Source organism: Pleurodeles waltl, chromosome 7 (assembly GCF_031143425.1).
Source record: "Pleurodeles waltl isolate 20211129_DDA chromosome 7, aPleWal1.hap1.20221129, whole genome shotgun sequence".
In the NCBI taxonomy this organism is placed as follows: domain Eukaryota; kingdom Metazoa; phylum Chordata; class Amphibia; order Caudata; family Salamandridae; genus Pleurodeles; species Pleurodeles waltl.
In genome coordinates this window covers 1,499,063,379-1,499,135,467 of record NC_090446.1, presented here as the reverse complement: position 1 = coordinate 1,499,135,467, position 72,089 = coordinate 1,499,063,379, and the positions used below count along the sequence as shown (strand labels likewise).

The 72,089-nt window shown below is 47.7% G+C and overlaps 1 protein-coding gene across 1 annotated transcript; it reads left to right on the top strand.

Annotated features, from left to right (window-relative positions):
• Nucleotides 1-49,935: 49,935 nt before the first annotated feature.
• Nucleotides 49,936-71,506, top strand: LOC138246580 (interferon-inducible GTPase 5-like). The gene is made up of 2 exons (XM_069201266.1): nucleotides 49,936-49,999; nucleotides 68,252-71,506. The coding sequence occupies exon 2, from the start codon at nucleotides 68,324-68,326 to the stop codon at nucleotides 69,548-69,550; it is 1,227 nt and encodes a 408-aa protein (XP_069057367.1). The 5' UTR covers nucleotides 49,936-49,999; nucleotides 68,252-68,323; the 3' UTR covers nucleotides 69,551-71,506.
• Nucleotides 71,507-72,089: the final 583 nt, after the last annotated feature.

Genomic DNA, 72,089 nt, shown 5'->3' with positions numbered 1-72,089 from the left:
ATTCTGAAACAAGTTGCCCCTGCCCATAGCTGGGAGTTCATTCCCACTTAAGTGAATTATCAAAACGTCTGGGTTTCTTGCCCGGGTTTGGCATGCCTGAGTGACGCCTTCCAAGTCCCTTCACCGCACCCCAGGCTTTCAGAACCAGTCCACCCTTGTGCGCTGGAACAAGAATATTGCATTCCCCCACTGTTGCCAGCTCTTTCCGCTGTCCTGGACACGTAAGAGTGCCTGATGACCTACATGGTTTTGCATTCTGTGGAGGAAAAACAAACACAAAAAGGGGAGGTGAAGATTGAGCCAACAGTCATGGCTTTATTATATTCAGTAATCATGCATTGCAGTATACATTTTTGGTCAGACGTCCACCTCAAGTTCTTCCTTGGACCACCCTTCTAGTTGGCCATTACTTGCGGATGTTTGGGCGTATTTACAAATGGAACCTATCAGATCCCCATATCCAAATGTTTTTAATTGTAATTTCTGGAAGGCTGTCATGGCTACCAAAATTTTAAATGAATGTTTGGTGGAGTGATGCCCCCGAAGCCCCGCTATCTGTACCATTGATGCCAACACCGTCCTAAACTGATATATTGTTAAAGGTGTTGCATCCTTGTGAGTAAGGAGGTATGTCTTGCCCTGGCCCCCAGCCCGTTCCTGTATGTACCCTGCCAGGAGTTGAAATGGGTAATATGGGCTGTACCTCTTCATCTCACTCAGTATAATGCTCTGCCCCCTCCCTAACTGATCTGTCTTGCATTGCCTGACTCGGATAGTCACATTGTGAGGGCCCCAACATAAATCCTTAACCAACAGGTCACCTTTGGCTCTGGCTACCAGCTCGCTCACCCTGAATGCACCAAAAAAGGCCAGCGTGATGGCTGTACTAAATAGTATAGTCTCAAAATGTGAATCGCACACCAAAGGGAGGTGGTCAATCAGTACTCTTAGCATTAAAAATTCTATAGGTGAGCCAGAATCCTGTTTCTTCTCTTCATGTTTGGCCTATCCTTTCAAAGCTTTCCTGAGCAGAAATCCTTTTGTTGGGCCCTGCAGACCCTTCAGCTTTGCCTTGTGTGCTACTGCTGCCAAGTGCTCCATTACCCAAGACCTGGTTTTCTTTGCACCCTTCGCCCATTAGACTAAGGGGGTTATTCTAACTTTGGAGGAGTGTTAATCCGTCCCAAAAGTGACGGTAAAGTGACGGATATACCACCAGCCGTATTACGAGTTCCATAGGATATAATGGACTCGTAATACGGCTGGTGGTAAATCCGTCACTTTTCCGTCACTTTTGGGACGGATTAACACCTCCTCCAAAGTTAGAATAACCCCCTAAGTGTTTGACCCGTAACACAAATGCCTCAAAATCCTCTTCTGTATCAACCACCCCAGTTGAAATGTCCTCAAATATCTCCATGCAATGCTGGTACCGTTGCCTTGTGCCAACTGTTAGGGCCTTCTCCGTCATGCTCTGAAGTTGTATTTCTAATGAATCAGTTCCCAGAACTCCTCCTCTTCTGCTTCTGGCCACTCTGCCGGGAACCTCTCCCACTGCAGGCGAGAAAGAGCATCAGCTGCCTTATTCTGCACCCCTTGCACATGCTTATCCCTAACTTCAATATTGTACTGGAGGCACATTCGCACAATGTGCCTTAGTAACCCCAGTACCTTGGGGCATGAGGCTGTTTGCACATTAATGGCATGGACAGCTGCCATATTGTCTGTCTGCATAACCAATTTCTTGTTGGCCAGGCAATCCGATCAAAGCAGCAATGACACCAGAATGGAAAAGAGCTCCAACACTGTTATATTCCCCATCATTTTAGAACTGTGCCAAGCTTCTGGCCATGCCCTAGTGCACCAAGCTGTCCCCAATATCGCTCCAAAGCCCCCAAGCCGGGAAGCATCTGTGTACAGTTGCAACTGCTCATTTGTTGTCCACAGTGAAGGCCACAACCTAACTCAGTTGAAACCTTCTAGAGAAGACAGCCACATATGCAGGTCCCCTTTCAGACCTGCCCCCAAACTTACAAAATGATGCCTTTTAGTAATGCCCGCTGTTGCGCATGCCAACCTCCTGGAAAAGACTGGATGACCCTGGATGCAAAGTTGAGCTTCCCCAGTAGCTCCTGCATGACCTTTAATGTTGCTTTATCCTTTACTAGCACCCTCCGGATCACTGCTGCCAAATCTTGTATCTTTCCCACAGGAGGCGGGGCACCCCTTCTGTGGAGTTGAGCTCGATCCCTAAAAATGTCAATCTAGTCGTTGGGCCCTCTGTTTTCCCCGCAGCCAAAGGTACCTCCAATTCTCGTGAAACAAATTCAAAGGCAGCCAACGCTTGTGCACAGTCCGATGAGTCTGCTTTCCCCACAAACAATAAATCAAGGTAATAGAGCTTGCCCCCCGCCGGCTGTAACCTGTGTGTTGCCCACTGGAAAAAGGAACTAAAAGCCTCAAAATACGCGCACGAAACAGAACATCCCAAGGGCATGCACCTGTCTTAGTATAGCTTTCCTTGAAACTGAAACCCCAATAAGTGGAAGCTTTCTGGATGTACTGGCAACAGCCTAAAGGCAGATTCAACATCTGCTTTTGCTATAAGGGCACCCAGTCCAGCCTCCATGACTAGCTCGATAGCCTCGTCAAATGAAGCATAAGAGACTGAACACAAGTCCTCTCTCAGCCAATCATTAACTGAATTCCCTTTCGGATATGAAATATGATGGATCATCTGTTATTTGCCTTCCTCATTTTTGGGTACGATCCCTAGTGGAGAGATGATAAAGTTTGCTAAGGGAAGTTTTTTAAACGGGCCTGCTATCCTACCCCAATGTAGCTCTTTTTCTATTTTTTCTGCCACCGTGTCTGGCAATTCCCCTGCCGAGCAGAGGTTTCTCAAAGACCTTCCAGCCCCTGGGCCCGAGTAAGGTATTCTGAATCCCTCCTTAATACCCCAGAAGCGTAATTCCCTCTCATCTTCCTTCGGGTACTCGTTCAAAAGTGTCGCTAGGGTGTCAAAATGGATTGGGGATGGGCCTTTTGTTAACTCTATGGCTGGCCATTACATTTGCGATCAGGTGTTGCTCTGTTGAGTGATTTGCAAGAAAAAAATGGGTGGCCGGCCCGCACCATGAACACCCATGTTTGAATTAGCACACCACACCCCAGGAGCAGTTGCCTGCATTGAACAGATGGCAGGTGTTATCCTGTGCTTTACGCTGGAGCAAAGGTTTGAACCTGTCTGCCTCCTTTGAAGTCTGAAATGACTGTAACTGTCCCTGCGGTGGCTGCGGGTGCCCGACCATGACCTGCCCTTGGCTAGTCGCTGTGCCTTGACTAACTGTCTGTGATGCCATACCGTCTTGTGGTTCAACGCTGAATCCCAGGAGAAAGAGGGCGCTGTGCCAGGCGCCTGCAATTAAAATACCTTACAACCCCCTCCCCCCCCAGCCACATTACTCCAGCTAAATTTACGACTGGGCTGGACCCAGTGTCCCCCTTCCTAACCAGTACTTCTCTGCCTGCCTTATCTCCCCCTCCTTATTCCTGCCAAGTCCGGGTTCCGCTCCCTGGGGATGGCCTCCACTAAGGCCCATGGTCCAGCTATATTCCCACCAAATTGGGTGGGGGCCGTATCAAGGGGCAATGAAAAGGGAGGATCTGGACAGTTTGAGGAATATGGGTGTAAACAAAGTTCACCTGAAAACTGATAACGATTTAGAAGCCCCCTCCGCTTGCAGTATGTTGATAACTTGAAACCTTTATCTGCTATGTTTTCAGCCTCCTGGGGGGGGGAGCCCTTCCTCGCCCGTTCAAAGTCCAGTAACGTCTGGTGTGTTAAAGCACGGGTGATATTCCGGGAAATCTGCAGCAATTGTCACAAACACAAGCTTTACAGTTCTAAAAATAGTGGCCCTAGGATACATTTCTCACCTTTTTGTACTGTTTGTACGATTAGTCGTGAAATATTGGTGGGATAGTTAGATGGGAAATTAGAATATTTACACCTTTCATAAAAGTCAAGCTACAAAACTGAATTAAGGAAGCGGTCTATTTTTCTGCCAGATCCAGAATAAAATTTGTCAGCTGCATCTGGACTCCTGCCCCATTGAATCTTCCCAACTGTGCCCCAGCGGAGTGTGCCAACCCCCGGGCACAGGAGCGCTATCGCATATTGACTGTGCGCTCGGTGTCCCTGGGGATGGGAGGTGGGCGCAAATACCTCTGTAGTCGTGCCCTAGCTGAAAGCAGTTGAACTCTCCCCGAGCATAGCTGGAGTTTAGCATTTTTTTAAAAATAATCAAAGTCACTCATAGTCACTCGAAAAGTCACTTCAGAAGTTGACAAGATGCGAACTAAGAGCTGGGCGACGCAAAACCTAGATTCAGATTTGCCAAGCCACACAAGGCCACCAAACATGGCCCTGCGTGGCTTAGTAAATCTGGGGTAACGCAAGGCAGCACAAGTCACTGCATTGTATGACTGCTCAGGGAGGCGTTCCATGGGTGTTCTCATGCATCCATACAAGGATTCTGAAGCATTGCCAGATTTACCAATATTGGTAGACCTGGGAATGCGTCAGAATTGTACGCCTTCCCACTAGAGGCACGACGAGGAGAAATATCCTTGTTTTTTCCTCTTTCTATGTGTGCTGCATCCACCACACATAGAAAGAGGAAGATGCCTCTCAGGATTGTTTACGTGCAGGAAGATGCCCCTCCAGCACAAAAACAATCCTGCGTGTAACACAGGCAGGCACCCTTCCTCCACAGCACAAGGGTATCTATATTGACACAAGGCAGCACCTTGTGCCTCACCACAAAGAGAGGACAGGAATGTGCCATATAATAAAAAATATGGTGCATTACCACAGCGAGGTGTCTTGCTGCATTGCGTTAATTGAAACCTTGATAAATCGGCCCCTCCGAATTGAGAGTTTTTGTTGACTTTCAAACTCAAACCCATTGTGTATGTGATATATGTAAATCTAATCGTGCCCTGTCCTAATACGTACAGACAATGGGGCATGTTTACAAGCTCCGTGGTGCAGGGCAGTGCAGCAAGTCACCTTGCTACGCTGCCCTGCTCCACATGGAAAGGATAGAAATAAACCGTATTTACAAGATACAGTACATTTCTGTCCTTTGCCCTTGCTCTGGTGCACAAATTGCTGCCTAGCACCAGCGATGGATTGGGATGTGGCCAGAGCGATTGCCAGTGGTTGAGATTAATTCAAGCATTCCATCCATTACCTTGTTGTTTTGGTAAAAGAGGAGGGAGCAGCAGATTCCCAAACAGTGGCTAGATGACATATGTGTAGCCAGGAAACCTGGATTCAATCCTGGCTTCCCCACTTGACCAATAATACTCTGAGCTCCGGTGCCACCACACCAGCTGCACCACTGGCAGCTATGCCCCTGACAGTCTGCTCCTCTCTAGTGCGCACCAGTGGGATGTTCCTGCTTCACCTCCTTGTGGTGCTGCTGAGTGCCAGACAAGGTGGAGGAAAGATTGGCATTTATTTAACGGATCACTGTGGAGCACTTTCTGAGATTCAGTTGTGGGAGCTAAACCCGATTAATCTCACGAACTCCAATATCAAACAAACCCCCAAATCTACCTTGGGCTGTTCCGCTCCACAAGACTTCTCATTTATCTTGTGGTAAAAGACTACCCTCCCCATAAAATATACAAACTTAGCAGAGTAAAATCATAACTAGTAACTGGGACAACTCTGTTGTAATCAATGATTGATGCTCGTAGGTTATAAAAGAAGTAGGTTTATTAGCTGAGTTGTAGGTTACAGATAAAGCCCCCCAGGAGCAGCACCCTGTCGCTCAGCCCTTCTCACTCCAACTGCCCACTCCTCTAAGCACAAATACTCACCATTCCAACCACACAATGACCTTACTCACTGGCTGAGCAGCAGGGAATATTAAGGCAGTGGGGAGAATGCATAAGATAGCAAGAGGCCACAACACATCTTCCCCCCTTTTAAAAACAATGAAATATTCAACAGATCGGAAAGGGGCAAAAAGAAAACATCAACCATCCTTCAAAATTATGAGTATCACCCCATCGAAATAAACCGGACAGGTTAACAAACACTCTCTGCTTAACTTCAATACTCCAATGAGATGTAAGATGCTAAAAAACAGTTTATCAATACATTCCACAAATTCACAATACAAGTGTACAAATAACTCAAAACATCCCTGCTCACCCAACAAAGAACACTAACTACTTGTTCCCCTCCACATAACGCACACTATAACAGGACCAGACAGTTGCCTTCCACAACTCAAAACTCAACAGGACTAGAGTTTCTTCCACTTCTACTGCATTGGGGTGTAACCATGTACCCCCATCACCATACACCTAAACTGAACCAGGGTCTCACCTAGCCTCCACTGCATTGCGGTGTAAACACGTACCCCCCTCACCATTCACTTAAACAGAACTAGGGTTTCACCTACCCTTTACCACATTGGGGTGCAACTATGTACTCTCATCACCCTATGCTCAAACAGGACCAGGGCTTCACCTACCCTCTACTGCATTGGGATGTTACCACTTACCCCATTACCATTGGGCCTAAAACACTGCCCCCACATCCTTAACTCCATAGAAAGGATTGACACATATCACTGGGATGTACTCCACTTAACATTGGGCTTAATACACTGCCCCCACATCCTTAACCCCATATGAAGGATTGACACATATCACTGGGGGGTACTCCCATTAACATTGGGCTTAACACACTCCCCCCACATCCTTAACTCCTTAGGAAGGATGGTCAAAAACATGATCCCAAATATGGACCAAGATACTAATATCACAACATTAAAATGTCACTCAGCACATGTGACTCTAGCATCCAACCTCAAATTATACGTCTCTAAAATCAAGCATGGCTTTAAAACTTCAGCTCATTATACACACGTAAAATATGGTAAGCAAAATTTCATATTAAAATAGCATTAGGGTGCATCTCCCATGCGTAACATACATGCCACGACTCAACAACTTTAAAACATGTCAGAAACGGCATAACATTTCTCAAGTCAATTCAGCATTAAAAATTAATTTCAGCAGCAGCAAGCATTGACAGCATAACCATAGCATTACACAATTCAACCCAATGCATGTTTAAAATGCAGTATAGGACCATTGAAAAATACACTCAAGCAATCTATGGTATTGAGTAAAATGCACATGACAGTATATCTAAAGTTAAATTATTCTCCAGAGTATTCAAGTACTCCATGCCGGTGAGCGACTTCTCACCCGAATACTTTGCCCATGTACATTTTATTCCATTTAAATGCACGCACAGTTCTATATCCTCATATGAACAATTGGCACACGTCCTTTCCACTGCACACGAGCTGTTCCCATGTGCCAGGTCGGCACTCTAGTCTTCCTCTCAGAAAACTTCCTGGAAACAGATCAGGTACACAATGACCTCTCTTGCTGAACAGGGGGTGGGGAAACTCAGTAACTGAGTCAACAGGAAGACTGTAACTGTTACTCACAATGTGTGCCCTTAAGCACAGCGCTTTAAGTGGCTGCTGCACAGGTTCACTGATCACTCTTCAGATAGTGTTTAAATGCTGACAACAGTTGTTCGTCCAACTGACTTTCCACTAGGTTGCCAAATGTTCAGTGCCATACATTTTTAACTCTGCTCACATGCAGTTCAGCAGACCATTTCCTCAGTATACCCAGTCCATACAAGCAGGTACATCTGGCTCCATGCACAGCTGAGCAGACCACCTTCTCAATCTGCAGGCTACTGCACTTCCTGTTTGCTGCGCACCTAGTAGATTAAACAGCTTCCCTTGAAGTTAAACAGGTCACATTCCCTCTAACGTATGTTGAGTATAGGCTGTCTGGTAGAAAAGACACTGGTGGGGCTTTGAGGGCCTTCATCTTCACTTCAATCTTCAGTTTCTTTTGCTTCATATTTTTCTCTTTGATTTTCAATCTCTCTTCTCTTGGTTTTCTTCTGTAATCTGGGTCCTCCTTAGATTTTCTGTAGGTTTAGTTTCTTCTTCTTTCACATGCTGGTTCTTCCTTAAATCATCACCAGTGTTGCAATCTATGATAGATTCTCATAGGTTATAAAAAAAGTAGGGTTATTAGCTTAGTTGTAGGTTACAGATAAAGCCCCACCAGGAGCAGCATCCTGCCGCTCAGCCCTCCTCACTCCAACTGTCCACTCATCCAAGCACAAACACTGTCAACACTCCAACCATACAATGACCTCACTCACTGGCTGAGCAGCAGGGAATATTACGGCAGTGGGGAGAATGCATAAGATAGCAAGAGGCCACAACACACTCACAACGAGTTCTAGATCAAATTTAAGTTTAATGTAGAATCATCAAAATGAGTATTACAAATGAATGTGCATATTCTGCCATGAGTGCTCAAATACAGAATCATGAATCATAATAGAAACCCTAGTTAATCGATCTAAATTCTAAGTGCCAAACTCATAAAGAGTACTGACATCCTCCTAAGTATTGACAATCTCAAAATAATCGGACAGAGTTTCAGGAAGAAAATTGAACTTCGCCCCAGATCCTTCAAAACCAGAGTTCTTTATGCACAGTTTATGCATATTATATAATAAAACTGCAAACTCAGCATGGCATGATAATGGTTGGGTCGCACTGGTGAATCAAAAACACTTCTGTAAGATCGTAAGGCTCTTAACAATAACCTATTTCTTAAGGTAAGAGAAATATTCCTGTTGTTTCCTCAGCAACTGCCCTCCAGAGACGTACAACTTAATATGAAACAGTTTCCTAACAATAGCTCAGAGAATTAGGTTCTTCTACGTACCTATATTGGAACTAACAATGTAAATCCTTCAGAATGATACATTAGGTTTCCAACACTGCAGTACATTGGCCTCATTGCTCTCCTTGTTACGTGGAAACTCAAGGGACAAAAGACTTTCAGCGGGTAACGACTGGGAGAGGCCAATGAACAGGAGCAAGATGAGCAAAACACCACAAGCTGTGTCCATTTTTAAAATAATGGTGTCCCTCATTAAAATGTGGCACCACTATACTACATAATTAGTCACACTTCTATATGAGATAACCATATAATTTTAAGCACTGATTCATTATTTCATTGGGTACGGTCATATGCTTCATCAAAATTACTAATTTGCACAAATAATCTGTCAAGCAGAATTGCACATCAGAAAAAACGTTGACACTGCCACTGAGGGATCTTAGCCCTTTTAAAGGTTCATGGGGTTCTTTATGCTCAGATAGGATATAGGATTTTTATAGCCCACACACCCACTACATAAAGTAATTTAAACATATGTGGAAGGAGATTTACATGTACATGAGGGACATTTAAGTGATGAAATGGGATATTAAGTTGATAACAACAACAAGGATGTGTTTTTATTTAAAAATGCATCCTGTGCATTGCAGAAGAATAACCTCCTCAGATCCAGGCACTTGAGCTGTACTGTTTTTCCACTGCAAAATATGATCCCCCACATTTTGTCAAGAGCATGGCTACTATTCTTAAGATTAAATATCTAATCACAGCAACACAATGTATTGAATGCCTAACAGCAGCAGTTCCCTGAACTTTATAAAGGTTTATACATTGACTTTCAGCTTGTGGGTGCTGTGCACAAAGCCACAGTTTTTTGATGGTAGCATGTAAAATTGTACTCAATGGTAAACCTAGTGCCCATTTTGAGATCACACATTTAAGAGCACAATTGTAAAATTTAGCACACAAGGCTTTGTCCATAACATTGATTACATCGTATTATGCTGGTCAAGGCAGGGAGGGCTTTAACTTTAATCTTTTGAAGTTGCAACATCCAAGTCAATGAACTAAGTGTTGGTTATTGTCAACTTCCTCCAAGTTACTCTTTTTTCAGCCATCATGGAAATTTACTGTTCCTCTTGTCATATAACATTATTTTGGTTTTATCTAATATTTCTGCAGACAGTCGGATTTCCTTTATAATCCTATGTTCTGGACTTCAGATCCACGAAAAGCAGATCATCTGCAAGTAATCAATAGATTAAAAAAGGGAGGAACCAAGAGAAGTCCCTCTTAAACCTTTCTCAAGTGGAAATGTCGGGGGGGTTATACCCGAAGAAGAGACCTCCAGGTGAGTCAAATTATGACGATCAAGAAGCTGAATAATGTCAAAAGGCAATTGGTATATTCCACTTCTTTATTTTTCCAGTATTTCAGGCAGCTGAGATGAAGGGGCTTATTTTCAAGCCCCATGGCACAGGGCAGCTCAGCAAGTAACCTTACTGCACTGCCCTGCACCACAGGGAAAGGGCAGAAATGCACCCTCTCTACAAGATATTGTATCATTTCTGTCCTCGCCCCCTGCGCTGGCACAAAATGGGCTTCCTAGCGCAGATGCAGGCACCGTGGCACCATGGTGCAAGGATGCCTGCATTGCAAAGAGGATTGTTTCTGTGCAGAAAGAGACACCTTCCTCCACAAAAACAATCATGGGAGGCTTTTTCCTCTTTCTATGTATGCTACAGATTCACATCTGGCAATGCGTCAAAACCCATGGGTGCTGCGTGGGAAAACGCACCGCAACACCCATGGAAGATCTCCCTAACACAGTGTAAGGCAACACAGCGACCTGCACTGCGTTGCCTTACACCATATCTCTAAGGCCATAAAAAGTCATGAAAAGTGGCTTTGCTTGGCCTTGTAGATATGGGCCTGCACTATGTACCACCAGTGCATCACAAAAAGTGACACACCGGCGGCGCACGGGGCTTGTAAATAAACCTCTTAGTCTCTGAGAAATTAAGAGCTATTTCCATTTTCACTGCCCACAAAACATCTGTCCTGGGCCCGGGTGTATCTTGCTCAGCATGGGTGACAGGAAACAGCCATGGACCCTAGCAGAGGGCCACTACCTGCCCAGGGAGCCCCAGCCTAGAAAATACTCAACCAGTGTTCACTAAGAGGTGGATGCCCATGCACTAGACCTCGCTGTAGAACATATACGAAGGCTCTTCGAGACAAATGCATGTCCTCCTGAGGCATAGAAGACCGAGAAGAGGTGCCGGACTCTCTATATCTTTGAGGAGGTAGTAAATATTCACAGGGAATCACCACTGAGGGTTAAATATTGCCACTGTAGGGTTCAGAGCATGGAATAGAATCTTAGGGCCACATGTAAAAAGCCATCTTTCGATTGCAAACCCTGAAATTAACAAAGTTGTATGGTTTGCAAAGCAAAAATGACCTTTAGGTATGTATTAAATCTATTGTGGAAGTCAGGAAAGCCTTTCCAACTTACAAAATGGGGCATCCCCTCCTAATTGCTATTTGGTATGGTGTATATCAATAATGTGCAACCGCAATTGCGGTCTCAAACCATCTTCAGTAATCGATACCTCAAAGCAGATGGTAACTGATTTTCAAAGGGGAAGATGCCCACTTGGAGAATTGTTCCTTTAGTGAATGGAGCCAGATAACCTCGGGAGAGCAGTTTGTAAAGGGGACCTCTGCCTACTCCTCGCATAGTTTTCACAAATGGGAAACCTTTTTTTTTTTTTTTTTTTTAAAGAAGCACTGGTTCATTTAAGGAACAAAGATTGCTTAAAAACAGTTTCCCACTTGGGAATGTAAACACAGAGATTGTGGTCTGCTGTTCCTTGGAGGCCACCATGCCTGTGTCTGTAGTCAATCAAGGGTCACAAATAGTGGCCTGTCTAATTAATATTCATTAGGCTGGTTGTTCTGCAGCCCTCTGGGCGTGGACATTTTCGAATGTGATCTAGTAGTACAAAGGTTGCATTGCAAGACTGGACGCAAAAAGTTGGTATGCAATTTGCAACCACTTTTTGTGACCAATATTTTGATACATCTGGCCCAAAGTTCAATAAAGTAGGGGGAACAGGCCCTGTAGGGGAAGGCTGTAATCGCCAATTGTGAACTGTGACGCAGTTGTATTCCAGGGCCTGCCCCCCCCCCGAAATGGCATCCGCCTGTCCTGTGTTGATGGACAGGTGGAAGTGAGGTAATTCCGCTGAAGTTGTGTGCCGTGCAACACCTCGTTGGATAATATTGGCCCCTATAGGGTACAGTGGCCAATGGTGATGTACGCCGGCAGTGACAGTATGCACTGCTGCGGACGTGACAGCCATTTTCTATCTGATCACTCACTTGCTACCTGACCTTCAACAGGAGAGGACCTACACTGAATGTGCTGCTGTGACCTGTGTCTGGAACCTACCATGGCTCGTGTGCCTGGGGAAAGGGCTCCTGCCTTCACCGCGGCGGAGTTGGAGCGACTGGTGGATGGGGTCCCACCCCAGTACCGACTGCTGTATGGGCCTCCAGACTGACAGGTGAGTACACTTTGAGCACAATGCATGTGGCATGAATGAATGGAGTGGTGTGTGTGAAGGCCTCGTGTTGGGGGTGTTGGTGTATGTCCCCTGGGTGACGTGCAGCTTGTGCGCTAGGCCATGACTGTGCAAATGAGGATGGGAAGGGGTATGGTCGGCCATGAGTGTAACTGGCAGGACGGTCTGAGTAATACCTTTCCATGTCTGTATTTTCTCTGCAGGTCAGCGCCCATCAAAAGAAGGTTATTTGGCGTGCCATCACCAAGGACGTGCGGATCCTGGCAGTCTACAGCAGGTGGAGCACCCACTGTCGCAAACGGTGTAAGGACCTGAGACGCTGGGCACTGAAGACAGTGGAGGCCCAGCTGGGGATGGCCTCCCAACGAGGAAGGGGTGCCCGTTGAACCCTGACCCCCCTGATGGCCCGCATACTGGCAGTGGCCTATTCGGAGCTCGATGGGCGCTTGAGGGCATCACAGCAGCCGCAAGGGGGTGAGTACTGTGCCCATCATTATAACTTACGCATGGTAGGGTGGTATCCGATTGGGGGATGTGTGTCTGTGGGTGCCCCTAGACCAGGCCTGACATCGCAGAGTGGGTTCCATGTTGGGCAGGGTTCTGATGTGATATGCCTCCTACCTAGCTAGTAGGCATCCACTACTGGGAGGGCTGTGTGGGTCCCAGGTATGCTGCAGTTGGCGGTATGTGTCCCTCCCCATGCCCTGGTGACTAGCATTGTTACTGGTAGTGCACTGCATAGTGCGTAGCGCTGTTCCCTGTGTGTGAGGTTGCTGTGGACGCCAACGGTGATGTTGGTGCAGACATTGACCAAGTGTTTCCTTTGTCTCTTCCCCCCCTTTTTGTTTTGTCATCCTGTCCTTATGTGCATTAGCATAATCTGGCAGAGGAGCAGAGGCACCAGCGACGGAGGGAGCTGCATCCCACAGGACCCAGGAGGCGGAGTCCACCGACGCTGAGAGCACCAGTGGGAGGGGAGGGCGAGTGACTGGAGGGGACAGTTCGGACACAGATACCTCCTCCAATGGAAGCTCCCTGGTGGTGGCGGACACCTCTGGGACCACCCCAGCTACAAGTACAGCCGCCACCCCCGTACCAGCACCGCCCTCCCAGCAGCCCCTCAGCGAGTTGCCCGTGCCCACTCACCCAGGAGTGTGGGCATCTCCTTTGCCCCAGGCACCTCAGGCCCTGCTCTAGTGAGCCCTGCTGCCCTGGGGCTGGCAGCACAAATACAACAAACCAGTGCATTTTTGTAGGGCATTCACACTGGCTTGGTGGCCCAACAGAGATCAATCCAGGCTCTGGCCTCCTCTCTGATGGCAGCCATTGTCCCTGTTTCCACCCTCCCCCCTCCAAATTCCTCTACCCAATCCCATTTCCCTCAACCCCAACCTATCCCAAGCACACAGGCAGACCAGCATGCACACAAGACAACACACATGTGGTTCTAGCAAACACAAAAACCACACTTCATCCCACAGGCGCTCACACAAGCACCATCCAGAGGCAGACATACCAACATCCACTACCTCCACTGTGTCCCCATCCCCTCCTCCTCCTCCTTCTCCTTCTCCCTCCCAGTTGCGTCTCCTCTCACACCTGCATGCACTACATCCTCAGCCATTATCGCGATCACCAGCACACCTATCAGAACACACACCTCACTGGCAGACACCACCCCAACAGCCATGCACATGTCCCCTGCATCCTCTCCCACCGTGTCTGTGCCCCCCCAAGGTACACAAATGCAAGCACTCAGACACCCTACAGCCTTCCACCTGACAACAGCATCCAGCCCATGCCCATGCCCCTGCACCCAAACACAGCATACAGACACCTCCCACAACCACTCCCTCTTCCTCCACTCCCAAATCTTCTCCCTCTTCCCACCCCAATGTCCCTAAGAAGTTTTTCCTCTCCACCATTGACCTCTTCCCTCCACCTCCCCCTCCTGCCGTCTTTCACGTCTGGCCAGGGTGTGTAAAACCCAGGCAAGCACCTCAGCCACCCAGTCCACAGGCCCAGTAGTGTCCACAGCAACTCGTGGTGATAAAGGGTCCAGGCCACCAGCCAGCCTCACAGAAAGGGTGCCTGCCTCAAGTGCTGCCAGGAAGGGCAAGGAGCCATCCCAGCTGCTGCCAGGAAGGGCAAGGAGACATCCCCAGCTGCTGTCAGGAAGGGCATGGAGATATCCCCAGCTGCTGCAAGGTAGGGCAAGGGGCCTGCACCAGCTGCTGCCCTGAAGAGCAAGGAGCCTTCCCCAGCTGCTGCCAGGAAGGGCAAGGGGCGTGCACTAGCAGGCAGGAAGGAGAAGGGGCCTGGTGCAGGGCCTCAGTCGGAGCCCCCACCACCAACCATGGTTGTGCAGCTGTCTGAGGCTGCAGGGGATGTGCTGGAGCTTCCCCACACAACCACCACCAGCATCACCAGCAGCACCACCACCAGCAGTGGGCAGCTGTCCGAGGATGCAGGGGATGGGCTGGAGCTTCCCCCTACCACCAGCAGCAGCAGCACCACCACCAGCAGTGGGCAGCCGTCCGAGGCTGCAGGGGATGGGCTGGAGCCTCCCCCCACTACCACCACCACCAGCAGCACCGCCACCAGCAGTGGGCGGCCGTCCGAGGCTGCAGGGGATGGGCTGGAGCTTCCCCCCACTACCGCCACCACCAGCAGCAGCAGCACTGCCACCACTGAGCAGCTGTCACTGCCTGCGGACATTCACTAGACCTGCATCCATGGGCTTTTGTGTGGCCTGCCCTCTGCAAATCCTGTGGGTATGATACCCAACTGACAGACTGTGACCTTGCACACCCTGGGATCAGAAGCACAGGGCATGATGTCCCCTCCAGAACCAATGATTATGGCACCCACTCACCCTATCCTCCCCATATCTACAGCACAGGGCACCCACTCACCCCATCCTCACCAGGATCAAGAGCACAGGGCACGATGACCCCTCCAGAGCCAGTGGGCAAGTCACCCACTTGAGAGACTGTGGCCTTGCACTCCCCAGGACAAAGAGCAATGAGCATGCTGCCCCCTCCAGGACCAGTGGTGTTGCTCCATCTGCCCGCTGAGGTGCCCCCCCCTTTCCCAATCCCTCTGAGGTGCCTGCCTACATTCGAACTGATGCCCCTGTAGTGTTCTCTCTGTGTTGTTGCAGGAGACAAGTGGGGCCTTGGACTTTGTGATGTGGCCCTGTGGCCCACGCACATTGAGGACTGGGCTGTGCCCCTTGATTTGTACATATGTATAAATGTAGATTGGATTTACATATTTTTGATGTATTTATATTATTACACTGTAAGAAGTTGACTCTGTATGTACTATTTCAAAGTAAGAAATAGCATGCACAGAGTCCAAGGGTTCCCCTTAGAGGTAAGATAGTGGCAAAAAAAAGAGATAATTCTAATGCTCTATTTTGTGGTAGTGTGGTCGAGCAGTAGGCTTATCAGAGGGTAGTGTTAAGCATTTGTTGTACACACACAGGAAATAAATGAGGAACACACACTCAAAGACAATTCCAGGCCAATAGGTTTTTATATAGAAAAATATATTTTCTTAGTTTATTTTAAGAACCACAGGTTCAAGATTTACAAACAATACTTTATATGAAAGGTATTTCACTCAGGTATCTTAGGAACTTTGAATCATCACAATAGCATGTACAGTTTTGGCAAAAATGGCAATAAACTATTTTAAAATTGGACACTGCAATTTTCAACAGTCCCAGGGGGAGGTAAGTATTGGTTAGTTTTGCAGGTAAGTAAAGCACTTACAGGGTTCAAAGTTGGGTCCAAGGTAGCCCACCGTTGGGGGTACAGGGCAACCCCAAAGTTACCACACCAGCAGCTCAGGGCCGGTCAGGTGCAGAGGTCAAAGTGGTGCCCAAAATGCATAGGCTCCAATGGAGATAGGGGTGCCCCGGTTCTAATCAGTCAGCAGATAGGTACCCGCGACTTCGGAGGGCAGACCAGGGGGGTTTTGTAGGGCACCGGGGGGGACACAAGTCAGCACAGAAAGTACACCCTCAGCGGCACGGGGCAGCCGGGTGCAGAGTGCAAACAGGCGTCGGGTTCGCAATAGGTTTCAATGGGAGACTCAGGGGTCTCTTCAGCGATGCAGGCAGGCAAGGGGGGGGCTCCTCGGGGTAGCCACCATCTGGGCTATGAAGAGGGCCACATGGGGGTCGCTCCTGCACTGGAGTTCGGATTCTTCTGGTCCTGCGGGCTGCGGGTGCAGTGTGTTTCCCAGGCGTCAGGTCCTTTGAAGCAGGCCGTCGCGGTCAGGGGTAGCCTCTGGATTCCCTCTGCAGGCGTCGCTGTGGGGGCTCAGGGGCATCAACTCTGGCTACTCACGGGCTCGCAGTCGCCGGGGAGTCCTCCCTGTAGAGTTAGTTTTCCACATGTTGAGCCGGTGGCGTCGGGTGCAGAGTGGAAAGTCTCTCGCTTCCGGCGGGAAACGTGTAGTCTTTAAAAGTTGCTTCTTTGTTGCAAAGCCGCAGTCTTTATGGAACAGGGTCGCTGTTCTCTGGAGTTTCTTGGTCCTTTTAGATGCAGGGTAGTCCTCTGAGGCTTCAGACGTCGCTGGACCCTGGGAGACGCGTCACTGTTGCAGTTTTTCTCGAAGTGGGAGACAGGCCGGTAGGGCTGGGGCCAAAGCAGTTGGTGTCTCCGTCTTCTATGCAGGGCTTCAGGTCAGCAGTCCTTCTTTGTTTTAAAATTGCAGGAATCTAGTTTCCTAGGTTCTGGGGTGCCCCTAAATACTGAATTTAGGGGTGTGTTTAGGTCTGGGAGGGCAGTAGCCAATGGCTACTGTCCTTGAGGGTGGCTACACACGCTTTGTGCCTCCTCCCTGAGGGGAGGGGGGCACATCCCTATTCCTATTGGGGGAATCCTCCAAAATCAAGATGGAGGATTTCTAAAGGCAGGGGTCACCTCAGCTCAGGACAGGGGGTAACCTGACTGCCAACCAAAGACCCCATTTCTAACAGCAGCTTTCTTGGATCCTGAAAGGCAGCCCCCGGTTCTTTATTTAACAACACACAAACACATTTTTTGTGCTGAACTGCATATTTTGGACAGAACATGTAAATGTCATAAGGGTTGATGGACTCTCCTTTAACATGCCGAAGGTGTCCAATATTATCTTTTAAAGTTACTTCTCAAAAAGTCTGCCATTTTCAGACACGTTCCTTGAGAGCAACCCACTGATCTCCTTTCAGCGAGGAAAATCTGTATATGCCAGGGTAATGCCTACTAGGAGTTCTTGGCCAATTGTTTATATGTTAAGAAATAGTTGGTAAGATTTCTATTCGGGCTGTGACTTATAAAACAATTACTGCAACTGATTTCATCCACTGAACTCATTTATTAGTTTATCAATTATTATTTGTAATTAATCACAACTGAGCTCACAAGTTTATTAAGGGCAAGACGTGTAAAGCGTGGGTCCGATGAGCTGTGCCCCCCTGCCACGAGTTACTTCTCAGCAAGGATAATTCCAGCAAGCTAATTAGCTTCTGTTTTGCCAAATATATGTTTGTGCTCTGAGTACTTTAAAGTTCCATTTCAGAAAGTGGGAGAGCATGTCTTTTTATCGCTTGGTTTATGGCCCTACCTCAATTCCAGCATTTTATTTTCTCTGACTAATTGCTTCCCTGCCTCTGACTCTGATGCAGGTCCAATCTGGACAAGATTTACTCTTCAGTCTGTAATTGGGTGTTTGAGATTCAAAAAAGCTTTGGTGATGGGACCAGAGATTGAGATGATGGCTCGATCCTGTCCCTTGTGTGCATTAGTGGCAGGCAGAGCCACTGGAATTATATGGTGTTGTGGCCGCAGCATTTTCTTTATAATTATGGATTTGCTGCATTTGCACCATAATCTACAAATGGATGAAAAGTTACTAAAAATGTCTGCAATTTAATTACTGTTTATAGTTCACGTTTTACTTAATTTTGCAATCCTTAAGAGTGCTCACTATTTCCAGGATGTTGTATTTCTGTATTTTCTGTGTAGCATATCTCTCTTGTTCAGTGCATACTTTGAGCTGAGTCACCTTCAGGCATTTTTACCAGGCCAACATTGAGAGCTCTAGAGAAAAGGCTGAGGGCTGTGCAGATTTCTCACAGTGCATCTCAGTGGGTCACAAAGGTGTTCAGAATACTTGCTCATCCAATCCTTGGCCTCTCTGCTGAACATACAGAGCGATAGCCACTTACTCGAGTTGCAATTGTGATTCTGTGCAAATGTGTGTGAAGGAGGTGCACAGCTTCCAATATACTGAGAAGGCAAAAGTAATTTAATATACAGTGCTTACAGGTCAATCAATCAATCAATCATAGTATTTATAAAGCGCGCTATGTACCCGTTAGGGTTTCGAGGCGCTGAGGTGGTGGGGGGGGTGGAGAGGCTGTTTAGCGGTCGAAGAGCCAGGTCTTGAGGAGCTTCGGGGATGCCCGGAAGCATTCAGTGGAGGGCCCGGGGTTGAGGGCGCGGAGCTCTTCGGCCGAGAAGTGGGCGCGGGAGGCGCGAGGACCAGGGGGGGTGGCGCTGGGCGCGGTACAGGCGCGGACGGGCGCAGACGGGCTTGCCTCCGGCGCGCCAGCGGCGCGGACGCGCAGCGCCAGCCATTAAGAAGGGAGGGGGGAGGGAGGAGCAGCTGGGAGGCGGGAGGCGGGAGGGAGCGGCAAATGGGGGCGCGAGGGGGGCGGGGCCGCAGGGAAGCAGCGGCTGGGGTCGAGGAGCGCACAAGGGGCGAAAGGCACAGAAATCGGGCAAAAACAGTCACAAATGCAGGAAAAAACACAATATGGACACAATACTTGCACTAAATACGATCGGGGAGACAGCAATCAGGGGGGCACAATGGGGCAAAAAGCGCCGGCGGCGAGGCGCAGAAAAGCGGAAAAAAGCTGAAAAACAAACTTACGGGACGGCGGAAGCGGCACTCGGGTCAAGTGAGCCCACTAGCCACCAGGGATGAGGCGCAGGAGGATGCCTGCGGGTGGAGGAGGGCCTCGAACACGCAGACGGCAGCGTGGTCGTGGGGCAGAGGCAGAAGGCAGCAGGTTGGTGCTGCGGTCGTGAGGGGTGAGTTCAGGACCTGAACCAGGTCCGAATTCGCTCACTGGCGACGCGCAGCGCCAGCCATTAAGAAGGGAGGGGGGAGGGAGGAGCAGCTGGGAGGCGGGAGGCGGGAGGGAGCGGCAAATGGGGGCGCGAGGGGTGCGGGGCCGCAGGGAAGCAGCGGCTGGGGTCGAGGAGCGCACAAGGGGCGAAAGGCACAGAAATCGGGCAAAAACAGTCACAAATGCAGGAAAAAACACAATATGGACACAATACTGGCACTAAATACGATCGGGGAGACAGCAATCAGGGGGGCACAATGGGGCAAAAAGCGCCGGCGGCGAGGCGCAGAAAAGCGGAAAAAAAGCTGAAAAACAAACTTACGGGACGGCGGAAGCGGCACTCGGGTCAAGTGAGCCCACTAGCCACCAGGGATGAGGCGCAGGAGGATGCCTGCGGGTGGAGGAGGGCCTCGAACACGCAGACGGCAGCGTGGTCGTGGGGCAGAGGCAGAAGGCAGCAGGTTGGTGCTGCGGTCGTGAGGGGCGAGTTCAGGACCTGAACCAGGTCCGAATTCGCTCACTGGCGACGCGCAGCACCAGCCATTAAGAAGGGAGGGGGGAGGGAGGAGCAGCTGGGAGGCGGGAGGCGTGAGGGAGCGGCAAATGGGGGCGCGAGGGGGGCGGGGCCGCAGGGAAGCAGCGGCTGGGGTCGAGGAGCGCACAAGGGGCGAAAGGCACAGAAATCGGGCAAAAACAGTCACAAATGCAGGAAAAAACACAATATGGACACAATACTGGCACTAAATACGATCGGGGAGACAGCAATCAGGGGGGCACAATGGGGCAAAAAGCGCCGGCGGCGAGGCGCAGAAAAGCGGAAAAAAAGCTGAAAAACAAACTTACGGGACGGCGGAAGCGGCACTCGGGTCAAGTGAGCCCACTAGCCACCAGGGATGAGGCGCAGGAGGATGCCTGCGGGTGGAGGAGGGCCTCGAACACGCAGACGGCAGCGTGGTCGTGGGGCAGAGGCAGAAGGCAGCAGGTTGGTGCTGCGGTCCAACCAGACAGGTGAGTCTGAGCGTTATGTGTTTGGGGGTTAAGAAGTGAAGGAGATGCCAGGAAGTGCATTCAAGAGTCAGTGAAAGGGGACAGCTGAAGATAAGATAGGCAGATGGACGAGATGTGGAGAGAAAAGGGTGCACATGTCTAAGGTAGAATGAGCATAACGGGCAGGATTGAGACACTCTGAAGACCACTACCCCTTCCAAAGGCCTGAGTAATGTGTTTAATTCACAGACTCACTGCATTGTTATCTCAACATCTGTTATGAGGTTCTCTGGTTATATTAAATAAGCAGCTACCTATGTCATTATCATATGCAATCTCTTCATTGATATCATAACTACACTTTCACAATTGTTTTATTAACCTTCTTGCTTTCTCAAATTTGCTTGCAAATGCACCATTTGCCCCTTACCCCTGGCCCCCAACTCAACTTTTGACGGTCAGGCTCTCTCACTACACTCGCTTTCCATGGGGCACTCATCCAAACTTTTACACCCCACCACTTTCAAATGTCACCAGCCGCCACTGCAAGATATGAAGACCAACGGGGAACACATATCTATTGAGCACAGATCCAACTATTTCACTCACAACATGTATCATCAGCATGAGAATCCTCTCCCCCTAAATGTGGAATATACAACTATAAGAGGTCACATATATTAGAAAAATCAGACACCCAGATCTTAAGTTAGCAGTCATGCATGGTAGAGATCGGGCACTGTGAAGCACTTTGCTGTTTCTTCAACATATCGCTTTGTTTTTGGTGACTTTTGGTGTGTTTGTGCTAGAAACAATTTTTTTGTGCAGCAGAAGATGACCTCTGTGGCAAATCCATAGTTCTGCAGAAAATGCTGCAGCTGTAAAATCACATACCTCCTGGGGAAAGCAATGTGAGGGGTGGAGATGTGGTCTAAGGTAGACTTCAGTATAAGGAGAATTAGTTTGAGACCTGACTTCTCTGAATAAATTGTGTGTTCTTGGGCAGTTCTCCCTTTATATCATATCTCATCTTTTTGGGAGCACATATAGGTGTCTCACTTACTTAGGTGTGATGCATGCATGAAAATTAATTATGAGTGAACAATACCACCGAAGATGTACAAATCAGGTCAAATAGTCAATTGCGTTGCTTTGTGAATACCAAAAATGGATTTTGCTTATTGGTCTGCATAAAAAAAGTACTGCAAACCCAAACCAAAACGTTTGTAAATCTGGCTGTGGATATCCTATGCCCCCAGGTCTCACGAACAGAGAACTACAGAGGAAGGGGTAGCTCTAACATTCGTGCAAAGTCCACTATTTGTTAGTTGTCTGCTTGTTGAAGGCTCAAGTTCAGTATTTTAGCAGAGTTGATGGAAAGAGTGAGTGGCTCATTGTGGGTGTGTGGCCAATGCCGCAAGATGGTGGACTGAATATAATTTCAGTCTGTCTGTGTGCCTGCAATCCGTCCGTTATCCCCACCATTGCAGCTGTGGAGTCCTGCTTTCTACTCCTATAAATAAGCAGAGGCGCAGAATCCCTACAGCGAGTGGACCTGTGTCTTCCTAGAGGCTCCTGGATTTCCTCAACTACAGAGTATCCCCCGGTGGGACTGAGACAAAGCCTATGTGGCACGGCGCAACAACCCAGGATGACTGCCTAGTCTCCTCTGAGTAGGTGACCGGTCCGCCACACACAACCAGACTGCTCCACAGAAGAGATCTCTCCCTCTTCCTGAAGCCCGACGCTGCCTCGTTTGGCAGCCTAGATGGCAATCGCACGCCATATGTGCCTCTGAGGAGCTTGCTTCCAGCGTGTTTGGAAGTTGAGGTGCCTGCTCAGAGTAAGCTGGCCCGTGCTGGATGGGGGGTGACCGACCTGGTGAGTCCTGCCGCTCCTTTGCTTTTCACCCTGAACACATAACTCCCACAGGGCCTAAGCGAGGCAACGCCTGGTAACTAGACCACGTGATCTGCGCAGCAGCTGTGGTAGTTCCGACGCCCTTACAGACCTTACCCCTTTCACCTTATGACTACACAGAAGCATAGTAAAGCTGACCACTACTGATCATGGCCAGACATAACACCGGTGAGTGCCCTGAATTGAGGACACACCCCTCCTTCTAATGAATGGGGGTTGATGACTGTATAGCTCCAACAGGACACGTGGAAGGGATACCAGTGGCGACCTTTTACTCTGCCGTTAATGCCTACATAGCTAGTCATAGTGTACAGGGTCTACGACTTGCGGACTGGGAGGAAGGACTGCTCGTGCCCCCCTGCCTGGCGATGGTAGAGGTGAGGTGGGTCCTTGAAGCGAGGTGCGTGAGAGCCTGCTGCCATCACCATTGCTAGCTATTACTGCTACTCCAACATCTGATACCTGCCACCTACTTCCTTCTGTACCCAAATCTCCTTGTTAAGGCTACACAAATCTATGCACAAATGGAGTTCACCATATCTCTTTAACAACAAGACTATAGGTGATACACATGAGGAAGACTCTATAGGTTCTATTATTTTCTTTTCAATTAAGCCATTTAATATGCTGTTAAGTTTGTGCCTATATGCTAATGGCACATTCCTAACCTTGTGCCTGAGAGGTATAACTCCTTCATTTAATATAATCCTATGGTTGAAATTAGAGTATTTCCCTAACTTATCCTGAAAAAAAATCAGAAAATGACGCACATTCATAGTCACCCTATTTGATCACAGGTGGGGAAGCATTGGGATCAGGGGCCAGATGTATCAAGCAATTTTGTATTCGCAAACGGTGCGAATCGCAAAATTCGGCCGTTTGCGAATGCAAAAACGAGCCCCGCGATGTATGAAAGGCATTCACAGGCCAAAAATAAGGAATCGCAAAAATTGCGATTTTTTGCGAATAGACATGGATTTGCGTGTCGCTTTTTTGCGTTTCACCATTTGCGACATGAAATACCGAATCGCAAATACCGAATCGGTATTTCAAGTTGGAAATTAGGAATTGCAAAATACGACACGCAAATCCATGTCGCAATGCGATGCATAAAAAAATCGCAAATTGCAAATTTTCGCAGAATGGCATTTTGCACATGCAAATTACCACGGATTGAAACCAGGTGGTAACCAGGTGCAACCTATATAAAGAGGCCCAGAATGCCTCAGACTCTTTTCCACAATGGCTGCACTCTACGTGATGGCGAGGAGAATGAGGATCTTGGCAGGTTTGAGGAGAGGGAGGAGGAGACAGGAGCGCATTTTCAGTGTGGGCATAACCTTTTTTGACCAGACAGAGGAGGAAATATTTGAGAAGTACAGGTTAAGCTCTTCCATGATACTTGACCTGATAGCTGAGCTACAACCCATACTGCAGCACACAACACACAGGACCCATAGCATACCCACCCATGTGCAGGTATTATGCTCCCTGCACCTACTTGCCTCAGGGAGCTATCAAGGGGTCATAGCAGCAGCAGGAGGGGTATCACAGAGTGCCCTCTCTAGATTTTTCAAAGCTTTTTTAAACGCCATGCTGAGCAAGATACAGCAGTACATCAGATTCTCCAACACCTCACAGGAAATACAGCAGACAAAGATTGCATTCTACCAGATAGTGCAGTTCCCCCACGTCCTAGGTTCCATAGATGGGACACATGTTGCAATCTGTCACCTTCGGCCACAGAGTATGTGTACCGCAACCGAAAATCCACACATTCAATGAATATACAGGAGGTATGCAATTCCTCCCATATCATAACTGATCTCGTGGCCAGGTACCCAGGGAGCACACATGATTCATACATTTTTCACCACAGCGGGATACACACAAGACTGTTAGCTGGAGAATTCGGTGAAGGATATCTACTAGGTATTTCCCCTCTTAAAAATGGTGCTTTGATGGCAGTGTGACGTCAGATGGATCAGCTACTCATTACACCCTCTGTTCCTTCTAGGAGACAGTGCCTATGCTGTGCGCACCTATATGATGACACCATACCTGAACCCTGCAACACCAGCAGAGCGTCGTTACAACGCAGCACACAGGGCAACACACAACGTGGTGGAGCGCACCTTTGGTCTGCTAAAGGGTCGCTTCTGGTGCATCCACAAAAGTGGAGGGGCACTCCAGTACAGCCCAGAAACAACATGTAGGATCGTTGCGGCATGTGCGATCCTGCACAATATTGCTACTACCAGGGGCATACCTGTTGAGATACTGGAGCCAGACTCTGATGATGAGGATGATCCCATACCACCCCTACAGCCAGCAGACAGGACCAGCGCAGCAGAGGGCAGGCAAAGGCGTGCTGACATCACACGCAACCATTTCTGATGTAAGTAATGACAACACAACCTCACTGACATGTATTCTGCTAGTTAGCACCTTTATTACCTTAACTTCAGGTAACATACGTTCCACTAGGGGAAGAAAAACAGAAATGAGTCCTAAATGACCCTTTAACAGTGTCACACTATTGTCTTCATAGTTAACTGTCAAACCAATTGTGCAGTCAGTCCCCTGTGGCCATCAAAGTCACTTTTTACGGCCACGCAAGCCACTTGAGTGCGCAGTGGCCTCACTGGCACCTCGGGTATCTGCCTCAGTGGCAGTGCTGTGCCTGGCACTGCGACACCTATGATCTGGTGTGGGCACAAGGCTGCTGAGGCTAGATGACTCCTCACTGTCCTCTAGTCCAAGTTCACTTGGTGTAGCACTGCGGTTACCCAGCATAGTGTCCAGAACATGTGTTATCTGGACCAGTCCCTGGGCTACATCCCGACTGCTGTGCACTGCCTCCACCTGTGCGGCCACAGCACTCCTCAATATGAGGCCCGTAGATGTTGCAAGGTGATTGACAGAATCCACCATACATCCCCATGAATCGCCTCTCATGCCTGCGGTGCCTGGCTCCCTCATGCCTTATCACTGTACATGGTTCCTTAACAGCATTGGTCAGTTCCCTGGTGTTTTCAGCTGCTGTGGTCTGTCCCTCATGCAGCTGTGTGATGTTTGAATTAAGGCACACAAACTGCCTATGCATTGCCGCCTTCTTCTTATTTTGCAGGCGCTGCACCTTAACCATAGAGGATTCCAGGCCCCCGAAGAATGATGGGCCCTCACCTGCTTCCACGTGCTGTGTGCCTGCATACTGAGGCCTCCTGCAGGGTGTTGAGTGACGCTGGCGCTGGGACTCATGCAATACGGTGGATCTTGCGTCTGGGGATGGAGTGTGGCCTTCATCCCGCATGTCATCTGAGTCCTGGCTCAAATCTGGGAGAGGTACAGGCCTTGCCCTGCGTCTGACTGGCGCTATGTTCACTGACTCGCTGGTGTTTGAGTCTGATGGAGGCTGTGTTTCTGCTACGGCACTTTCTGCTGCAGCTGGGCCTGGGCCATCTGCAACAACAATGTGCAGCATGTCATTTATGTGTGTATCACAATATGTTGCAAAATGGTAATAAATGTACATTTCCATCTTATCACCATGTATTGGGTGTTGTGTTCTTCTAGGTATCGCTCTACTTGATTACAGTCTATGTACTACTTTCTGCTCAGGGTTGTGGACTACCACTCCCATAAGGCATTGTTGTGCTGCTTCTAAGATGTGGAATGGACTACTTCTCACAATGTTTTAAATTACTTGCTAATTCCTAAGGGGCTTTTGTGCATACACATATGGGGTTACATTTCAATATTGCACTTACCTTTACTGGTACTTGGTTTGCCGGATGTGTCAATGTCAGTGACCCCACTGACTGCTTCTGGGAGGAGTGTGGACTCCACTAGGTCTTCCATCGGGGTGGAGGGTGTCTCTGTGGGTGGTCCGCCTCCTGTGCGCCTGGCCTCCTGCAGTCGTCTTGCCACCCTCTCCTTGGCACGGGACCGCAGGTCGTACCACCTCTTCTTGATTTCGTCGACAGAGCGCTGCGCAACTCCAACAGTGCAGATTTTGGTCTGGATATCTGCCCAGAGTCTGCGCTTTTCACTCTCAGGCACCTGGAGTGAGTTTTTGCCGAACAACCGGTCGTGGCTCCTGACCACCTCCTCTGTGAGCACTTCCAGCTCTTGCGCACTAAACTTAAGTTTTCTCTTCCTTTCTCCCTTCTCCTTTCCCTGGGCAGAGGTGTCCATGTTGGTTCTGCTGTGCTGCCTTCTTCAGAGACTTGCTCAGTGTAGCTGGGCTGACTCTCTCTGAGTGCTAGTTTGGGTGTAGCACCTGCAAACTGCCTGGGATGACTCACTTCCTGCTTGTGATGTCGTCAGGCTGTTCCAGGTGCACGTTCTCGCAATTTGCGATTTTCGGATACCGAATCGCAATTTTTTTGCGATTCGGTATTGGGGCCTCACAAATCGGAAATAGCGATTTTTAGGAAATTGCTATTTCTGACTCGCATTCTTGATACATTCCATATTGTGACTCAGAAATAGCGATTTCTTAAAATTCACTATTTCCAATTTGCTAACGCATTTCTTGGTACATCTGGCCCCTAGTCTTATGCCCATCTCCTGTTGGTGAGACTACCCTAAAATAGCATCACATTTAGTTTCCACATATACTTTCCCTTTTGTTCTTCTTCCTTCAAACTCCAGATCAGCCTAAAAATAGCCTTGGAAATCAATTTTATGTCCCGAATATCCACCTAGTTAAGAATCTGGTGGCAATAACTTTTTGTTACTCCATGTGTTTTCAAATCATGTTTTCCCAATGATACTGTACCATGCACAGGAATCTACCAACATAGTTAACCGTTTTCCTCCAATCCTTATGGTACATCTAGACAATGTTTTGCATTCGGAGTCTTTAATACATAAAATATAATTAAAATCATCAACTTCAGAATTGGTATCCAACTGTTTAACATTTTGACTTCGTATCTGTCACAATTTTTTCTGATTGCTCAATTCCCTTAGCAATATTTAAGACTGCATTTAAAGACACATCAGTACTGGACCATAGCCTTTCCTGTATTTTCTTGCTCTTGGTTTTCATCATTATTTGGTCTCTCAAAACGTGTTCATGACTTATTGTTTCAAACTCATAAGATCCGTAGAAGTACGTAACACAATTACACAATCCTCAATTGATTCATCACCTTTTTGAACCCTGGAATACAAGTTAAACCTTTCCATTACTGTATTGATTTTCCTTCCAAACCGAATACTCATTTTTCTTCATGGCTTGGTCAAACACGTTCATATCACCAGCACCAGCCAAAGGGGGCAGATTATTCTTTTGACCATGCTCCTCCTAAAAAGTGTTTAATAAAGAAAGTTTTCTTTGTGTTGGGCAATCTTCACCCTTCAAGAACTTCAACGCAAGCCAAAAACATAGGGTACCATAATTCCCACTCCATTTTAGGTTCAGCTTTAAATTGTAGGACATGGGGTGGAGCTGCTATGTTAGCCATTGTAAATAAACTAATATGGATAAATAGAAAGCCAAATAAGGCCTACAATAACTAGAATTACAAATACCCTTAGTAAATAACACAGGATTACTTGAATTACCTAAGTACAATTGCATTTTAAATGGCATAACTAATATACATTAGGTGTACTGTACAAAAGAAATCTTGTATGGCATATGAATTTAAAATATACATGGGGGTTCCCAAAACCAAGATGTTGAGGAGAAACTGTGAGGATGAGCAAGGAAAATATAAATCTGCCACAGTAGAAGCTGTGCGAATCAGCAACAATAAGAACACTGATCCGCTATGGGGCTGTGCAAACCAGAGTAGTGTAATAGCATAGTACAGCACTGTGGCACTCATGAAGACAAACTGCACAGTATAAAGCTGTGCAGATCAGCGCTAAAGGAGATGTGCCATGCATAATAACAATTATGCTCAAAAGATGGCTGCCTCTTTACCGCGGGCAACGATCACATTGAATTTAAAGTTGTGCGGATCAGCGCTATTAAGAGGTGTACCACACACTTTGCTGCCAAACCGAATAATGATAACGCTCTCAGTTGCTTTACCCCGGGGCAATAACCACGTTGAATTTAAAGCTGTGCAGATCAGCGCTATTGAGAGGCGCACACTTTGCGGCCAAACTGAATAACGATAAAGCTCTCAAGATGGCAGATGCTTTTCTGAGGCAATAGTCACATTCAATGCTGCCAGCGCATTCTAGTTTCCCACATACCAATGGAGGGGCCCGCGGAGAGGAAGAGACGCAGTCTAGTCTCTCCGCGGGCATTTTCGGGAAGGGAAGTGGCGCGCAAGGCGCCTCATTGGCAGAGAGGTAGGTGGGGGTGGGCTTTAGGCAGGGTATATAGGGGGGGGTGGAAGTTGGGGTCGGCCTCTTCACCGCGCCGACGTTTAGGGTAGGAAGGATTTTGTATTTAGGAAGGAGGTGTAGGTAAGGAGTGGGTTGGGCGTTTTAGGACTCAGGGCCAGTCCGGGGAGGTTTTTTCCTTTTCCTTAGGCTGGCGCCCCGCCTCGCGGGGTACCTGACAACTTTTCCCCACTTTTGTTAGTTTAGGGCCCGACGGCAGGTGCGGGCGGTTTTTCTGGTCGGGGGAGAGCGGCCCCGTTGGCAGAGATCCAGCCGGGGGATCGGGGAAGGCGGCCCCACCCCCTTTTACTATAAATAGCACAGCGCGGAGCCGCGCGCTCTCGGGAGGCGGCACCCGGGGATTTTTGGCCGCATTTTAAAGGCACTAGGAGGAGCGGCAGAACAGAACCGGCAGGCACAGGCTGCCGGCACCGTCGCGCGGGGCCCCAGGGGCCAGCAAAAAGAGTTAGGCCACGCGCCAAGGCCCAAACAAAAAAAACAAAAAAGTTTTTCCTCGTTTCGGCGCCCAGGTTTCTCGGCACCTGTCAGGCAGTGTAGCGGCCCAACCCTCAGAGGCAAGGGGAGGTGAGGTGCACAAACAGAGGGGGCCAGACATTTCTGGGCACAAAAAAAAAAAAATAATAATAATAATTATATATATAATAATAATCAAATATATACATTCACAGCATTTAGATAGCACAAACCAAGACACCCATTGGCGACGCATGCGCAGCTAATAAGCCCGGGGTAGTTTGGTGCACGCGCAGGGCAGGCTGCAGCATGGCCACCGGCCACGACGTGGAGGCGGTCAGGGCAGCATTACGTGTGCTAGGCGAGGCAGGCAGGGCGGATTTGCTGAGACCCGGGGTCCTAGATCAGGCCTGGGTAGGGATGACACGCCCCAGCAGGGCGGCATCAGGGCGCGTAGCGGCCGCAATAGCGGCCTGCGAGTCGCAGGACTCTGAAGGGGAAAGAGACGACGAGGCGATAGCCCCCGGACAGGCCACGATCACGCAGCAGGCCCCCTCCAGGACGCAGAGCCCGCTGATGTTTGCAGGGGACTCCCAGGCCCCGCAGGGCGCAGCGTCAGCAAGCGCGCAGGCAGGCGCGGACCAGGCAGGCGGGGGGGGCCCCGAGGCGGGGGAGACAGCAGACGTCAGCCACAGCAAGGAGGCAGAGCAAGCTATAGCGGGCCCAGTGGCGATTTTGCCCCTTTAGATCTGTCCTACCACAGGGGGGACACTTTTAGCCCTGGTTTCTTTGGGGCGCCCGCCAAGAAAAGAGGAAAATATGCCGGAAGGCACAGGGGCGGGCCAGGTAGGTCTAAGGCAGCGCCCCGCCAGGCTAAAGGGGGGAAAGTCAAGGCAGCACAGGGAGCAGGGAACGCGGGGGACAGGAGCCCGCATACGCAGGTGGCCTGGGACCAGGCAGAGACATTGGATTTAGAGGCAAGAATAAGGGAACAGCGCAACGCGGTGGCGGAAACGGAGGCCAGGTGGGCACAGCTCTGCAAGGACAGGGACGAGGCACAGGCCTGCAACGAGACAACGCCAAAGCTCAGAGAGGCCAAGGGACAGGCGGGGCCACAACAATCGGGGCAGGGAGGGGGAACATGGGTATGGGTGCCTCAGGCAAGGGGAGAACAGAGACAAGAGGCTCGAGCGGCCGAAGGGTCAGTGGGCGCGGTGAAACCCGGTGACGCAGACGGTCACGGGGGCAGAAGGGCATCAATGCCAGCGGCAGAGGTTGGCAGGAGACGGAATACGCCAACTGGGCACAATACGGCCCAAACGTGTTGGCACGAAGCTCTGGAGGGGTCTGCAGCGGCCTTCTCCACACCGAGGGACCTTGGACACCGTCCCGATGGCACGCGTCATGCGGGTGGGGAAGCAAGTATGAGTACATTGGCCAATACTAGAGACTTCGGCCAGCGCAAAGGCCAGTGGGAAAGAGATGATGAACTTGAACTGGACTATGAGGAGGAAGGGGACGAATGGGAGGATGGCGAAATACGGGATTGGGAGGTGAATACGGTTACCAAAGGGGGCGGGCGAGGGCGCAAGAGCGGCGCAACCTCTTCGTTGTCTGTTTTACAGGTGGCAGCTCCGCTGGAAAGCGCCGTGGGCGGTAGACAAGCTATGCCGCGAGGCAGAGGCCTAAAAGAATCCCAAGGAGTCTGGCAGACACCACTGGAGGTAAGAACTGGTGGTCAGTGTGGGGCGAAGGGAGTGGGTTACCGAAGGAGGCTAACACGAGAAGGTCCATTGGGGTAGGTGACGGGTCAGTTCTAGAGAAGGCAGTTGATAGCGACACTCAGAAGACGGGCGAGAACAAGAACAGAGAAGGCACAGCCACGGGTGCTTCGGTTACAACGGGGAAGGAAGATGCGGGGGAAAAGACGATAGAGGAGAAAGAAGGGGGAGGCCTCGGAAAGAGACTGCCGTACATGGGTTTAGCCATGCCCCTAGGTTCGGATGTGGCGGAAAAAACAAAAAACAAGATATGGAAGCACGAATATGTGGATGTCTTTAAACTGTTACATAGGGACATACAGGCAAAGGAAGGGTCTAAGGAGGAGGAATGGGAGCTAGCGCGTAGACCTCGGGTGCCGATAACAATGGATAACTGGACATCGGCATTTTTGATATTCGCCAATATATACTGCGAAAAATACCCGGACAGGGCTATTGCACTTTTCAAATACATGGATATAATTAGAAAGGCACAGATGCATTTTGGAGGTTTTGCATGGCTCAGTTATGATGAGGAATTCAGGGCCCGGGTGAGTGTTAATCCGGAAAAACCTTGGGGGGACGTGGACCCCGAATTGTGGATGCAATGGATGGCATCGGCACAGACAGCGGCGTCCACTCACACTGCGAGTGGCCTGCCAGTGACTTTCAAGCCCTTTCAAGCTCGCCCCGCCCAGGGAGGGGCAGGCAATACTACTAAGACAACAGGATCAACGGCAGGGGCTTGTTGGAACTTTAACAAAGGTTTTTGTTCCAGGGCACAATGCAGATTCAAGCATGACTGCTCCAAGTGCGGGGGCCGTCACCCAGTCACCCAATGTTTCTCATTGTCCAGCCCAGCCGAACAGTGGAGGGCTGCTAGAGGGAGGGGGGGGCATGGCACTCCTGCGCCAAAAGGGGCCTACACCAGTTAGACTGGATTTTCTGCTACCATGGTTGCAGAGATACCCAGACAGGGATAAGGCGCGTCTACTCGAATGGGGCTTTAGAGAAGGTTTTAGAATAGGTTACCAAGGCCCGCGGCAACGTAGATGGGCCGACAATTTGCGGTCAGCCAAAGATCGCCCGCAGATAGTGCATGACAAATTGGCAAAAGAGGTAGCTTTAGGCAGAATAGCAGGCCCATTCTCTGGGTGGCCAAGTGACACTCTTATGATATCCCCCTTGGGAGTGGTACCCAAGAAAACACAGGGAGAATTCCGTTTGATTCATCATTTGTCTTGGCCGGAAGGGACGTCGGTCAACGACTTTATTGCCCAGGAGGACTCTAAAGTAATCTACGCATCAGTTGATGATGCAATAAAGTTAGTTTTAAAATGTGGCAGGATGGCGGAATTGGCAAAAGCTTTTAGACTGCTCCCTATTCACCCGGCAGATTTCGACCTCTTGGGCATGCAGCTGGATGGTAACATATACGTGGACAGGGTGCTGCCCATGGGCTGCTCGATATCATGTGCACTGTTTGAGACTTTCAGCACCTTTTTACAATGGGTCTTTGTAAGGGCAAGCAGCCATAAGGGGGTGATACATTACCTAGACGATTTCCTATTCGTAGGGCCAGCGGCATCAGGGGCATGTGGGCGGGCTCTGGATGCCTTCCAAAAACTGACACAACAGGCGGGGGTGCCTCTGGCCCCCGAGAAAACAGAAGGCCCAGTGCCGATTCTAACCTTTTTGGGCATTGAGCTGGATACACAAAATTTGGTCGCTAGGTTACCAGCGGCAAAGGTGCAGGAAATGCTAGATTGCCTAAAGGAGGTGCGCACTCTGCGCAAGATGGACCTGAGAACGGCTCAGCGGCTGTTAGGATACCTTAATTTTGCGTGCAGGGTAGTTAGGGGAGGTAGAACATTTTGTAGGCGCTTAGGACTCTCCATGTCAGGTGCTGTGCTTCCGCACCACAGGATAAGAGTATCATTGTCGTTACGAGAAGACATTAGAGTGTGGGAGATTTTTCTGAGACATTTCAATGGAGTGCCTATGTCCTTTGGAGAGTCGGACACGGTATGGCAAATACAAATTTTTTCAGACGCAGCAGGAGCGGCAGGTTTTGGTTTATATTGGGACGGGAGGTGGTGTGCGGAGGCATGGCCGGCAGTTTGGATGCAGCAAGGGAGAAGCATTGCGTTTTTGGAGTTTTTTCCCCTGTTAGTTGCACTGGCAGTATGGGGTCAGGAATTGGCGAACAGCACAGTGATGTTTCAGATAGACAATATGGCAGTGGTAGAATTGGTCAATAGACAGAGAGCAAGGGACCTCAGAGTTTTGCGCTTGTTGCGCCAGTTCATGCTGTTATGCCTGTCATTGAATGTTATTTTTAAAGCTGCACATATACCGGGGATTTACAACGAGATTGCAGATTCACTATCTCGTTCACAGTGGCGGCGTTTCCGCGAATTGGCACCTGGAGCGGATCGGAACAAGACTGGGGTCCCGGCAGACATCTGGGAATGGGGGGCATGATGATCACGGGGCTGGTGGAGATGTCATTAGCAGTATCTACGCGGCATAATTACAGAATGGCATGGTTGGAATTTCAATCTTTTGAACGTTTTTGGGGAAATTTCTGGGCACAAAGCCTGCCAAGGCTGGAAGCTAGAACCAGACGTTTTGTGCTGTTTTTGATCGGGGAGGGCTTATCTCCAGCTACCATTGTGGGGAAATTGGCCGGTGTGTCGTTTTATGGCAAATTGTTTTTCGGCTATGATCCAGCGCGAAATGACTTATTGGGCAAGATGTTGAGGGGATGGAGCAAAGTTAGAGCTAGCGGAGACAAGCCAGCCAGGGAGCCCATTACTTTCGAAATGCTGGTAGAGATGTTACAGGTGTTACTAGTTTGTGGTAGGGATGAATATGAGGTGAGCTTGTTTAGGTTATGTATGTTGTGGATGTTTTTGGGCGCTTTTAGAGTATCAGAGTTGTTGGGGGTGGGAACAGAAATCGGGATAAGGAGAAAAGAGGTACACGTGCAGAGAGACAGGTTGGGGATATGGCTAAGACGGTCAAAAACTGACCAACTGGGAAAGGGCAAATGGATTTGGTTAAGGAAAGGGGGTGTGGTTGTAGCTTGCCCGTTTGAGGAATGGGTCAGTTTCAAAAACAGATGGCCAAGGGCAGGCGAAACAGGTGTCTTCATGCATGCGTCAGGAAAGAAACTAACGAGTTACCAACTTTTACAAGTGATGAGAATGACACTTGGAAGGATAGGGCGGCGAGCAGGTGATTATGGAACACACTCTTTTAGGATTGGCGCGGCAACAGAGGTGGCGCACTTGGGATGGGACTGGGCTAAGATCAAGGCCATAGGGAGATGGAAATCGAGGTGCTGTGAAAGATATGTTAGGCCGTGAAGAATACGGCACAAACAAAAGAAGGAAAATAGGGGAGCGAAGGTTTTTTTTTTCTTGTATATCCAGGCAGTTGTTACAATGTTTTTTCTTTGTAGGTTGCGTGGCTGGGCCAGAGAAGGGAAAGATGACGACATGGTTGGTCGGCCATTCGTTTGTACATTGGGCAGCGAAATTCGCAGAGAAGCAAGTGTACGGCAGATCATTGGGACTGCCCAGCAGAAACCATGAAGTGCGCTGGTGGGGCAAGAGTGGTATGAGGTGGGGGAGCCTGCTTCCATTTATCACGAGTAACTTGCCGCATTGGGGGTGTCCAGATTTGTTATTGATACATTTGGGGGAGAATGATCTGGTGAAGCTATCGGGGCTCACTTTGATTCAAATGATGCAGAGGGATATGGAACTTTTAAAACACAAACTGTGTGGAACATGCTTGATCTGGACGGAATTTGTGCCAAGAAGGGCTTGGAGAGGGGCTGTCAGTCACGGAGCCATAGAGCGGGCTCGGAAAAAATTGAACAGAGCTATGAGGGTTTTCTGCTGGGCCCAGGGAATCAAAGTGCTGAGACACGGGGACATAAAAGAACAAGAAAAAGAGTTGTTTTGTGATGATGGGGTACATTTATCACAACTGGGCAATGTGTATTATATTACGGAATTGAGACTGATGTTAGAAAGCGCATGGGGTACAAATTTATGTACCAAGGAATAAGAGAGGGTGGGGCAGAGAAAGGCCTCATGGGTTTCCCTGGGTGGCAGGAGATGGGGGAGGGTGGAGAGCCAGGAGCGGGCTTGTCCACCCTTCCAGGGGGAAATACAAGGATTTGAAGGATCAGAGCGGGGAGGGGTAGGCTACAGGCAGGGAAGGCATGGAAAGAATAGGGGAGTAGATACGGTAGGGAAATTGAAGGGAGATATTTAAGGAGGAAATAAAGGAAAAGGAATTGTTTAAGTTAAAGTTTGTTAAAGGAAATATGGTTAAGTTTTGAGTAATGAGTTTAAAACCTGTTCTAATAAATGACCTTTTACACCAACAAGAGTGTCACGCCTGTATGTCCCGATGGAGGGGCCCGCGGAGAGGAAGAGACGCAGTCTAGTCTCTCCGCGGGCATTTTCGGGAAGGGATGTGGCACGCAAGGCGCCTCATTGGCAGAGAGTTAGGTGGGGGTGGGCTTTAGGCAGGGTATATAGGGGGGGGTGGAAGTTGGGGTCGGCCTCTTCACCGCGCCGACGTTTAGGGTAGGAAGGATTTTGTATTTAGGACCACCCACCCAGCTTAGGAAGACAGAAGGAGGAGATCGTAGGTAGGCAGGAAGGGGTAAGTAGGGGCGGTTAATAGTCATTTAGGACAGGTGAATTTGAAGGGATGGCAGGAGATGGGGGAGGGTAGAGAGCCAGGAGCGGGCTTGTCCACCCTTCCAGGGGGAAAAACAAGGATTTGAAGGATCAGAGCGGGGAGGGGTAGGCTACAGGCAGGGAAGGCATGGAAAGAATAGGGGAGTAGATACGGTAGGGAAATTGAAGGGAGATATTTAAGGAGGAAATAAAGGAAAAGGAATTGTTTAAGTTAAAGTTTGTTAAAGGAAATATGGTTAAGTTTTGAGTAATGAGTTTAAAACCTGTTCTAATAAATGACCTTTTACACCAACAAGAGTGTCACGCCTGTATGTCCCGATGTCAAATGCGGGCACAGATACTCCCCTCTGTGATCTGACCCACCGTCAGTTTGCACACAGAGCTGAAAGATGAGCAGCCACCAAACAGGAACAGGTGACACCATTGACGTCATGAAGAGAAAAACGCTGGAACTGGAACAACACTGAAACTAGGTGAACACATTGACGCTGCTCTACTGTTCATCCTTGTTGCCAATTTGTGTAAGAAAGTACATAATGCTGTAGGTATTTCTTTGAGTATTTATTCCCGTAGAGCAGCTTAACAACCATGACCTTCAGTCTCTGAGCTCCCAACGCTAACCGCCCACCCCTTGAACCCCGCACTCCCCCACATTCCAGAGATGACATCAGACTAGCAGAATACTAAAGGCAATTCATCATGGAATTTGATATTATCTTGACTCAGGAAACCTGGTGCCTTGGTCTAACCCTATGACAGGCCACGTAGAACTACAGGCACCTGCAATTAAATCGTCAAAATATGGACATCCAAAGGGAGGCCTGTCAACATTTGTTTCTACCACATTCAATTGGAGCATAGAGGCAATCGAAGCCAAAGTTAACTGGATTCAGATTACCAAATTGTTGCCAGAGACATGTGGTCAGTTGCATAACGTATTGTTATGTATAAACGTTTATATTCACCCAAATAAAGCAAACAAAGGGTGAAAAGTGGAATCCTGGGGAGAAATATTAAAGGTTCTGCGGTCCCAGTATCACTAGGCCATCTTCTCATTACCACTGACTTCAATTTAGACTTGGCTAATGAAAGCAAAAAAAGGCCCAAGTTCCTCGACGGAGCCATACACAGGAAGTACCTGGAAAAACTAGTCTTAATGCTCCTAAATGGAAACAGTAAAGATGACATCCCTGCCTCTATCACTTTTCTAAGTGGCGGCAAATCTTCAACTGGTGACCAAACCCTGATAAGTGAAGCTGCTTGGGCAGAGGTGACCCAGTTTCAAATCCGGCCCAGAACAGAGAATGACCACTTCCCTCAAACAAAGCGATTGACAGGCAGGATCAACCAATCGCAGCATGCAAACGGGTTAATCTCCACACCAGTCACTTTCAATCTTAAAAAACTAAAATGGCGTCAGGGGGTAGACGCTTTAATGGAAGAAGTCCATCACTGTGCAGGGGCTTTGGAGGACAGAAAGCGACAAGAGGATTTGCAGGAAAGATTATCCATTCACATAAACTTTCCGGAAAAAGAATGGACCAGGTTAATTCTGACTTGATTAACAACATTTCCAGTCACAACGGAGTCCCAAAGTGGCTTAAATCAGCAGAATAAGAAGGGGGGAGATTTGTTCACTTTAAGAACTGAGCATGCAAAACCCCAAATAGCACTTGAAACTAGAACAGTGGTTAAAGCAATATATCAAGGGCAGAGGGGAGAGAAAGCAATCCTTTGGAAGATGAAAGCCAAGTACCATAAAGAATACTGGAAAGAAAAAAGAAAGCACCAGGAGCTAACATGGCTCCAGTTATTGGGGGCAAGCGAAGAACCAGATAGCAGGTCATTTTGGCAACTGGTCAATGGGCTGGCATTTGGGAAGTCCAGGCTTATGGGGAAAAACACATCTGCAAAATGTATGGAGCCCCTTCATGCAACGAAGAGGGAGTGATGCACTTTGTAAAATCAAGCAGGGGAAAAGTATTAACATGGCCTTTCCAGGTACAGCAAAGAAGGAGAAACAAGGGAACACAGAGGATGTCACTGTGACCCATACTTAATCAGTCCCACTCATTCTCACTCAGTCCCACTCAGTCTCTCTCATTCTGACTCACACAATGTCACTCTGACTCACCCAGTTTACCTCTGTCTCGCTCTGACTTACTCATTCCTACTCAGTCTCATTCATTCTCACGTAGTTTCTATAAGCCTTCCCTTAACTCACTCGTCCTCCCTGATTCACTGATTCCTACTCATTGTGATTCAATTTCACTGTAAGTCACTCATACACAATCTCACTCATACACACTCAGTCCCACCCAGTCTTACTCATTCTGACTCACTTAGTCTCACTGTGACTCAGTCTTACTCATTCATAGTCAGCCTCAGTCATTCTCACTCAATCTCACCGATTCACTCACACTCATTCTAATTCACTATGATTTACTCATACTCACTCACTCACTTATTCACACTTTTCGATTCAGACGCACTTATTCACTCTCATTCTGACTCAGACTTACTCAGACACAATCATTCTCACTCAGTCTGACTCAATTAGTCTCACTCACTCTCACAATGACTCACTCTCACTCATTCTCTGACTCACTTAGACACACTCAGACTTGATTCACTCAATTTCACACACAGTAACATTTAGTTAAATTCAGTCATTCTCTCTCTCCCTCATTCATTCTCGCTTGTACTCACTCTTATCACTCATTGTCATCACTTTGACTCACTCTTCACTGACACTCTCAGCTTTACTCACATGTACACACACAGACATACAGAGATGCTCACTTATACACACACTCTCTCACGGACACACTATCACACATACATGCACAGTATTGAAAAGCAGTTTTTACTTACCTTGCTGTCTGTGCCCGTGGATAACTTTATCTGTGATGCTTCAACACGTCACAGATTGGGGGGGACTGAGGCGTGCCAGAGGTCTGAGGCCAGGGCTGGGGGTTTCCTGGATAATGTCTGATGTCTGGTGCAGGTGCCTTGGTGCACCTGCGCCAGACCTCAGGCATTCTCACTAGCAGAGCTAAGGCTGCTACTGCTAGATGGCATTTTCTTGTTATACCAAGAGTGTTGAAAAGATTATTATTCACTATTGGTTTAATGAAGAAGGGGGCGTAGCCCTGGAGCCCTAATGGAACAAATGCTGCTGCTTATCACCCTGATCGACATAGAAGCAAAACTCTACACATCCTCTCTACTACACCGTCTTGAAACGTGGATGGAAGAAAACAACTTGGTCCCACAAATCCAAACAGGATTTAGAGCAGGCATGGGGACAGCTACAAATTTAACAACTCTTAGTCTTTTAGTAGAGAAGGCTAAATCCAGAAAATCATGCCTATTCGCCTGCTTTGTAGACCTCAAGTCCGCCTTCGGCTTGTTCCCTAGAAGTCACCTTTGGTTTTAATTGGCCAGTTGGGGAATCCCAAGAGCACTCCTGAGGGCAATTATAGACCTATACTCAGAAACCTGGGTTCAAGTGAAAATAGGTGATGGCAGTAGAGTAACGAACAAGATACCCACCACAATTGGTTTAAAGCAGGGTTGTGTTTTGGCCCCCTGCCTGTTTAATCTCTATCTACCTGACCTCATTGGGACTCTGGCCCAAGTCAATTCCCCTTCACCCACATTAGCCTCAGAAAATCTAGGCTGCTTACAATATGCGGACGACATGGTCCTTTTGAGCCAAACTCCAATAGGCCTGCACCGCAGTATGAACTTCCTAGAAAGGTACCTTGGTCAGAAAGGGCTTGAATTAAATCTGAAGAAAACAAAAGCCATACAGCTGGTCTACTCCAAATTCAAGTAATTTGCTTGGGCTTTGGAAGGGAAAAGAGTAGAAGTTGCCACCACATGCAAATATATGGGAGTGCATCTGGATCCCTGAATGACATAGAAACATCAGTTAACAGCTATGAGGGTGAAAGCAGAGTTGCTATCCATCAGTTATCTCACAGTAATGTCTGCTCAACTGCTGCCCACAGTGTGCTACCAGCTGAAATTATGCAGGGCAGAGAAATAGACATGGTAAATAAAATTCAAACAGAAACATATAAAGCAGTGTTCCATCTCCCAAAAAGTGCTTCCCTGGAACAGGTGCGGCTGGAGTGTGCCTTAAAAAACAGTCTTTCCAGAGTAAGGGCCCTTACATCAAACTTTGCTGGAGGCGCTGGGTGGCCAAGAGTGGTACCATTAAGAACTTATGCTGCTTGGAAGTGGAAGGACAACACATCAACAACACAGCAGGGACATGGGGAAATTACTTAAATCAGGTTATTCAGAACCTAGACATGAAAGAAGCATGGGTGTCAAGCAAGGGGAATCAAGCCTTTAACAAAATAACAAATGTTAGTATCAAATCCTTTGCCATGAACAAAAACACCCCGGCACGTAGAAGCCATGCATGGGCAGTGATAGGCTCGTACTCCAGGCTGAGCAAACAGGACTAGCTGGCAGAGCATTTCTCCATGCACATAAAGAACTAGTTCATGCTATTGTGGTTCGGTTTTTGTGAGGCCAAAGATCTCCACCCCATGTAGAAAAGTCAACACAGAAACCAAGGTGCAGATTATGTGGACACAAGAAGGAATCATTAACCCATCTTCTGCACTTGTCCTGTATCTGTGGCTAAAAGGAAAAAAGTTACTGTAACCATCTTTCAAACTCATGCAGATCTGCACCTGGAAAAAAGTTACTGTAACCATCTTTCAAACTCATGCAGATCTGCACCTGCAGACAAGATGTAATAGGATGGCTAAGTGCGGTCACCTTGGTCTGCAAGGGGGTGACATTTCTAAAGCCACTTTTTACAGAGTTGGAAAAACGAGAGACGGATCCCACCACGAAGCAATTGCGAATCACCTCTGTGAAATGGAGCTCACCCAGTCATGTGAACTGATCAGCAGCTAGAACAAGCCCCACTTGGTGACAATGTACATCTGGAGTAAGTCAAATCAAGTAAACAGCACTGTTGCAAGTGCACACAGGACAGTATCCCTCATTACTAGGTTGGAGGGCAGAGGGGTCCTCACTGTGCAACAGGTGATGGGCGTTTAAAATGAATAGATGGACTGCTGGTGAGGACCAAATAATGCACACACATTTTATCAAGGGCACAAGCATTTCTTCGTCGAGGAATGGAGGCAGGGCTCGGATTTTAAGATTCGGAGTAATGTTTTGGCCAGCCACCTATACGACTTGCTGTCATGTCTAATACACTGTGATCAGAATGGGTTTGTTCCCGGTAGACCCACCACATTGAATATATATGCCGCCTGCATCCCTGGGGAAGGCATTTGATACTGTCAGCTAGGCCTGTATGTTCTTGACATTGATGGCCTTTGGTATCACTGAAACATGCAAGCCCTGATATGCCTCCTCTGTGTGAAACCAACAACACGGGTGAAGATCAGCCAGCGTATTTCACCCCCAATTAAGGTGAGCAGGGGGACACGTCAGGGGTGCCCATTTTCCCCATTGCTATTTGCCTTGGTCACGCAGCCCTTGGCACAACGGGTAGGACAACAGGATGGGGAATCAAAGCGGAGGAGGAGCTCCATGCAGTCTCCCTATACATGGATGATGTGCTGATCTATATCTGGGATAAACGGGAGGGTATCACACAGATACAGGACACCTTATGAGAATTCAAAGCACCATCCAGCCTGAAAGTGAGCTGGACCAAGTCATGCCTACACCCTTTGAGTCCACATTGCTTTTCATACCAGTTTACGGTTGACGAGGCTGCTCCGCTGGGAACCACATAACTTCTGATATCTCGGTCTTAATATCTACCATTCTACACATGACATAATAGATGATAACTTGACTTGGACCAATACGTCCCTATGGTTGCAGATGACTTCTGGAGTACGCTGGCCCTAATGGTCCAAGGCCAAGTGTCATTGGTCAAAATGGTCATGCTGCCTCGACTGCTTTACTACTTCCAGAACTTACCCGTCCGCATCGCGAGGACCACATTCTGTGCTTTACATTCGGCTCTAAATGGGTTCGTCTGGAATAAGGGACGCCAACCGGTGGCACTTCATAAGCTACAGTTACCTACACACAGAGGGGGCCTAGGTGCCCTGAATTTTGAACAATATTATTTAGCCGTGCAATTAAAGTGGCTTGCCTGCTGGCTTGCAGGACACCATCTATCAGAACTGGGATACCCCACAGACGTCCAGGACAGTAACACGATCTTACAGCTCTTCCTACCACATGCACGACGTCCGCGAGGGACTGTAGGCCTGTTACAAACTGCCTGATTGCTTTATTCGCAGCTTACGCCTCATGCCACAAATATCCCCATACTCTCCGGAAATCCCAATACATGCAATCTCCTCCTTTGGGGCGATGGTGTGCGGCACAGGACTAGCTGCTTGGAAAGATGCGGGAGTGGATACGCTAGGTGTTCTCTTCCAAGAGGGGGTGTGCATTTGAGCAGCTCTGTGAGGAATATGATTTACCAAGAGGTCACTTCTTAGCCTTCAGCCACTTATGAGCTGTATTGGAATGATTATGGGATTTTACTGATCTGGAGCCCACCCAACACCCTCTGATACATGCTCTGCACCTTATGTGAGGTGGGAGGAAACTTGTCACCTGGCTCACCCAGGCCCTTGCACACACGACGCGTGACCCACTAATCGCACTCTGCAGGGAGTGGGAGAGAGACATGAACAGGGACTTTACTGGTAGAGAATGGGAGGCTGCACTCTTATACCCTAGAAAAGGCTCCCGCAATACAAAGTTTCAGTACATCCAATTTAATATCCTCCACAGAGCATATCTCACACCTGCCACTCTGTCTCGTATGTTTGACTCCTTGTCGGCTTGCCCTCGATGCCAGCAGGAGGGAGCAGACATGATCCACATGTTCTGGGAATGTGAGGAAATCCCAGTCGTTCTGGTCCAAAGTGTCCACCGCACTGGAACATACTACTGGCCGGACAGGAATGTGCACAAAGGAAGGAGCACTATTGGGGTTATTCCAACGCCTGAAAACGGTGAAGGCCACATCCTGCTTCATAGATCTAGCACTCCTAATAGCAAGTAGATTAATAGCTATGCACTGGAAAGCTTCCTTCCTGCCAAACCATCCCATCGGTGTGCTGCGATTCTGAGTTGGAGTGGAGCAGACGCAGCAGCGTTGTGACGGGAAGAAGCATGCGGTCTGCGACACAGAGCACCGTAAGAAATTCATCGTTGGTTGTTGTTATTCTAAACAGCAAATGTATCTCATACTCCTGCATTTGACATGTATCCTGCTATGTTCCCATGATGCAATTGTACTAACCATGTACACTGATATTGTAATGGATACTACGATTGTATTCTCCACCTCCGCAAGCCATATAAAACTGGTACACTAGTGATTGGCATACTTAACTTACCTATAAGTCCCTAGTATATGTTACCCATAGTGTACTCACGGCCCGTATGTTATACTTCACCGGTTGGCTGCAGCCCTCATTATGGCAACCACTACAGTGACACAGTAATGCATGGCCTCTGGCCTACCACTGTAGCTTGGCTGTGCAGTTTGAAACAGCCAATTCAACCTGTTGAAATAAACACTCTTTTGACAAGCCTTAACCATTTGTTTACATTTTAATAATTCACCTGTAAGGTAGGCCCTATTGCCCATAGTGTAGGGTGCATGATATGTAAAAGTAGAACAAGTAGAAGTTTAGTATTCCACATATATTTACTGTGAAAAAGCATAAGGGCTATTTTCACTGCAGCAAGGCTGATTGCTTCCATTAGGAATTACTGGATTACATGATAACACCTTATAATGCTAATTTCGTATTGGTAATAGCTAGAGAAATATGTCAAGGACTCTTTTTAATAGTTATCCAACATTCAATTTTACGGTTAAACTTGTATTTTGTCTATTACATAAAATATACTTTAGAAAAGTTACATTTTACCTGCCTAAAGCCTCTGGAGACCTTTCATTAAGCTTTCAGCCTGGCAGCTTGATGGCTTCTCTGTGGTGAGGTGGTAGCTACTCTATGACAGGGACAATGTGTCTTGGGTCGAAGAGGTGATGTCCTCCCATTGACAGACTGGCATGGGACCTTTTCTCAGACTCTTAGAGCACTTCAAAGAGGCCTCCCCTGTCACATGCAGATGAAGCTCACATTTGGACCTGTCTCCCCTTTTGTCTTTCTAGTCAGCCAGGCGCCATACGTGTAAGGGAAAGCTACCCCTACGATGACCATAGTACATTCCCAACTCATCTCAAGCTCTCAGGTTTAGCATGGTTGAAGATTTCAGCCATCTTTGAAGTCCCCAAAGCTGGTAGGGTTAGCAACAGGAACTTTTACCCCATTGGTTAGGGTACCGCCAGAGGTAATTCCCATTTACTAGCTCGTGCCAGGCTAATTTGTTTTGGGAATGTTGTTGTTTTGCATTTCAACTTTATTACTGCACATACTACACATTGCATATAATTTAAGCCTGTCTGCTCTGTGCTATACCTACCACTGAGTTGAGCTCAGGTTAATTTAGTGACTTTAATGGTCCACCCAGACAAGGATCTGTGATTATTACTTGCGGTGGGTACCTACCCCCAGCCGACAAAAACCCAATTTCTTACAGTACCTCTTCTGGCAATTTGACTAGAGCAGTGGTTCCCAACCTGTGGTCCGTGGACCCCTGGGGGTCCGCGAAGCCTCCTCAGGGGGTCCGCGACTGCTTAGAAAATCAAATAATATTAACAGATTAGGTCTCCAGCTTTACCGCAATGACTCAGTAGGGGGTCCCTGGATTCCAATAATGATTCAATGGGGGTCCCCGGGTTCCAGTCATGATAAAGTGGGGGTCCACAGATGCCAAAAGGTTGGGAACCACTGGACTAGAGGTTAATCTTTCTTCTGAATGAGATCAAGCACTGATTCCCATGCTGATGTAGTATCTTAAAGCATCAAGAGCAGGGAAAGATAACCTGAGCCTTATAAGCAGAGTGATTTGAAAGTTGTTTATTACAGCATCTGCAATTTTCAAAAAGCGATGAAGCAGCTTTGTGCAAATTATCCTTGGAAGACATTATATTTTCAGATTAGTGGGATGGCAAATGTGGTCAGAATCAGATGTTCTTTGTCAATCAAACACTCTAAGCCTGAGGTTGCTCCTTGTTTTGAATTCTCAAAGATCAATGTGAGGACAGGTGAGAAATACTGCAGATGTAATACCTTCTTTTTCATTGCTGCAGCTGTGCGTGAGGTGAGAAGTACCAGCTGGTTACACTCCCCCAGAGTCTGGCCTAGGAGCAGACTGCTGGTCATGGTTTTGGTGAGATGGTGGTGGTGACAGCCTCGCAGTGCACTACAAGGTACCCTCAAGACTCCCACAAACTCCTAAAGGTAGCTATTATGTTATGTAGTCAAAAGATATGTTTGAGAGCCACAAATATCTTCGTGGCAGATACACACAAGCACATGTGTCAATACGTGATGTTGTTCCATGTGAAATTGCAGAGTGTTTATTGTTTTTAGGACCAGTTGTTCAGTGTAATCATTTTCCATGAGTGTGCTTTTTTTTCATGCTCAGCAGTGTGGAGATTGTCACGCCCTGCCACGCTGCGTCTCAATCACCCCCAACATAGTCACTAATGGATTTTTTTTTCATTGGTTATAAGATTTACCTTTGCCTTTTAAGTATTTAATTATATTAATACTCAATCAAAGGACAAAAACACCTTAAGAACATGATACTTTATGACTCTGAGGATGAACACTTCCTTTTCCCCCATTGAATGAGACTTCAGAATGTCCATCAATTCTTGAGAGTAATCCCACTGTTAGACATGGCATCCTTGGTGTGGTTTCCCCTGTCTTTTTGCCTCTCCTTCCTATATTTTTTACTGTATGCTGGACTTTGGTTTTGCTGGTTTTTGGTACTCTGGGCACACTCTGGGCACTTTACCACTGCTGACCTGTGCCGAAGTGCAAGTGCTCCCTGTGTAAATTATGATTGTTTATCCCTGATTGGCATATTTGATTTACTAGTAGGTCCCTAGTAAAGAACACCAGAGGTGCCCAGGGCCTGTAAATCAAATACTAGCAGTGGGCCTGCAGCACTGATTGTGCCACCCGCATGAGTAACCTAGTAAACATGTCTCCAACCTGCCACTGCGGTGTCTGTGTGTGCAGTTTTGCACTCCCAATTCGACCTGGCAAGTGTACCCACTTTCCCGGCCCAAACCTTCCCTTTTACTTCATGTAAGTCACCCCTAAGGTAGGCCCTTAGTAGCCCCATTGGAAGGGTGCAAGGTAGGACATGTACAGGTGTGTTTTACATGTCCTGATAGTGAAATACTGCCAAATTTGTTTTTTTCTCTAGTGCAAGGCTTATCTCTCCCATAGGTTAACATGGAGATTGCCTTTAAATATCTCTCAAGTGCAGTTTCCCATTAGGAGCAGATAGAGATATGGAGTTTGGGGTTTCTGAACTCACAATCTAAAAATACATCTTTTGGTAAAGTTGTTTTTTAGATTATCTGTTTGAAAATGCCACTTTTAGAAAGTGGGCATTTTCTTGCTTAACCATTCTGTGCCTCTGCCTCGCTGCTGAATACATGTCTGGGTCAGACTGACAGTTGGGCTGTTTGTGAATTCACTCTAGACAGTGACACAAAGGGAACTGAGGTGTTTCCTCCTTATCCTGATGAGTCTTCCTGGGCTAGAGTGGGGGGGGGAGGAGCTGACACCTGCACTTGAAAGGGCTGTGCTTGCCCTCACACAATACAGACTCTAACCCCCTAGAGTGTGTTGGGGGCACGACAAGGAAGAGGCAGGGTCTTGGGCATTACAAAGACTTTTCTTTGAAATTTGCCTACTTCAAAGGCAGAAATGAGTATAAGTGTTGGACTGCTGACCCCACAACTTTAGAACACTTATGGATCAAGAGGAACATCTGCCACGGAGAGGAGGTGAAGAGCTGCGAGGAGGATTACTGTCCCTTTGCACTGTGTGCTTTGCTGAGTTGGCCTGCAGTAGCTGCTTCTGCCTAGAGAGGACAAGGATTGGCTTTGCTGTGTATCCTGCTTGTGAAGATTCTCCAAGGGCTTGGATTGAGCTTGCCTCCTGTTAAGAAGTCTCAGGAACATCAAAGACTTCATCTGCCAGCACCTGTGCTCTCTTGCTTAGACCCCCTGACTTGCCAAATGCTGCCACATCCATTCTCTGGGCCCCTGGAAGGAGAAGCTGGCAGAACCAGAGTGAAAATCCATGCACCGGAGATGAGCAGCTAAAAATTGACACAGTGCCTGCACCGTGGCTGAAACATTGACCCAGCACTGGTAAAATTGACGCATCGCCACTGGATTCATCATTGCTGTGTGTCCGGATTTTTTAAGCATTGTCCCTGGTCATCAAAATCTTCACCATCGCCGCATGGACCCGAGACTGCTGGCCCAGAAACCGACACATCCCTTTCCTGCAAGGAAAGAATTAACGCATTGCTTACCCGGCAGAAAAAGAATCCACACATGGACTCACTTGTGAGTAAGGAATTGACGCATCGCTTGCTTTTCTGACGCACGCTCACCCGCACGGCTTTATTTTTGACGCATACCAGGTACTTTGTGCTAAAACAATGCATCCATTGTTTTCTATGGATTAAGACTTTTATTTTCTTTAAAAATTCATATCTTTGCTTGCGTATGTTGGATTTTTGTTCTTTTGGTCTTTTTCTGAACTGGTTTGGAGTCCTTTTGTGGTGTTTTCACTGTGTTACTGTGTGTGTTTATGCAAATACTTAACAGATTGCCTCTGAGATAAGCCTGACTGCTTGTGGCAAGCTACCAAGGGGGTCAGCAAGGATTATCTGAGCCGTGTATCTCCCTTACCCTGACTAGAGTGAGGGTCCCTACTTGGACAGGGTGTAAACTGACTGCCAACTAGAAATAACCATTTCTAACAATATGTGTGTAATTCAATGTCCAAGATGTGTTACATAAGACAAATGGATCTCTGTGTAAAAAGCAGAAATTCACTTACCTATCCACCTGAAATAAAAATCTGGCATCTGCATGTTAAATTATGTGTGTTGCAGGAGACATATTAACCCTATATGCTTTTTTGATTCAAAACGGGGACTAGGCAAAACACAGACCTGTCCAGCGTAATGCGTTAACCTCCAGATGTATCTTACCATTATTATTATTCCCTGAGATTTACTAGACACACTAAGATCCCTGCAGCATGTGCCTTAACTCCAGAAGACATTTTAAAATACAGACTTTGAAACCAACTAAGCAGAACAGATTTGCTGCAACATTTCTCCATGTTGCCAATTTGTTTGTGGCACTGTTTTAAAAATTAAAGGGCATGTTTATGAGACGCTTGTGCCACCATTGCATCACTATTTGTGAAGCAACAGTGGAGCAAACCTTGAAATCATATCTATGAGGCCACGCAAAGCCACTTTGCGTGGCTTTGAATAGCCTTAGAGGTGTGGAGTATTAGAAGGCAGTGTAAGTCGCTGTGTTGACTTATGCAAGGGAGGAGTTCCATGGGTGTTGCTGTGGGTGTTCACACGCAACACCCATGGAATTTGAAGCTTACCCAGATTTACAAAGACTTGTAAACCTGGGGATGTGCAAAAACCTTATGCGTCCCCAGGGCAGGCATAACAAGCAGAAATATCTTTATTTCGCCTCATTTATTCCTCTATGTGTGCGTTCTGCAGCACACACAGAAAGGTGAAAAAGCATCACAGGATTGTTTTTGTGCAGGAAGGTGCCCCTTCCTGCACAAAAACAATCCTGTGTGCAATAGAGACATCTATGACCCATGGTGCAAGGGGGCCTTCATAGGCGCTAGTTTGCCCATTGTGCACCAGTGCAGGTGGAAAGGACAGGAATGCGCCATCTGCTATAGATACAGGGCAGCGCAGCAAGGTGAGCTGATGTGCTGCCTTTCGCCAAAAGACCATAAATATGGGCCTAAAGGGCATATTTTACAAGGAACTGGTGTATTGATTCTGATGCACCACCCTTGCGTTGCCCCTGCCCCACCTAACGACAACACGGTAACACCGCATTTACACTACGGTGCACCATGGCGGTCGTTAGGACAATAGAGTCAACATTTGTGACTCTATTGTGGCACTTTAATGCACTGGCATCAAAAATGTTGATACGAGTGCAGCAAAGCGCAGGAAGGCACATAGGTTAATATGGGTGTGTCATCTTAATGCCTGCTTTGAGCAGGCGTTAGAAATGATGGAAAAATGGCACAGTTAAAAGTTGTAAATTTCACTGTGCCATTTTTTTGGGCCTTACTGCAAGGTAACCCTCCCTCCCCCTTGCAAACATTATGGCTGGCGCAAGCATAATGTGGCACAAGGGTTTACAAAGTGGTGCAATGAAGGCATTGTGCCACTTTGTAAATATTAGTCAGGGGAATGGCCTACCTAGTGCCACTTTAGTGTAAAAAAATGTCTAAGGGGGCGGTGAGGCGCTAGGCTATGGGCTTCGAAATCTGCCCCTCAATGTGTAAGTTGAGGCCTGGAGTTTGCGTCGGGGTTTTGCCACTTTTGTGGCACAACCCAGACACACAATCTCATTTGTTAAAATAGTGTATTGCGCTCAAATGTACTCGTAGTAGATACGTGGGAAGTCTTCTTGCTTTCTGCGATGGCACGTGCTCTGTGGCACTTAGGGCCAAGCCAGACCCTGGGCTCGCCTCTGCTGTTCACGTCCTGTGGGCAGTGCTTGAAATGGAAAAATTAAAGTGCAGGTACTCTGTGGCACAGTACCTGCTTGTTTCCGAGAAGTGCCGGTACTCTCCAATTAAAAGCACTACGTTTTTCTTGAGATGTGCCGGTACTCTCCCTCTCAAAATAAAAAAGTGCCGGTACTCAGTACCGGACAGTACCGGCCCATTTAAAGCACTGCCTGTGGGTGGAAGAGGGAGATTCCCTGCAGTCCAGGGACACTCTCTCAGGCTCTCGCAAGAGGGGCCGGGGTTCACCCCGAGGCCGCACCCCAAGGCAGAAAACCGCCGCCGGCTCTGGGAGGAAGCGAAACTAAGAGTGATATATATTGTACTTAGTTTCGAACAATGCGCCTGTAGTTTCTTGCGGACTTCAGTCAGTGACGTCAGAAGTAAGACACATTTAAGAGCCCTCCGAGTGCCTGCTCCCCAGAGTGCGCCTTCAGCAGCCGCCTGCCTCCGGGAGTCCCCCCAAGACCAGGTGAGTGAGCGGGGTTCGGGTAGAGGTGGGCGAGCCAGCACATTACCAGCGAGCCGAGCCAGAGCTGAGCCTGACGCCGAGCCAAGGCCCTGGCTCGGCTCTAAGAGCCGTGCACGAGCCGAGCCGGCAACATCTGTTCCGTGTAAATCATGCAACCAACGTAATGCAAAACCATGATAAAGTCGCTTCAAACTTGAAAAAAAGATAACGACTTTAACATGTGGTGGGATATGAACCGAAACCGTCAGTTTATCGCACTGAATCGAGGGATATTTATTAAAAGCCATGGTTTTTACACTTAAACTTAGACGCTTTCGTGCTCCGTCTCGCCTCGGACAGCCCATTAGTGAGGTAAGATGCAAGAGAAGGGAGCCCCCCTTATTGCCATCAGTTACTGCCTGTTTAAGTGACACACATGGGTTAGAATCAGGGAGTCTGAATATGTTCCTCGGTATTGTTTCTGTGCTTGTTAACTCTTTACGCAGATGTCACAATATAGGCCCAGATTTAAGAAAAGTGGCGCTTCTCATCGCGAAGCACCGTCCCCCTAACTCCACCACGCGTGCGCCGTATTTAAGATACAGCGCACCATGGCGGTATTAGGCACAAAAGCGTCAACCTTTTTGATGCTATTGTGGCGCTTTGCTCCAAAAAAATTCTGACGCTATTGGAGCAAAGTCTAAGGAGACCCATTGATTCCAATGGGTGCGTCCTTTTAAAGGCTGCTCTCAGCAGCCTTGTGCTGAAACGCCCCCTTTGCATACATTATGCATGGTGCATGCATAATGTGGCACAAGGCTCGCAAAGTGGCGCAATGCATGCATTGTGCTGCTTTGTAGATATGGTGCAGCGTTTTTGGCCATCTAATGCCACATTAGCGTAACAAAAATGACTATAATGTGGTGTTAGATGGCACAAGACCATCCTTGAATTTGGGCCATACTGTATTAAATCAAATGCAGGAGGGTTTTGTAGCTCACACATCCTGAATACACCTATTTGAAAGCACTTTCTTGTGTAATAATAAAAAAACAGGCTGGTCAAAAAAAAGTATTTGCCTAGGATCACACAATTTGGTCAAACAGGGAAGCTGTGGCTGAACCCTGGTTTTCTGATTTCAGATTGTACAAGATGGCTACCACATTTTCCTATTTCAAATCGCAAAATAAAGCTTTTTCTTCCATTCTTGGCGCAGGGCGTCACACCGTGGATGGCAGGCAGAAGCCACATGAAGGTCTGTGTCGTTTTGAGGGTAAGGCTTCAAGAGGACCCCCAGTACCAGATTACCAAATAGGCAAAGTAGGCACTGACCTTTGGGCCCCACCTTTTAGGGCCCCACGACAACAGATCAAAATAATATTGATTTGATCTCGAAAGAAAATTACAATCAAGCTTTCTTAAATTGCTTCCATGAGATAGACAGCATGAATCGACTCAAACAACTTTACATTAACGACTCTATAGAAAAAATACTGCATCAATGTAATGTACCCCTTAACAACTTAAACTACATAAACCATAGACATCAGATTCACATAACAGTTTGTCTCTTTTACATAGTGTAATGTTTCGTTTTGTGTAATATTGGTTTATTAAAATTGTTGGTTGGGAAAATTTAAAACATATTAGGAGATGATTTGTGAGGGGGACTATGACATTTCAAGTGTCTAGGTGCCTCCACAGGGTTTAATCCGGCACTGACCCCGAGATCAGCCAGACCCAAGCATGTGGCTCAGGCTTCCAGTGGCTCGCCCACCATAGTTCAGGGGCTCACACCATAAGGCGGGCAGCGCTTTCCTCAACAATACACCACAGTCAGGGCGACCAGATGACCCCACGTCACAGGGACACCAGGTCTCCAGTCCTGGACTCTGCTTTGACAAGTGAGTGCGATCTGGAAGGTGTGGTCTTGGTTCACTGAACTAACACACCTGATAATGATATGTTAAAGCAAAGTCCAGGAATGGAAAAGTGATGCCCCGTGACCTGGTCCCGCTAAACAAGGTTGAAGTGAGTGGGGACCATGGGGAGCCGAGTGCTGCAGTATTTACCTTTTTAGTGATAAATGGGCGTACTGCCCTTATGACTGTTTTCGTAGTTGCAGTGGTTTCTCTTCTGCAATTGAGGTTGAACACTTTCATCGCATAAAGCTAATATTCCCCTTTAGGGCCCATCCTGTCCCTGTCTGCCCCCTAACCTATCAGAACACCCACCCGTCCTTCACTCCCCACACTGCATAGCGTTTGTACTTTGGCCTCATTTAAAACACAGCTACATCTAGCCTAACTCTGCTGTTTAAACAATAAACCTGCTGCATCTGTGTGACCTTGGGCATAGCGCTGTTGTTCAATCTAGGTTGGGCATTGCCAACAAATAGCTCGTGAGCTACTGGTAGCTCTCCAGCTACCTGTAAGTAGCTCTCCTGTGTGCAGTTCAACCTACTAAATTAGAAGCTTTTGCTTGGTTGAATTAATATATGCATTTCTATGGAGACCTATTACTAATTACTTATTAGTAATATCATTAACTTGATGCCAGGGACCTTGCAGCTATGTCTACCATGTACTAACCATGTAGAAGCAGTCCAAATTGACAAAGCCTTTTTCACATTATGGATGTACCCCCCCCCCCCACCGATGTGCTGATGTGATCACTGTGGGTAATGTGGCATGGACTGGCCACTAATGCAATCTTGTCTGACGTGGTCACTATTCCCACACTAAAAACATTAATAGCACGGGGTGAAATTAATTGAACATGAGTAGTCCTTATTACAGAAAACGTTGGAGACTTCTGATCCAGATTATGCTGCACCAGTGCTGTGAGGCGTAGCTCTGTTGTTTACACGACAAGGGTGCTCCTTCTGTGTGACTTGAGGGATAGTTCTGCTTTCCACACCACTGTGTGCAAAACCGTGTGCAAAAGGCGCAGCTCTGCTGTTTAATGAATACATTTGGAACGTCTGGGGTGACTTGACATCCAATTGGATAGTATGCCTGTCAATTATTGGGGATGTGTGCATTTTTTTTCTTTTCCCTGTCTGTTTAGTCACTTACCTTGCAGCAAGCTCCGATGCGGTGCTTAATTTGTACATAAACAGGTGCCAGGGTCCAAGGAGTTGCTCAGGAGACCACTACAGGGTGCACAGCAGACTGGAATGGACAGCACTGTCACATGCCAGGGTGAACGCTCCCTACTAAGCATCACTATCGTATCAATATAATTTGAAAATTCTATACCACCCAAAGCAGTAAGAAGGGCCTGGACCCTCTACTAGAATTCCTTTTCAAATGTGTATTCATTGTTAAACTGAGGTAATCTGTACAAAAATAGACAGACAGCTCCACCATGTGATGGACTGTTCTAAATCGGTGCTGGTGCTGAGCTGCTGCAAACACCGATCACCAAGGTACCCTAGTGCTGAATCCACCCTAATGTCAGCAGCAGTTTTTCCTTTAGGGCAGAGGAGCATCGCCCCTCTGCCTACAATGCTCTTGAGTGATGACAAATAAAATGGTAATAAAGTTAATTTATTACCATTTTACTTTCCATCCTCGGTTCAGGACGGGGCGGGGCCACTGCTGCTGAGTGGCCAGCCAGACATGCGCACTTTAAACTTCTCTAACCCAGCTGTCTTAAGACAGCTGGGCTAGAGAAAGCACAGGCCTCCAGTGCTTTTGTGAGCCCTGAGAGAGGCCGCTTCCTCCAATCCCAAAGCTTCTTTCATGCTGGTTGCCAGCATGAAAGCAGCACCAGGATTGCTTCAGGGAGTTTGCTGAAGCCAGAGAGGAGACCAGAGTAAGGAGGACGCGTCGTGCAGCAAGCAAGGTAATTTTTTTTTAAATTGTTTTTTTTTAATTGTTTTTTTTATTTACACCACTCATCTTGCATGTACGCACACACACACACACATACACACACATACACACCAACACCACATTTGCCTGCCCCCCTCCACTCTGCCTACATGGCAGCAGCTGCTGCACCCCATGGCTCTTTAATCCACCAAGAATTTCTCCCTGCCCCTTTTTCCCTCTCTTGCTTGTCCCAGCTTTCTACCTTTGTGCATCTTTTCCCTTTGTGAATCTTTCTCTTCCTCCTTTCCAGTCTGTGTGTTTTCTCTCTCTTGCACGTAGTCAATATCTGAAAAGGAAAAATAAATGGCGGTCCTCAAAAATGAGTGCTGGTGTTGCCCCACTGCCAACCACCGGCTCAAATTAAGCACTTGCTTGTGGGGCGGGGCAACATATATAATGCTGACAGATCTGCTGTGTATTTGAACCCACATTTGTTCCTATAAATGAATGCTCAGCATCAAAACATTCAAGCAATTACAAATATAATGCATTTTTCTCTCCTTACCCTTTCACCAACCAACGAACATCAGCCAAACCATTACCACCTGGTCTCAGCTCACCACCCTGGCCACCTAAGCCATCATGTCTTCCATCCACTCTGGGGTGCCCATCAACCCCTGCCCCCACCACTTCAACCTCGCAACAAACCCAATCAGCACGCAACTCACCAGCTTCATCAACACCTCCATCTCCACATAAATCTTCCCTCACCGATGGAAACACACTGATGTAAGACCTCCTCTAAAGAAAACCTCCGCCGACACCAGTGATCCCAAAAACTATTGCCCGATCTCCCTGCTTCGCTACCGACCCAAAGTACTTGAGAAAGCCATCAACCAGCAGCGCACTGAATTCCTGGAAAAAAACACCTACCAGATGCTTCACAATCAGGATTCCGTGCAAATCACAGCACTGAGACAACGCTGATCGCAGCCACAGACGACATCAGAACACTCCTCGACCATGGAGAAATTGTGGCACTGATCCTCTCTGCGACTGTCTCCCACAACACCCTCATCAACAGACTTTACAACAAAGCATACAGCAAGACACCCTCAAGTGGATCTCATCCTTCCGTATAGGACGCACACAGAGCATCTGACTGCCTCCCTTCACCTCCGCACCCAAAGACATCAGATGTGGCATATCACATGGATCATCTCTCAGCCTCACCCTGTTTAACATCTACATGACCCCCCTCAAAGATGTTGTTAGATCCCATGGACTGAACATAATCTCCTACACTGACGATACTCAGCTCATCCTCTCACTCACCATGGGCCCTCCAGTGCAAAATCCACCTTCCGCCACACCATGACCAACGTAGCAAAATGGATGAGAGACAACTGCCTCTAACTCAGTTCCGACAAAACAAAAGCACTGATCTTTGGTAAGAGCACCTCTGCGTGGGACCACAGCTGGTGGCCTTCAGAACTTGGACCTACCCAACACCTGCCGACCGTGCCCGAAACCTCAGCATCATCCTCAGTAGCCAACTGACCATGAAATGACAAGTCAACGCAGTCCCCTCCCGATTCCACACACTTTGCATGCTCCGCAAAATCTTCAGATGGATTCCAACCAACATCAGAAAGACCGTCATTCAGGCCCTCGTCACCAGCTGCCTCGACTGTGGCAATGCCCACTATTCCGGCATCTTCACCCAGCTCCTCAAGACTCCAGACCATAGAGAAAACTGCTGCCAGACTTATCCTGGACCTCCCCAAATGAACCCACATCACACCCCACTTGAGAGACCCCCACTGGCTCCCCATCCAGAAGAGATGCTAGTTCAAGATCCTTACTTACGCTTACAAAGCACTCCACAACCTAGGACCTGCCCACATCAACCAACGACTGAACTTCCACCAACCATCTGTACACCTGCGCTACTCCTCACTCGCCCTTGCACACTTCCCCTGCATCTGTCTTAGCTGCAGCAGTGGCTGCGTCTTCTCGTACATCACTGCCAAGACCTGGAACAAACTCCCCCTCCAGCTCTGTATAGCCCCCTCGCTGGTAGACTTCTGTAAGAGACTAAAGACCTGGCTCTTCAATGGAGACAGTGTCCAGATACCCCTGAGGGTGACAGTGTTGCGCCTTACAAATGCAGTTTGATTAATTGATTGACCGTGCACCCTTGCACATAGCATTGATACATTTGTCATATACCATAAAAGCAGGTATTCCATGACAGTGTAAAACAGGAGTTCATGTTGCATTAGTGCTCATATGTGTTTCTCTGTATGAGTGTACATTTGTGTTGGTGGTTGACCAAGGCATGTTGGCTGCTTACAAGGTGTTTACGTGTGTCTACAATGTGCATGTCAGTCTGTTGGCGTGCTTGTGTGTATTTGGTGTTGGCGTGAGTGTTTCTGCACAGTATGTGGAATCATTATATGTAAAAAGTCATATCAAATCCTAGGAGCGTCCAGTGCACTAAAGACCTTGAGTGGGAAGCTGGACTCCCTCCACCCGGCTCCTCGATCAATCAACCAAAAAAATTTATAGAGCGCGCTACTCACCTGTAAGGGTCTCAAGGCGGTGGGGGAGAGGGAAGTGGGGTAGGGAGGGGGGAGGGGAGGCTGATTACTGTTCAAAAAACCACACCTTGAGGTTTTTTCTGAAGAGCAGGAGGTTCTGAGTCTTGCGGAGGTTGGTGGGGAGGGAATTCCAGGCCTTGGGGACAAGGTAGAAGAAGGATCTGCCTCCGGTGGTGGCACGTTTGATGCGGGCGACTGTGGCGAGTGCGAGGTCGGTGGAGCGGTGGTGGCCAGTGGGGGTGTGGAAGTTCACTCTTTCGTTGAGGTAGGTTGGTCCAGTGTTGTGGAGGAATTTGTGTGCATGGATGAGGATTTTGAAGGTGATCCTCTTGTCGATCGGAAGCCAGTGAAGGGATTTGAGGTGTGAGGAGATGTGTTTATGGCGTGGGAGGTCCAGGATGAGGCGGGCGGCTGCGTTCTGGATCCTCTGGAGTTTACGTTTGAGCTTGAGTGTGGTGCCGGCGTAGAGGGCGTTTCCGTAGTCTAGCCTGCTGCTGATGAGTGCATGGGTGACGGTCTTTCTGGTCTCTATGGGAATCCATTTGAAGGTTTTTCGCAGTATGCGGATGGTGTTGAAACAGGAGGAGGTGATGGCGTTGATTTGCTGGGTCATGGAGAGGGAAGGGTCCAGGATGATGCCGAGGTTGCGTGCGTGGTTTGAGGGTGTTGGTGGGGAACCTAGGATGGTGGGCCACCAGGAGTCGTCCCATATGGTTTTGTTGGGGCCGATGATGATGATTTTGGTTTTGTTGGAGTTGAGCTTGAGGTGGTTTGCTGTCATCCATTTGGCGGTGTCAAGGAGACCAGCGTGGAGGTTGGTTTTGGCAGTGGTAGCGTTTCTGGTGAGGGAGATGATGAGCTGGGATATGATGGTGATTCTGTGTGGCTAGAGGATGTTGGCGAGCGAGGGCCATGTAAATGTTGAAAAGGGTGGGGCTGAGGGAGGTCCCTTGGGGGACTCCGCAGATGATTTTGGTGGCTGTGGAGTGGAAGGGGGGGAGGCAGACTTTCTGGGTTCCTTCGGTGGGGAAGAAGGTCAGCCAGTCAAGGGCCTTGTGTCGAATACCTGCATTGTGGAGGCGTGTGCGGAGTGTTTGGTGGCAGACAGTGTCGAAGGCAGCAGAGAGGTCCAGGAGGATGAGTGCGAAGGTCTCGCCCTTGTCGACTCTGGTTCTGATGTTGTCAGTACATGTGAGGAGGGCGGTCTCAGTGCTGTGGTTCTTGCGGAATCCAGACTGGGAGGTGTTGAGTGCGTTGCTTTCCTCTAGGTAGTGAGACAGGCGGGTGTTCACTAGTTTTTCAGTGACCTTGGCGGGGAACGGGAAAAGCGAAATTGGGCAGTAGTTGGTGAGGTCATCAGGTTCTGCTTGGGCTTTTTCAGGAGTGCGGTGACTTCTGCGTGCTTCCAGGGGTCTGGGAAGGTGTTGGCGTAGAAAGAGCTGTTGATTATGGTGCGAAGCTTGGGAGCGATGGTTGGGCTGGCTTTGCAGAAAACGTGGTGGGGGCAGTGGTCCAAGGGGGAGTCTGAGTGGATGGAATTCATAGTTTTTTTTAGTTTCTTCATCGTTGGTAGGGGCCCAGGTGAGTAGTCGGTTGGGGAGGGGCGTGAGTCTTTGCTGATCGTGTCGGTGGTGTGGGCGGCTGGTGCGTGTGGTATGAAGCTGTTGTGTATGTCTAAGATTTTGTGGTGGAAGTGGTTGGAGAGGGAGTTGCAGAAGAGTTGTGTGTGCGTGGGGTCGATGTTGCTGGCTTTGGGTTTGGAGAGCTCTTTGATGATGGTAAAGAGTTCCTTGCTGTTGTGTGAGTTACTGTCTATGCGTTCCTTGTAGTATGCTCTTTTGGTGGTGCGTAGAGTTGGTTGTGTTTGCATATAGTGGGTTTGAGGGTGGAGAAGTTGGTGGTTGAGGGTTACTGTCGCCAAGCTTTCTCTGTTTTGCGGAATTCACGCTTGGAGTTCAGTGGTAAACCAGGGGGCGTTCTTGATGTTGCAGTGGTGATGTTTCTTCTAAGAGGGGCGAGTGAGTCTGCGCAGGTTGTGATCCATTGTTTGAGGTTATGGAAGCAATGTTGGGGTCGTTGGTGTTGGGGGGGGGTTTGTGAGCGAGTTGGGCGTTCAGGTGTTCTGTGGGGATCTTGTCCCACATGCAGTAGGGTGTGTGGGGGGTTTGGAGAAGGAGAAGTGGACACAGTGGTGGTCAGCCCAGTGGAGTTCGGTGGTGTGAGTGTAGGTTATGTGATTGCTCGAGGTGAAGATTGTGTCCTGCTGAGTGGGTGGGTGCTGTGACCAGTTGTTTGAGTCCGAGGTTCATGAGGTTATCTAGAAGGGATGAGGAGTTGTGGTCGTGGGGGTTCTCCAGGTGAAAGTTAAAGTCACCAAGGAGGATGTAGTCTGTGGAGGTGAGGGCGTGAGGGCTGATGGTGTCAGCGATGGCATCACAGAAGGGGGTGGCGAGGACCTGGTGGTCTGTAGATGAGGGTTCCTCTGAGGGTGGTGTTGTCGTTTATGTGAATTAGGAAATGCATGTGTTCTATGCTGTCTAGGGTGTCGTGTGTGTTGGTGGTGACCTTAATGGTGTTTTTGTGTATAATGGCGAAGCCACCTCCTGGTTTGTTTAAGCGGTCTCTACGATGGAGTTTGTATCCATCTGGGGTGGCTGTGGCTATGTCTGGCTCAGATGAAGCTCCTAACCATTTAATGTACCTGCGTCCAGTCAGGGCCATGAATCAAAAGCACCCATTAAGGCCCCCTCCAGTCAGCCACATAAAGTGCCCTAAATTTGAGCACCAGAGCAGATTAGGAAAGCTCTTAAAAATCACAAGACAGTTATAGTTACTTGAAATATCTCTAACTATAACTAGTGAATTTCTATGGTTTTGTATGGTTTAAAATGTGAGCCTAACTATAAAGTCCCTGTAACCTTTGTTTTTTTTAAATTAGAATTTCAATTTAAAAAAAATTATATTTCCTAACTATAATGTCCCTGTAATGTTTGTTGTTTTCCAGTGAATTTCTTTGTTTTTTTTTTAACATAAATTAACTTTCATTAATATACGTTAAACCAACCACCACCGCGCCGGGCCTTTGGCCATGTATGGGAGTGGTTGGCTGCAGGGCCTGGCCCTGGGTCCAACCACGATAACCTGGCCTCTGACCAGACCATATGGCCAACCCCTATAAACACCCAACCCTGCACTACACATGGCCTTCAGCTGTGTGCAGTGGGGATTGGCTGCATGGTTTGGCCTGCGGCCAGAACCTGCAACCAACCCCTATAACCACCCAACCCCACTCTGCGCACAGCCTTTGGCCATGCACAGCGTTAGTTGAAAGCATGTCCGCATACCCCGTTCCCCGTCCCGCATCCCCAGCCTTCAAAACTTTTTTTTTGGGTGGGGGGGGGATGCACAGACCCCGCCAGGTCGATCTCAGCCCCGAGGACGCCATCCCCCCAGGGCCTGGCCTAAATATTTTTTGGGGGTGGAGGGAGGCTGCACAGCTCTCTTGCCCAGGGCGATCTCAGCCCAGAGGACCCCATCCCCCAGGGCCCGTCTTAATTTTTTCGGGGGGGAGGAAGGAAGGCCACGCTGCCCCTCCTACCCAGGATGATCTCAGCCTCGGAGACCCCATTCCTCATGGAGCACCTTAAAAACTTAGATTTTGGGGGGGAGGAGGACTGTGGGGCCCCCATCCCGAGGCCTGTCTCAGCCCCAGGGACCTCATCCCTGGAGCCAGGCCTAAATATTACGTTTTCTTTTTGGGGAGGGCGCCCAAATCTATTCCCCAGGGCCTGGCCTAAAATTTTTTTTTTTTGAGGGAGTGGCCATGCGGACTCCCCTCCCCAGTCTGATCTCGACCCTGAGGACCCCATCTACCGGGGCCAGGCCTAATAATTAATTTTCTTTTGGGGAGGGCGGGTGGTTACATGGCCCCTCTCCGAAGAGCCGATCTTGACCCCGGGGCTTGACCATGTCACAATGTTGGGGACCGCTGGGGAAGCCTGAAGGCCCCTGCGGTCCCAGCCGGCTCCCCAATTCCTGCGGAAGCCAGCACTGCTGTCACAGAGAGGGAGTTGCTAAAGCAGCTCCCTCTGTGAGAGCAGTTTCCTCTTTTTCCCTGTCTGCATTTTCACGGGCAGGGAAACAGAGGAAACCTCCACTTGCATCAAGTGAGAGCTGTTTGACAGTGCGGCGGTGGTTGGATTCACGTATAGCAATACAAATTACTATACGTTAAAAAAAAACATATAAATTCACTGAAAAAAAACATAGGTTACAGAGACCTTATATTTAGGTTCTGAATTTACTCGTACAGTAACTAAAACTCGCACCCTAAGGTAACTATAATTTGCGCCTTCGCCATGCACAGCTTATTACTCCACATGTTATATCATTGATGACACATTCTATGCCATTTTTCAGTGAATATATTTACTGAAAAAAACAAAGGTTACATGGACGTTATAGTTTGGTTCTGAATTTACTCAAACAAAACCATAGAAATTCAGCAGTTATAGTTAGTGTTAATTGAAGTAACTAAAACGCGCGCCCTAAGGTAACTATAACTCGTACCCTCACCATCCACAGTTGTCTCATCAATATTTGTATTGCAAATGTTGCAGTGAGAACATGAAAGATGGCGTAGAATGTTTTAACCTTTGTTTTTTCAGTGATTTTCTGTATTCTTTTTTTTACGTACAGTAATTTTCATTGCTATACGTGAATGCAACCACCTTGCACACGCCCAGGCCCTGAGGCCAACCGTCTATCAGCACCCAAATTTGCACCGTGCACAACCTTCTCCTGTGTGCAGTAGGGGTTGCCAGCAAGGGCTGGCCTCTAGCTAGTCCCTACGGCCAACCCCCCTAACCACCCAACCCGATGCTGTGGACGGCGGAAGCTGTCTGTGGCCTCTCTTGGTGTGAGAATAGGTGTGAGAGGCTTTATCAGGGGTAAGAGTGGCTATCAGAGTGTCTGGGTGTGAGAGTGCGTACATAAATGTTTTAGTGGGTGTGTCAGTATGTGTGCAGGTCTGTGAGTGGGTGTATCATGGTGTCAGTGTGTCTATAAGTGGGTGTGTGATGGTCTGAGTGGGTTTTTGAGTGGGTGCGTAACTGTGCGTAACTGTGTGAGTGGGTCTGAGTAGGTGCTTGAGGGTCTGACTGGGCCTGTTAGTGAGTGCATGAAGGTCTGAGGGGGTCTGTGAAGGGGTGCGTGAGTGTCTGAGTGAGTCTGTGAGTGGGTGCATGTGTGTCTGAGTGGGTCTGTGAGTGGGTGCTGAAGTGCCTGAGTGGTTGTGTAAGTGGGAGAATTGATTGAAAGAGAGAGCGAAAGAATGTTAGAGGGAGAGTTTTTTAGTCTTTGATGTCTACTGTACTTAGAATTAGTTATTTGTTTCCAATTTCAAATAAAAAAATTATTTAAAAAAAAAAAAGAGAATTAAAAAATATATATTTAAATGAGTCCAGCTAGACTCGAACCCCCAAAGCTCTGTCTGTGACCTTCTCACTGAGCTACAGGGTTTTTATTTATATTTTTGTTAGCCCTTTTTGGGCTATTTGGGACCACGAGAGAGCCCTTAAGGGTTCCCCCCACGGTCCCTATATATATTTTTAATTAATGTATAAAAAAAAAAGAATATACCCTATGCAGGCTATGTGGCACTGTGGGGGAAGCCTCAAGGCTTCCCTCGCAGTGCCATTGCTTCAGCAAGCAGTGAGCTCTTTGACAGCAGCTCCTTGCTTCCTAAACATTTCATCTCTGTCCCCTGCACGCGTGGCCCCCCTCCAACGAGAATAGCCCCGGGGGTAGTGATCCCGGGGGTTTTAGGGTCCCAAAGGGACCCCCTTTCTTTTTTTAAATATTTGCCCCAGGGGTGGTGATCTGCCGGGCAGCGAGGGGGGTAGTGAGCCCCTTGCATATTTTAAAAGGAAAGCCCCAGGAAGTGGTGGTTCCCGGGGCAGTGAGGGGGGGTGCTTGTGCCCCACCCGCATATTTGAAAAGGGCCCTCCCCATGCATATTTATAAAGGAAAGCCCTGGGAGGTGGTGGTCCCTAGGGCAGCACAGGGGCTGCAACCCCTGCATATTTTGTAAGAAAGTCCTGGGGGGTGGCGGTCCCCAGGTCAGCGAAGGGGCTGCAGGCCCCCGCGTATTCATAAAGGGAAGCCCCTGGGAGGTAGCGATTCTCAGGGCATTGGGGGTTGAGGGGGTGCCAACCCCTTGCATATTTAAAATGAAAGCCCAAGGGAGGTGGCGGTCCCTAAGGCAGCGAGGGGCCACGTACCCCTCTGGATGTTCATATAGGAAAGCCCTAGAGAGGCGGCAGTCCACAGGGCTGCGGGGGCCATGCCCCCCACACATATTTTAAAAGGAAAGCCCTGGGGAAGTGGCAGTTTCCAGGGCAGCAGGAGGCCACGGGCCCATGGATATAAAAAAAATGAAAGCTTCTGGGAGGTGGTGGTCCCCGGAGCTATGGGGGCACTGGGAGGCCCCTCCACACTAAATTTTTAATGCCCCCGTGACCTGGACCACCATGGGGCTTATAAAAGAACAAGCACGGGATCCCACACTTGTTTTTTAAATTTATTTTGCCACAAGTTTGCGAATATTACTAACTCGCAGCAAAAAAATAATTAAAACATTTTGTTTTGCTCTGCGGTGTCCCCCACTAGTGCAAAGGGGCCAGGGTGTCTCTACTTTTCTTTCTTTTTTTTTTTTTACTTTTTTACTTTGGCTCGGCTGAAGCCGAGTCCCAAGCTGGCTACCAACACTTCCTGGCCTGAAGTGTTGGCAGCCAATCAGAGCTGTGCATTTCCTGCACAAGCTCACCATTGTTTGTCAATACTTCATGGCCAGAGATATACAAATTTTAATTTTCGTATATATCTCAAAAACTACTATAACGGATTTACTCCAAATAAGCGAAAGCATAATCTGCATACCCGCAGCAAGCTTTCTTCCAAAACTGGTGTAATTACGTCCAGTGGTTCAGTCTGTAGACGTGCTTAAAGAATCCTATGGGAATTAACATGGGAAACACAATATTTCTTTAGCCCCCTTTTTCTCAGTCCCCGCTTGACGGATCACCCCAAAACTTTCCGTGCACAACAAGAATCACTGCAACACTTTTTTTGGGCGAATTTTGTGAAGATTCATCAAACGATGCCAAAGATATGGGTAAGCAAAAAAACGCTTTTTCTATGGAAACATGGTCCTACCACAAGGTAATATATATATTTTAAACGAGTGTCCACAGTGGAACCACGCTTATTCCGGGCTGTAATAATCCACAAGTGCTTTATTGCGTCAAAGCACCAAACACCTCAGGTTTAGCTGTTTTATCTCTTGAGTGTGACATGAAGTAGGCTTATTTTGTTTAGTCGTATAGAGGACAGGGAAGGTACATAGTGCTGTATTCTGAACTTTTACTTAGTTTAAAGTGCATAACTAGGGGCCATATTTATTGGCTTTGTGGCGCAGGGCAGCGCAGCAAGTCGCCTTTCTGCACTCCTCGCATCACAGGGAAATTGCAGGAATGTGTTGTAATTATCCAATATAGCACATTCCTCTCCTTCCCCCCTACGCAGGTGCCCTTTTGGCAATCTAGTGCCATAGTGCAAGGGTGCCTGTCTTGCATGCACAATTCTTTTTGTGCAGGAAGGAACATCTTTGAGAGGCTTTTACAGCACACCTAGAAAGAGGAAAAATGAGGAGAAAAAAATATATTTCTCCTTGTTACGCCTCTCCTGGGGAGGTGTGTCTTTTTGGCACATTCCAAGATTTACAAGTTCTTGTAAATCTGGGAATGCATCAAAATCCATGGATGTTACATGGGAACTTCCACACAACACCCATGGAAGTGCCTCCCTTGTGCTGAGTAATGTGAGTAAGGGCCAGATGTAGGAAACTCCCAAATTGCGACTTGCAATTTGCGAGTCCCTGCGACTCGCAAATTGCAAGTCGCAATTTGGGATGCAGAAAGGTGTCTCAGACACCTTATGCGAGTCGCTATGGGGTCGCAAAGGCCCACCTCATTAATATTAATGAGGTGGGTCGCAATTTGCGACCCCATAGCGACTCAGGGCACTCACGGGGATTGAGGCCTGCTGGGAACTGCAGACCTCCATGTCCGTGACTGCTTTTAAATAAAGCAGTTTTTTTTTTCAAAGTGCAACCCGTTTTCCTTAAAGGAAAACGAGCTGCACTTTGAAAAATAAACCGAAACCTTTTGTTTCGGTATTTTTCAGGGCAGGTAGTGGTCCATTGGACCACTGCCTGCTCTGAAAAATAATTTTTGGGTCCAGTCACAAAGGGGAAGGGGTCCCATGGGGACCCCTTCCCCTTTGCGAGTGGGTTACCATCCACACTGCGAGTCCATTTGCATACCACTGCGACTCGCAAATAGGAAGGGAACACCCATTCCTATTTGCGACTCGGAAATGCATTTTGTGAGTTGGTTCTGACTCGCAAAATGCATTTCTACATAGCAAAGACGCATTTGCGACTCACAAACGGCGATTTTCGCCGTTTGCGAGTCGCAAATTCGTTGCTACATCTGGCCCTAAGTGCTTTGCGCTGCGTTACATTACTTGAGATTTATGGAGCCAATTAAGCAACACAACATTGTGTGCAAGAGCAACACAAACCTGGCCATAATTATGGCCCTAGATTTTATAAGGGTATCGTTAAAGGCTTCTTTGTTAACTTTGTTCCACTGGCAACGTGATATCAATTGCCTGGGAGAAGACTTTAGGGCATTTTTATGAGCGCCAGTGTGTTTCTCTAGCATCACGCGATGTGGTGCAAGAGTAACACAACTCAAAAAAAGAGATTTATGAAGCAATGTAAGGCCACCTTGCGTGGCCCTGTGTGGTTTCATAAATCTCAAGTAACCCAGCGCAAATCACTGCATTGCATTAATTTGTTCCAGGGAGGTATTTCCATAGATTGTGATGCATTCCCAGATTTACAAGAACAGGTAAATCTGGAAATGCACCAAAATGATACGCCTCCCAGGAGAGGCGTAATGAGGAGAAAGCACACATTGAAAGAGGAAAAAGCCTCTGAAGATTGTTTTTGTGCAGGAAGGTGCCCCTTCCTTCACAAAAGCAATCCTACATACAGCACAGGCACCCTCGCACCAAGGTGCAAGGATGCCTGCATTCGTGCTAGGTAGCTCATTGTGCGCCAGCACAGAGGAAAGGACAGGAATACTTAGTATTCATTTAAAGACGGCTCATTCCTGCTCTTTCCCTGTCACTCAGCACTGCAAGGTGACTTGCTGCGCTGTGCTGCATGACTTTTTTTTTAATGTGCCCTTTCTTCCCTTCAGCTAAAGGGACATGTTATGTGTATTTGTAAAGCGCACTATCACCAGCGAGGGTATTCTGGTGCTGAATAGATGTATGTACCTATCCATGCATGTGGTAGGTTGGTTAATTGAAAACCCAGGTCTTCAGCTTCTTACAGAATTCAAGAAGCGAGAGGAGGCTCTGATGTGGAGTGGGAGGTTGTTCCATGCTTTAGCAGCGATATAAGAGAATGCCTGTCCTCCTGATCTGGTTGTGTGTGTACATGGTATGTGCATTAGTTGGAGACTCTTGGAGCAGAGGAGTCTGGTAGGTTGGTGAAAGGGGATGCAACTGTACAGGTAGGTGGGGACTGAGGACTTTGAATTGAGCATGTTAGGGAATCAGGAGCCAGTATAATTTCCGGAGGTGTGGCCAGCGGCGGCCATGGCCAATGTCAAGTGGGGGGGCAACAATGAGGAGAGGGGGTAAATAAACAAGATAAAGAAAGAAAAAATAAAATAACTTACCTTTTTCGTTGTTGCATTCACTAGGACACCAGCACAGGCTCCCCAGCAATCCTCACGCTGCTTTCATGCTAAAGCTAGCATGAAAGCAGCATTGGGATTTGTCTGAGAAGCTGTGACTGCCGCTCAGACACAGCCCTGGGGTCTGGGCAGTTTCTCCAGACCGCCTGTTCAACACAGCCAGGCCAGAGAAACCTAAGTGCGCATGTGTGTTTGGCCGGCCTGAGATGGCCGGCCAAACACACATGCGCACTTAGGTGCACTGTCCCCTCCTCCCCCACCCCACCTCCCGTGGCCCAGACCTTCCCATCTCTGCACTGCTGCTGAGCCAGCAGAAGAAAATGTAAACAGTAGTGTAACTATCATTTTTTTTTCATCTCCTGGCACCTGGCCGGGGGGCAACGCTCCGTCATTGCGTCACCTGGGTGTGGTACGATGTGAGTGATACATCATTACCCATGTAATGTAGTGATCTGATCAGATACACTTGGTATGGTGCTGCTCAACACAACAGGAAGGAGGTCAGGTGGTGAGAGGTGATGAGACCGGAAACATGGTGTAATAAAAGTGCTCGGTAAGATGAATGTGAACTACTTGTTAAAGTAGTCCACATCCGTAAAATGCTGTGTGCTGATACAAACACTAATTAAAAGCCCTTAAAGCCATTACCTAAATTGAGTAAAATCACAGTATCTAATGGCTGTTCTCTATCTTTAGGTATGAGTTTGTGTATATGATATGTTGTGTATATGTGTGCTGCACGTTCGGGCCTTGAAAAATTATAAAAAAGCTACTAGACCTGCAGGTCGTGTAACTTGAATAATCTACTCGACCTAACTGTAATGTACTTGACCCGTAAACGGGTCTCAAATTGTGTGATTCTAGACAAATATTTAATTTTACAGAGCTGCCTTTTTTTTCATTCTCACATACGAGTGCACCTTCACGTATGTGAGTTCAGTTTTTCTGCTGTACAAAAATAAATCTTTTTCGTTTGAATAAATAGACTAAACGTTGCTCTGTGTATGATAAGAATCTAGCCCACATATAGGGTACACATGATCACTAAACATTGCTCTGTGTATGATAAGAATCTAGCCCACATATAGGGTACACATGATCCATAACTTGTCTTTTAGTTTACTAATAGCATTGCCATAAGGGCAGGAGGTTCTCAGTTTATGTTTAAACACTCACTTTTAATAAATATATCACTAAAGCATTATGTGGTCATTTACAGACAGTAAATTTACAAGAAATGTCCAAAAACCTTTCCACTAACTTGCAGATTCATTGATAAAACTATATACCGTGAAAATTGTGTTTCAGAAAACATAATTATCATTTGCACATCACCAAGTAAAGTGTTCTGATTTGTTTTCATCCTATTAAAATATTTTTTTTCATCACACAGAAGTTCAGAAAATGGGCTTTCACAACTACTGAAATATATTTTGAAATGCCTGTACAGTTGACTTACTTATTTAAATGTTGTGTGTTAGGAACAACCTAAGTTCCTAATGCCTTTCATTTCACACACTTAGTTCAGCAGGTCAGATGGTTCACCTTACAATTATTTTTCCCTCTGACTTCAGAGTTTTAGGACTTTGTAAGAAGACAAACTGACTTTTGACCCCTGTCTCTGAATTCAGAGCAGATGTGACAAGATAAGAAGATGTAAAAGTGTTTTTATTGCTCCTTCATTTTCTGACTGAACAGAGCACCTGTTCTTTGTCAACTTGCCAGAACGGGTGAGTAGGTCCTAAAAATTGCTCAACCTAATAAAATGACTTGACCTAGCGAGTGGGTGAGTAGATTTTTCGAGGCCTGGTTGTTGACAGCATTAGCTCTCACAAAACATTTAACGTTGTTTGTATGAGAGACCTAAAAATGGAAGAGTCTTACTCTTAAAAGAAGATGATGATATATTTATTGTAGATTGTGATTTGGTGAAGAAATCTGTGCACGTGTGACAACATGATTCCAGAACTACAATTTGCAAATTGTTCTGACCTCTGCACCATCCCATTTTCTTCCTAGGAAAGCTGCTCAACTTTGGAAACTGAAGGTACTTCAATTTTCAAGAATCTGAAACTACCTTCCTTCTCTTACATGGCTGGTGTTGAGGATAACAATGGGCAGGAAGCCCATGATTTGATCACTGATGAAGAAGTGGCAGACGTTCGGGCTGCACTAGAAAAAGGAGACCTGGCCGAAGCTGCTTCAACACTGAAGAAATCTCTGGAATCCCTGGAGAATGCCAAGTTGGACATTGCCATCACAGGAGAATCAGGGTCTGGCAAGTCTACCTTTGTCAATGCCATCCGGGGAATGGAAGATGAAGTTGATGGAGCAGCCCAGACCGGTGTGGTAGAAACCACCATGGACCCAACACCTTACCAGTACCAGAACCATTCCAATGTGACCATCTGGGACCTGCCGGGCATTGGAACACCCAAGTTCAAAGCCGACACTTATCTGGAGAGAGTCAATTTTAGCCGCTATGACTTCTTTATTCTCATTGCCTCTGAGCGCTTCAAGGAAAACCACATCCAGCTGGCACTCGAGATCCAAAAAATGGGCAAAAAGTTCTACTTTGTGCGCTCAAAAGTGGACTCTGACTTGTTTGCGTCCAAAAGACGTCGCAAGGCTACGTACAATGAGGAAAGGATCCTAAATGAAATTAGGGACAACTGCACCGACTGCTTGAAAGAGGGGGGCATAGACTCCCCAAAGGTGTTCCTCCTGTCTTGCTGTGAGCTGGCCCTCTTTGACTTCCAGAAGATGCAGGATACTCTGGAAAGGGAACTGCCCGGCCACAAAAGGCATGCCTTCTTGCTCTCACTGCCTAATATCTCAGTAGCAGTTTTACAGAAGAAAAAGGAGGCCCTGAGGCAGCAGATCTGGAAGCTGGCCACACTTTCCTGTGCCATTGCTACCATCCCAATACCTGGTCTCTCAGTTGCATGTGACCTCACCATCCTGGTGACAGCGATGAAAGGTTATCTTAAGGCATTTGGTCTGGATGAAGAATCGCTTAGTAAACTTGCTAAAAGATTTGACAAGTCTGAAGATGATCTCAGGGCAGTGATCAAGTCTCCACTGGTTGTGAAGGAGATAACCACGGAAATTGTCTTGAAGTTAATGACCAAGGCTGCCGGAGCTGGGTTAATGGCCATTGGATATGCTCTCAGTACCATCCCTGTTTTAGGCTCTGCGGCTGCCGGGGGACTTTCCTTTGCCACCACATACTACATGCTGAAAAGCTTCTTAAAGGAAATTGCAGAAGATGCTGAAAGGGTTCTGACGAGGGCCCTGGAAGCAAGTGTAGATTCTTAATACCTATACCAGAGAAACACCTGAGATCGAGAGCCTAATGAGGCAGGATGCGTACTGGTTGCTACCCAAGATGTCACCGAAATACAAAGGGGCATATTTGCAAGCCCCTTGCGAATACTTGCGCCACTTTGGCGTCATTTTTGTTTTTAAGCTAATGTGGCGTTAAGGAGGCATTTTCACTGTGCCACATTTTCAAAGTGACGCAATACATGCATTGCCCCTCTTTGCAACCCCTTGCTCCACATTATGCCTGCGTCAGGCATCATGTGTGCAAGGGGGGGGGGCATTCCGACACTAGGAGGCCCGAATAAATGGCACAGTGAAATTTACAAGGTTTCACTGTGCCATTTTTTCCATCATTTTTAATGCCTGCTCAGAGCAGGTGTTAAAATGACGCACCCATTGTAGTCAATGGGCCTCCCTGCACTTTGCTTCACTAGCATCAAAAGTTTTGACGTTAGTGTAGCAAAGCGCAACAATAGGGTCAAAAATATTGATGCTATTTTGGTAACGACTGCCATGGTGCACCGTATCATAAGTATGGCGCTACCATGGTGTTGTTAGGTGGTGGTGGGGGTGCATGAAAAGTGGCGCATCATAGCTGATGCGCCACTTTCTTGAAAATATGCCCCAAAGGGTGTGGCATGTATAATTTGGGAGGAAAACTCTTGCTCTGATTGGTCAGGATGATGAGTTTTTATAGTATTACTTGATATCATTGGCTAAGTGAATGAATTTATCCATGCTATTGGCATATTTTTAGGCTGTTACATTTAATACGTTTTTTTTTCAACAAAGAGTAAAACAGCTGAAGGGAAGGTGTTTTTTGTTTGATAATACTGTTGTGGTTGGGTTGTAGCTGTTCCAATGGTGCATTAACTACCAGAAAAGGCTTTCTACCAGCACACCTCTGAATGTTGTTTTATTAGAACTTGATGGGCACTCTAAGTAGAACTTGACCAATCAGCTGCCAAACGTCCCTCCAGAAGTTCTATGTAGGCAGCTATCTGTTTCATGTTCTCGCGGCACCTCGTCCGACAAGTGAGCCATCAACATCTGCAGGTTACTCTGCTCCTCAACATCACGCAGCACAGCCAGAAACGTTGCAGAAAAGACAATTTTCAGGTTTAGCATGTTGCTCGTGTTCTTTCTATCTTTTGGAAATGTGGCTGCAGGAGTGGGATCTGTTCCAACCAAACAACATGTTTACAATTTTTCCATCACTTGCTACTAAATCACAACTTATACTGCTGTAGAGTCTGCAACTATGGGTGCGTGTATCGGGCACTGGTGTTCGGTGACAACTGTGTATGTGTCACAGGGCAGCTAAATGTGGGCAACCGATTCCAGGAAGACCCTGAGATGTGGACAACAACAGGTTTCTGTAATTTATCTGTTCAAGAAGGCAATGTTGGAAGCTTCTAATTCACTTTTATGAGATGAGGCCTTTCTTTATTAATTCCAAGGAGATTTGAGTTTATCTACCGAGTGTATTTGTTATGCTTTCTTGGGAGAGTTGTGATATGGCTAATGAACGTCAGAAGGATTGTCTTTGGGCGATTTACAATGCATTGCAGTGAGATCTATGGTGATTTGTATAGTATGTGTGAGAAGTGGGTGTTGAACTTTCAGTGAAGTACGTGGTTATTTGAAGCAATTCAGGGGACACATGTGGATAACACTTACACAATTGTTGGTGAACAGGGATCATTTCCACCCCATCATTGAGAAATCTCTGTAACCTTCAAGAAAAGTCTGCCAGGGAAACCTCTGAGCTGCCTGCACCAGCCTGTGCCTCTGTTTAAATCTGCTGTTCATCATTAGTGGGGGAGGGAAGGAATTAAGTGGGCCGAGGCTTTGCATGGCTGTCCAGATTACTCAGGCATTTTATAAATACGTATTGAAAGTTAAAAGACCCTATTACAGTTTGGTGACATGAAATAAACTGTATAATGCAAATAATTGTGTACCTTCATTAAACTATGAAGACCTGCACAGAACATTTCGGTTTCCTGCATGTAACAGGCCACAAACTTTCAGCAATAATGACTTCAAACCCTGTGCTCACCTGCAGGATCACAGCTTCCATGAAGTCATTGTGCTTAGGTGGGACACAAAGTAGGAGTTGACAGAACGGACTGAATGAAACCCTGCACCAGGTCACTAAACTCGCTGTAGGAGCACTGACTTAGTGTGTTGGGGCCTAGATCTTTTCAGGGTAAAAATCAAGAACACTATTGAACTCCAAGCAACATTCAAATGCACAAGTCATGCATGAATACAAAGTGGTACCTAGGCATGTTTCAGCCTTGATCTAACGTCGTTCCTCTGTAAGATTTGTTATGGAAGGCTGTTGCCCCCCCTATCCACTACAGCCCCCCAAAACATAATTTGTTTTTATTGAAGAATTCACTAATGGGTACACAGCAAAACAAATGTTAGAAATTGAGTCTCTACTTGGCAGTGGTTTGGACCCTGTCCAAATAGCGACCCTCACTCTAGTCAAGGTAAGGGAATCACACAACTAAGATAATTCCTG

What these genes read in the sequence shown, in the direction of transcription:
- LOC138246580 (XM_069201266.1), top strand. Translation starts at nt 68,324, where the DNA reads ATGGCTGGTGTTGAGGATAACAATGGGCAGGAAGCCCATGATTTGATC.